The sequence below is a fragment of the Canis lupus genome, chromosome 16, assembly GCF_011100685.1.
Source record: "Canis lupus familiaris isolate Mischka breed German Shepherd chromosome 16, alternate assembly UU_Cfam_GSD_1.0, whole genome shotgun sequence".
Lineage (NCBI taxonomy): Eukaryota > Metazoa > Chordata > Mammalia > Carnivora > Canidae > Canis > Canis lupus.
In genome coordinates this window covers 31,456,068-31,528,156 of record NC_049237.1, presented here as the reverse complement: position 1 = coordinate 31,528,156, position 72,089 = coordinate 31,456,068, and the positions used below count along the sequence as shown (strand labels likewise).

General features: G+C 39.3%; 1 protein-coding gene across 2 annotated transcripts; it reads left to right on the top strand.

Annotated features, from left to right (window-relative positions):
• The first annotated feature begins 12,650 nt into the window (after nt 1–12,650).
• On the top strand, nt 12,651–45,861 carry LOC111090168. 2 transcript variants are annotated; one of them, XR_005371092.1, is made up of 5 exons: nt 12,651–12,986; nt 41,581–41,678; nt 42,101–42,263; nt 44,320–44,460; nt 45,572–45,861. XR_005371092.1 is itself a non-coding variant. In XM_038559232.1 (5 exons), the coding sequence occupies exons 2-5, from the start codon at nt 41,626–41,628 to the stop codon at nt 45,820–45,822; spliced, it is 654 nt and encodes a 217-aa protein (XP_038415160.1). In that variant the 5' UTR covers nt 12,651–12,986; nt 41,581–41,625; the 3' UTR covers nt 45,823–45,861. The 2 variants fall into 2 exon arrangements, 1 of the variants encoding a protein (XP_038415160.1); XM_038559232.1 differs by having other exon boundaries at nt 42,055–42,263.
• Nucleotides 45,862–72,089: the final 26,228 nt, after the last annotated feature.

Sequence of the window (72,089 nt, the reverse complement as noted above, 5' to 3'; positions counted from 1 at the left end):
TTGTTATGTATATTGTTATGTTTTCATAGTCCTGTAATGTAACTATCATTACTTCAGATTAATGATAATTGCAGATTAATTTCCTAAAACCTGAAAAATTTAATTTTTCCAAGGCTACATATATAGAATGTTCCAAAGTCATAATTTAATCTCTCAACTGTAATTGTGAAGTCCATGAACTTTGCATTCTGTACTATTGCCTCCTTCACCCTGCTTGTATGCTTTGGGCATAGGATTGAAAGAAATGAATCAAGGGAGATAACCCAGTGGGTAACTTGGCCAGGAGAACCTACTGGAAGGGCCAAGGTGGTTTCTCCAATATATGCAAAGAAACCCCAATCCCAGCCCTTCCTCTCTAAGGTGCCAAGACACTGTACCTTTGTAAGGGCCATAGCAATAACCCTTAAAAGTGTAACCAACAATACTACCCAGGGCTGGAATGGGACTAATCAGGATCCCATATGCAGACTGAAGGGTAGACGTAGGTTATGGGAGCAAAAGAAAGTCCTCTGAATCTTGAAGGGTTGGAAAGACAAATATATCCCAATTGTGAATGGTCTGAATTCAGTTCTGTAATTCTGTATTCTATCCTTCAAACCTTGTAACTAAGAAAGCTTTCCTGTGTTTATGGGTCTATCCATTTCTCAATCCCTTTAGGGCATCATTATAGTTTTTTTGTTTGTTTGCCAGGGGTTTCTAAGCAGATGTATAAGTAGCTTGCGGGTCTGTCAAAGGGTAAAGAAATAGTCTGGTCGGTCCTCAACAAGCATAATAGGGCATCACAAACACACAACTTTATATGTCCTTCTAGGGATTGTTGTGATGATGGCAGACCTGAGAATGGCCTTTTAGTCCAAGGAGATCACTCAGGAGAATAGGGGAAAATCATAGGTAGCTCTATCTGTGGCTCCTTCCTTCCCTAACCATCTCATTACACATTTCATTCATTTATTTAACAAATATTTATGAAGCATCATCTGTGTCCCCAAAGCTATTCTAGATATTGAGAAAATATCAATGAACATTTCTAAAAATATCTCTGTTCTCATGTTGCTTATGTTTTTGTGGCTGAGTGGGCAGGGGATAGGCAACAAGCATGTAATACCATATAGTGTATGTAACATAATTTTGTAGAAAAAAAAAGATGTAATATAATTTTAGTTAGAGATGAGTACTTTGAAGAGAACTAAAAAAGGATAGGGAAGGAGTCAGAGGGCAACTGAAGAGAAGTAAGTGGCTGAGTGAAGGTTAAGGTTAAGCTAGGGCAGTTAGGGAAGATTTCTTCAGGGATGTTTCAGCCACTATAGTGGAGCAGAAGGAAGAAGGAGATAGGAGGGAGTGAGACGGCTCTGGAAGATGAGGGTGACAATTCCAGAGTCATGTCATTGTATAGAGGAGGTAGAGAAAAGGCACAATGATTCACAGCAGAAACATGGAGAAGAGCTTGGATTCTCAAATATGCGCACATGTGTTTTGATCTCATCTCAGTGTTTTCTTCTAACTTGTCACAAATACAACCCAATAAATTTAGTGGCATGTTGCTTTCATCTGAATGTATCCCTTCCCTGGCTCTTCCTTCATTTCCTCCCAGAAGGATGTGTTGTCGGAGAAGAAGTTAATTTAACTGGAAAAGCCGAAACTGACAACGTGGAACCTTGATTCTCTTGCAAATGCAGCCCTAATTATTACAAAATCTGCCTATGACAGGTCTAATATGTCTCTCTTTACTGGTAAATTATCATTCATCCTGAAAGGTGTGAGGACTTAATCCTTCGCATTTAAGGAGCTCAGAGACTGAGCACTGCAATTATAAACCCATTTCTTTCTTTCTTTCTTTCTTTTTTTCCCTTATTTTTGAGAGGTTCCAAAAAGTGCTTAAAATGTGTCCAGGCAGCTTCCCTCAATGTGGGCTGTAAGCTGCTCGCCGTAGTTCTCTCCCTGGTCCTCTGGATGTTGCTAATGTCTTGGGCAGAGCTTCGCTTGCTTAGTACCTCAGTAAAGTGAAGCAAAATATTTCACCTTGTACTATTTTCACAAGTACAAACAGTTTAGGAGGCAGCACAAAGTAATGGCAAGAGTGATGTTGGAATCGTACCAATTGATATAGCTCCATCTCTTATAAGCCATTCGCGCGTGAACAAGCCAATTTACGTCCCTAAGTGTAAGCTTCCTCTTGTAAAAATAGAGCTAATAAGAGCCACCTTGCCTGGTTGCTTAGAGGAAGATGTGAAATGTGGTAGCTGTGTGTCAAGCCCTGGATACGGCTGAGTCATTCAGTTGGTATTAATTTAGCTTTAAAATTTAACATCAAATACTACAATGGTTAGATACAGGTCATTGTACCTTCCTCAAAACTGGTAGAATAAAAAAAAACTGATAGAATATACAGTCCCAAGAGTGAACCCTGATGAAATATATGGACTTTGAGTGATAATGATGTGTCAGTGTGTTATCAGTTGTGACAAGTGTACCACTGTGGTTACGGGGTGTCCTTAGTCGGGGAGGTGGTGTGTAGGGGGAGATAGGAGGTACAAGGGGACTCTTGTGCTCTCTGCTCAATTTTTCTGTGAGCCTGACTACTCTAAAAATAAATTCTATTAAGTAAAAAATAACATTAATAAATATTAGTTGGACCACCCATCCATCATGCATTGGATAACTTCCTTAACAGATATCTTGCAGGATTTGGAAAATTCTCATTTCACCTTGGCTCTTCGGCTTGAACCTCTTGTTCTGCTGCATTGCCAACTTCAGCTCTGCTTTCTCCACCTGCACTGACCAGTACTCACACCGAAAAGGACGATGTATGAATAGTTTGGGAGTAATGTGACGGGAAGCCAGTCAGTCCAAAATGTTGAAAGTCCCTGAGTTATCCTTGCCATTGGGTCAGGGCCCTGGTCTCTCCACATAAAGCTTTATTCTCCAGTCATGACTTAACTGACCCTTACACCTAGCACTCTGTTCACCACGCGGCACCCTCTTTTTTAGTCTCTCTGGAGAAACTAAAAATATCTTACTTTCTTATGCAGAACAATTTTCTTTTTTTTTTTTTTGGTTCTGTTTAAGAACATATATATTTAAAAAGGTAAAATCATGACTGTATAAATAGATAAAAATTAACATGCAACAAATATTTAACTCATCTAATGAAAGGAAATTTCAAAGGAAAATTCAAAGAAACTCATCTATGCCATGGCAAAATTGATCAATATTCACAGGGCAATAAGAAACTATCTCTTTTGGACACGGTGCACACGTCTATGAACAAGAGGCATTTGCATTTCCATCAATATTCTATAATTTAAAGTTTTAAAAGAACTCAAAGACAATAATTAAGGAGGAGATAACCTGCCAGGGGATGCTAGACAGACTCCCTGATTTTTTTTCTTTTTCTATTTCAAAGCCTTTCACTGTTTTTCCTGACAGCTCACTCCTGGCTTATCTGGACCATGCACAAATGGACTATTTTCATAGTATCTAAATTGCCCATCAATTACACAGTTTAGCTAAACAAAGATCTGTTCTTTCTTTCCAGAGCAATGTTGCTGCCTTTTTGTTTCTCTTTTTCTACTACATAAATAAAATAGGTGGTGCATTGCAAACATTCAGGAAATGCTACTTCCCCCACTGCCTTTCCTAATGTGTTCCCAGCTCAGGCACTATGTCTGTTATGTGCTTAAGTGGTCCCTGCAATGGGAGTATTTTTCTCTGAATATCTACGGATTGGTACTGTTTCTGCTCCATCACAAAGAGTGTAAGTGTCATAAGAGATAAAGGTGTCTGCAGTTACATGTGTGACTTCTTTCAGTGTCTCTAAGTGTCACTGATTGTGTCACAGAGCCATGAACTGACTGTGTGCAAAGTTGGATCTACTCAAGGAAGTGAACTAGAGAGTGAGGAGGCAAAATTGTGGCATTAGGTGTGTTTATCTTTTGAACATCCCTAAATCACCATGTAGTGCTAGAATATGGTCTTGAAAAAAATTAGGCATGATGATCATGAACAGGGGACCTGATGGAATGAGCACTGAGTGTTATATAAGACTAATGAATCACTGTCCTCTTCCTTGGAAACCAATAATATATTGTATGTTGATTAATTGAATTTAAATAAAAATTTTTTTAAAAATTGAGTTAAAAAAATTAGGCACGAGTCAGTGGCACGGAATCTGAAAGGAAGCAGATGAAATAGGAGTGGAAGTCCTTTGAAATCTTTCCAATTATAGGTTTCACTAAGATGACAAAAATTACTTTCATTCAGTTTAGAAGGTAAAGCAGGGGGAAGTGATTGAATTGTCTTTTATAAAATGAAAGAAGAATCTTATTGTCTCTTAACCCATTTGTCAGTATTATAATCAGTCATGTGTTTCTCAAAGTGGGTTCCATGATCTAACCTCATTAGAATAATCCATGGATCCATGGGCATGTTAAAAATAAATTTTAGGGGCACCTGGGTGGCTCGGTGAGTTAAACATCTGTCTTTGGCTCAGGTCATGATCTCAGGGTCCTGGGATCAAACCCTGCATTGGGCTCCCTGCTCAGCGGTGAGTCTGCTTCTCCCTCTCTCTCTGCCTCTATGATCTCTCTCACTGTCACTTTCAATCTCTCTCAAATAAATAAAAATCTTGAAAGAGAGAAAAAAATTAATAAAAAATAGATTTTAAATTAGTCTTGTTTTGGCATCACTCATATGTCAGAATTTCTGAGGGTGACTGTCTATATCTGAATTTTATTAAAGATCTTCAATGATTCTTATGACCACTGAAGTATGGAAACTAGGGATATAGAAAATATATTTTTATATATGATGGAGAACTCCCACTAATATGCCCAGCATCAGTGAAATCCAGTGGAAAGAACAATGCTGAAGCTTTCAGAAGACCTAGCGTCTGACCCTGACCATGAACTGACAGGTCACCTGCATGAGCCTCTAAACCCCACTGGCTGCCAAGTGTTTCAGAGAAAGATCAGAAATAATCTTCTTCAGAGAAAGAAGAGAAACAATCTCTTTCTCTTCCAATCCTAAAGTTTGGTTTATTCTTGTCATAAGCAAGCATTAAGTAACGTTGTTCTTCTGATAACAATACATTCAAGGAGTACTATGTATTTTCTTTGGGCCTCAGAAACATTAATCCAACTGCCTGATAACAGATTGCTACAGAGCAAGGCATCATGCAGGGTTCACTAATATCATTTCATGAACCATTAGTTATCTTGGTTCTATTCATGTGATTGATTTTTTTGGTGTGTGTTTCTTTTCTTTTGTGCAGGTTTATGTAGCACTCTTTTCTCTTGAGTTCAGAAGTGTGTCTCTTCTGAACTTCCTCCTGTGGGGGGTACAGTGCACTTGAAGCATAAGAAAGAGTCAAATAAGAATACAGGCACTCGTTGCATTATGGGAATCAGAGCCCCATTGTTCTTTCAGAAATTGACTGAATGGCAGTGTTCACTACCCTTTCTACTAGAGCCCAATTAATTTGGTTAGAGTAATTTTTCTTCCCTTATTAACTGTCCTCTGAGCTTAATGGGACCAAATACAAGATGGGAAGATAAAGTGTTCAGGCATCTGTATAGGACTAATTTTAGCATCAAGGAAAGTTGTGAGGGGCTGGGAACCAGGTGCGTTTCAGTCTTAATGAGGTGGCACCTCCCTGATGCTTTTGACCTCGTCCATTGTAAGTGGGAATTTGTAGAAACCATTTAGACAGCTTAAAGTACAGTTGACAGAACTGTCTGCACTGTTCATCCTTATCCATTTGAGCGCTGCAAGAGCAGGCCAAATGTTATTTTCTGTAAATAGAAAGTAACATACATTTATCCAGTCATAGAGCAGACATAAACGTGAGTTGACACCTCCTCTTGGCTCTGTTGCCCAACCTGAAATCAGCATTAATAAATAAATCCCAAATGGTCCTTACTTTGCTTAGAAGCACACCCAAATTAACAAATTTCTTAGGGTACCACCAAACCTGTGGCCAATACAGGACAGTAAAATCTGTAGAGTAAAACTTATTTAAAGAAGCTCTATGTCCAGGGTGGTTACCTCCAGTGTCATCTCTGATGACTCCCGCCAGAACTACCTGCTAGCCCATACCCCACCCAAAATCTGAAGAATCAGAAACACAGATGGTGTCATTTCTACATGTAAACCAATTTATTGACTTTTGTGACATACAATAAGGATTATTTTAAAGTATTTTATGAGAAGAAAAATGATAGATACCTTTGATCTTTACTAATGCTTGATCAGTTTTCCTCTTAAGTGCTCTTGAGATGCATTTAACTAAGATGATTACAGTTTACCACAGTCCTATGCTATCTTATCTCTTTCTTTCTTCTTCTTTTCTTTCTTCTCGTGAGTGAGGGAGGGAGGGAGGGAGGGAGGGGGGAGGAGGAGGACGGAAGGGAAGGCTGGAAGGATGATGAAGGCAGGAAGGAAGGAAGGGAAGGACGGAAGGAAGAATGGAAGGAAGGAAGGAAGGAGGGTCTGTCGTTGAGGGGGGCTTTCGTTCTTGGTATTTGTTCTTTCTTTTATTTTCTTTCTCTTTTTCTTTCTTTCTTCTTTCTTTCTTTCTTTCTTTTTTCTTTCTTCTTTCTTTCTTTCCTTTCTTTCTTTTCTTTCTTTCTCTCTTTTTCTTTCTTTCTTCTTTCTTTCTTTCATCTATTTCTCCCTAAGCTGTATCTCTTTACCGCTCATACCTTTTCAGTGAGAGCATCATTGTAAGAATGCAAAAACTGTAAAACAAACAAATGAAACTTTTCTCCACTGCCATTCTCTTCCTCTTACTAAGAAATTGCCTTGAAAGAAAATAGTAGATAATTGGTACAGCCACTTCAACAGAAAAGCTCTTCAAGAGCTCAGGCTGTATGTGTGATAAGTTCTCTTGAGATGAACATGAGATAGGTTGAATAATGTTGTGGTTTCATGGCTGTTGGGCTTAGTAGTAAGTCACTGATACAACAGTGATGTTAAAGACTTGTTAGCTTTGCTCAAAACATTTCATTAATGTCTACGTTTCCTGAGGAAGAAAAAAAAATCTTTCCTTTCCTTTGGTTATAAATAGAAAATGTTAGAGTGGGAAGACAGGTGACTAGGGACAGAGTAAGAACTGGAGTCCAGGAATGCCATAGCCTATTTTTGGCTCATCCACATAGTCCAGCTTCATCAGTTCTCAAGATGTCAGGAAGCTACCACTTGTAAAATGCTTATACTGTTGGACTAAGTGTGTACACTATGTTTACTTGAGGTGGAATAGGAATCACATTCTTTTATTTACTTATGTATCTTTTGGAAGCTTTAAATTCACTTCCCTAATGTGACGATCTATTCCAGAGTTTTGGGACCACAATCCTTCCATTAGTTTCTCTGTTTATTGATATTTCGCTATTTGCTCTTCACAATTTCTTCGCATTCACACGTACCCAACCACATTCCTAAAACCTAAGAAATGCATGTGTGTGTGTGTGTGTGTGTGTGTGTGTGCGCGCGCAGAAGGGCGCAGTGATTGCTAGCACCAGTGATCGCATGCTGTTGTCAGAATGACAGTGAGGTCAGAATCAGGACTGAGTTTCTTGGTTCTATTGACTATATGACCACTTATATTTAAAATATCCTGAGTTCAGTATCCTTATCTGAAAAAGATATAGTAGCACCTATTCTAATCAGTATGGAGGATGGATATAAATATCAAATATGCTAATATACTTGAAAATGCAACTGTAGATTATTTTAGAGTTAAAATGAAAAAAAAACAAGGATTTTTTTTTGGTCCCATGAAAGGAGCAATTTGAGCATAATACAGAATTTACATATTGATGAAAGGCTTATAAACCACATGCACAAAGAGGACTTTTTCCTCCCTGAGAAAATAGGAGCTTTCACAATGTGCCTTTCCCACGAGTCATTCCTTCCTACCCTAAATTACATCATAAACATGTTGGGGACCTGAGGATCAACCAAAGTGGAGTGATCATTGAAACCCAAGGATCTGTCTCCATAGACCAATGAGGGGGATGGACAGACTGTAGACTAACCCTTGCTCCTGGCCATTCAGTTATGGTGGCCAATAGGACTGCAATAGGACTGCAAAGAATTTTCTGCTTCTTAAGGCTACAGTGAGCACTCTGAGTGAAACACAGGTTGGGATGCCATTATAGATGTTGGAGCACTAGAAAACCGAGCCAAGCACAGAATAATGCTGCATGCCAACTGTATCAGTAAAAATTTACTGCATCAGTAAAAATTAATGTGGTGGTCTTCTACACGGACTGTTCTTTCCTGCAACAATGTAATAGAAGGCATGGAAGTGCAGTAGCAAACAGAGAGGGGTAAAAAAAGAAAAGAATTAGAGTAGCAGCAATAGCAGTAGAAAGAAAAGCAGCAAGTCTTAAATAATACCACGTGGACTTAAATTCAGTGAGAGTCCTCAATGACCTTTTGGGTAGAGTTTGAGAAATATAAGAGCTGTATAAAAAAAATAAATTAGTTGGGATAATGATGATATCTTGGTGTATCTATAGATAGATTCCACCTGGGGCCATGACCAAAGCTATGATAAAGATTGGGAATTATAGCAGAATTATATACAAATCTACATTTTATGTCATTCTAACAAGGTAATGCATGCCCTTACCTTTCACTTCTTTTTAATTAAATTGTTTGCTTTTATTGTCTTGATGTTAAAATTTTCTAGAAGAGAAATGACAATCTGAATGGCTCCAAGTAAGCTTATAGACAAGATTTTGGTGCTAATGGATATTAACCTTGGAAGAGCCCACAAAACCTATTAGGAACAATCTGTGAATGTGCCAGAAAAGGGTCACACAAAAAAATGTTGGAAAACCTAAAATGGGACAATGTGCAAGGTTTTATTGCTAAAAATAATTCCTTACCACAAACACAGCAAGTGTCTCCAGAGCTGGGTCAATAAGCTGCTAATTGCTGGGGTGCCTGGGTGGCACAGTTGGTTAAGGGTTGGATTCTTGATTTTGGCTCAGGTCCTGATCTCAGGTTTGTGAGATTGATCCCTGCCTCAGGCTCTGCACTCAGCACAGTGTCTGTGATTCTCTCTTCCTCATGTGCGCTCTCTCTAAAATAAGTAAATAAATCTTTTTCTTAAAAAAAGCTGCCAACTGCTTCTTTTGCACCCACTCACTATGCTTCTCCTCTTACTGGGAATCTCCTGAAATAAAGGAGGTTAGATTTATTCAGAAGTATACAGGAGTAAACACATGATGAGGATTATCATTATAGCTATTATCTAAAATAGTCGTTGCCTACTAATTCTTCCTTACCAATATAATCTTTTTTGTTGCTTTACTAGTTTGTTAGTTCCTCACCTGTGTTCACTCTTCTTCATCCAATAACCACCACTTTCCTAACATGTGCAAAGTGCTGTTTACAGATCCCCAATCATGAGCAAAACATACAAATTCCCCATGCCTCATGAAACTAATAGCACAGTGAGGCAGCTGAAATTACATGCATAAAATTAGGTGGCTGTGGTGAAGACTACATGTGTTGCTATGAGCTGTGATAAGTGTGAAAATGTGCAGGGTCCATGAGGATGTAAGTATCTTGTTTAGATTGGGGAGATCAGAGAATGCCTCTTGGAGGAAGTGTCATTTAATCTGTGACCCAAAAGATGGGTAGAAATGGGATAATACAAGTGTGGGAACAAGGGTATTTCAAGCACAGAGAATAATATGTACAAAGACAGAGGGTGAGACAGATTTGGCACATTTGAAAAACCAAGAGAAAGCCAATGCGACCCCAAGGCCAGTTTATAAGAGAGGGTGGCATGGCTAGAGGAGAGGCTGGGTTGAGAAGCTGGGGTTGCTTATGGGGCAGCAGAATTAGCACTTGGGTTTTATCTCCTGTGGGATTCCCAAGTTCCTTGATGTTCATTTCATGAACATGTTCTCCATGTCATCCCTTAACCTGTCCCCCGTTCTCTTTGTGATCATTTCTGAATTCCTCATGCCTAGATTTTCCAAACAGTTCTATCTTCAGTTCACTGCCAGTTTCCGCTTGTTTTTTCTTAGTATTTCATCCAAAGGTATCTGTGAAAAAACAACCATGGATGAAACAGCACCATAATAATAATTTTAAAATGACACCAAAGTAGCAACTAGGAGCCAACACTGCACAGAAAATGACATGTGTGTATTCAGCAAGGAGCACTAGGTGGTGGGCTAGTGAGCCCATATGCATGAGCTGGAGGTGGAGTCTTAGAGCACCAGAGAGTCAGCCTTAGCACCAGGGTGCTCACTTTCCAAGTGCTCACAGGCAAGATGGGCTAGCAGGAGAGAGAAGGACACCTATTTTACTTCTAGCAGTAATACAGGTTGTCCTCAACTCATTACTCACACATTAGTCTGTCATACAAGCATATGACAGAGGATTCTGAAGCACAACTTGTCTCTGGTGGTACTTGGTGTATGCAAGGTTGTTCTTCCCTGGCCGGAATTCTTTGATTCTGTGCACCTGTGTCTGGGCCCTGCTCAGTGTCTCATGAGACTTCAGCTGAAGCCTCTATCAGCTCCATCTCCATCAACTCCATCTCTCCATCTCTATTATTTTTCCTGGTGGGATTGCTCTTAATCTTTTAAATTCTCTCCCTCCCCCATCACCTTCCCCAGTCAGCCCCTCCCATATAAAGAGATGGAGTCCTGTTGGTGAATAAGTGGGGAAGGTGGAGAGATGTCAACAGAGAAAGAGCTAGGAAGGAGGGGAAAAAAAACCCCACTTTTTCTTTAAGGAAATTTTCAGGGGAGACTTCTGTATTTTAAATCTATGTCCTTAAAAATATCCATTCTGAAAAAATTAATCTGTTCCCCATTATTACCAATTTTGGAAATTTTGAAAATGTTTAAATAAGTAAGTACTCAAAATTTAGACTATAGGGATGCAAAAGCAGTCATGAGGTGTTTAAATAATTTTAATCTTAAAAGAATTTGCCTGAAAACAATAATCAACTAATTACTAATATTATTTTGTTACTATCACTTTTTTCCTTTAGGAAAATATAACTGTGGCTGTCTCAGCAATTTCTATAGTTTTTATCGTGACTGTATCTGAACTAATTTCCTTTCTTTTGCCTGTCATTCGGTTATTTATATCTAAGGTGGGAATAATAGTTGTAGATCCCATAGGGCACTGAACAGTAGAAACTATCCTCTAGATTTAAATATGTGAGTTTAAATACAGCTTCAGGTGAGACCCCTGGGGGTTTTGCAGTGAGGAGAATGTGTAGTCACCCCTCATATTCCTTTTTTGCATATTCCACATTACTGTCTTCCAGATATAACCTGGGTTTCCCTAGAGAAACTCATAGGAATAAAAGGAGAACTAATAAAAATAATGCTTAGTAATATTACTTTTTGGCAGTACTTTTCTCTAAACTCACAAGTCCACACCAAAAACTAATCGCAAGCAGCAGGAGTCAGTCCCTGTGTAAGGAGAAATCAGCTGCTAACCAGAATCCCTGGGAAGCGATCTTGCTGGGCTGCAAATGTACAGAATTGGTCTGGTTAAATGGTCATTCTATGTTTCATTTAAAAAGATTTTTTTTCTTTTCAAATCAGGGGTAATATCATTGGCTTTTGCTTTCCTAGTGAGTAGTTAACCACAGGAGCAGAACACTGATGAGAAACACAGAGTAAGTGAGCATGTGGTTGGGTCTCGGGATTGGTTTTTAGACTTACCTTGGAAAATAAGATTGTCATGAAATGTGGATACTGTAAAAACTGAGGAGACAGGTAGCTTTCAGTTCTTGCAGCTACTTGTCTTGCTTTGCCTTTTGCCTTCCCTCTCCACCCTTACTTCTTTCTTGACAGAAGTGATCCTGGGGATGGGCAGTACTACTTCACAAAATATTGGTCTAGAAAAGAATTGCTCTCCTTCTCTGATGAAGTTTACTGTCTTTTTTTCTTTTTTAAGATTTTATTTATTCATGAGAGACACACAGAAAAAGGCAGAGACTCAGGCAAAGGGAGAAGCACGCTTTCTGCAGGAACCTGACATGGAACTCGATGCCAGGACCCCAGGATCACGCCCTGAGCCAAAGACACTCTCAACCACTGAACCACCGAGGTGTTCCAGTTTCCTGTCCTATGGATATGCTTTTAGATACTTGGATTTCTAAGATCACCATGTCTGTTCGCAAAGCTAATATTCTCAAAGATTTATTCCTTGAAATAGATGACTATGTTTCAAAGACCCCAAAATAGACATTTTGTTGGAATTTAAAAAATGAGGGTAATCACATCAGATTTTTTATTTTGAAATACTCCAGCAGACATGTGAAGGATATTTGTGAAGAGGTGTGGCTAGGTGACACAGGAACCCCATTTAGGAAGTTTTGTAAAAATGTGAGTAATTACAAATAAGAGAGTGGCAGATAGAATAGAAAGAAGGAAACTTATTTAAGGGATATTCAAGAGGAGAACAACCAGGGCTTACTGACTGTCTCAATACAAAAAATTAAGGAAAGGAAAGTGCTAGTGTTGCTTGGTTAGTTAAGTAAGTTCCATCAGCTAGAAAATGTGTACCAGTCAGAGAAGGTAGGGTCATTATGTGCTAACAAATAAGCTCCAGATCACAAAGGCCAAAAGCAACAAATGTCTATTTCTTGCTCAGGCAGTCTGGCAACAGGATTCGTGTCTCCTAATTACTCAGGGATCCAGACTGAGTGAAGTTGCTATGATGCTACTCTTTCAAGATTCCCTCCATGTACTAAGTTAGAGGAACAGAACATAGAGAATAATGCAGCAGCTCTTGAGTCCGTTTGTATAGGAAGTGATAGACACACATTCATCTGCTCATATCTTTGTAGCACGGCCATCCTTTTCACTAGTAGTAGGGAAATGTGACCTTCCATGTACATGGAACAGCAAAAACACTCAATACTGATGACTCTGGGTGTTGTCCACTGCCATAGGAAGAACAGGAGAAGCAGAAAGATGGAATGATGACCACAGTGACAGGTGAGCTCTTAGAGGCTGGTGTGCAGAGTTTGGGGCAGCATGCAAAGGTGAGAAGTACCTTGCACACGGTGGATTGGGGGTTTACTTGAGTCAGAATAAGTATACATCATCCAGGTAAGAAAGAAGGTACTGTTATATAGCTCAGGAGAGGAGATCTGACAGGTTGGGGGTGGGTGGGCAGGGGTTGCAATTTCTAGACATCAGATACTGTGGTACTTAAAGTCATGAGAATATATGGAAACTCACAGGAAGAGTATATCAAGGGAGAAAGGATGAACAGAGAACATGACTTTGGAAAACTCTAATATTTAAGGTACAGCTAAAAAAGAGCCAGAAAAAGACTGATATTTATAATTAATAGCAAAATGGAATATATGAAACATATGCCAAATTAAAAAAAAACATAGATGTATGAGTGTTTTTCATATTTACTTGGATAAAAATGAGGACCTAGACCATAATTCTCCCTCATCTGATTTCCAGTGAGCATGTTGCATATGGGTATATACGGTCCCTTAGAAGTAACCTTGAAATAACTCCATCTGCCAATCAGTCAGCTGCAGAACAGAGCTAAAAAGAATTAAATAGCTCACACAGTGAGGGAAGCAATCTTGTTAAGTTGGGTTTCTAAGTGACCCCTGACTGACATACCTCAAACTTGGGAAGTCTTTGGCTTTCATGATGTGGAGGCTGAAATCTAAAGAGCAGCTTGTCTTTCCGGTATAATGATTACAAAAACTACAAGAAAAGTGAACTTTCAAAGTTAGGCTTGAGACAACCTCCAGAAGTGATCCTTGCTGCTATCAAAAGCCAGTCACTCTGTTGGGCTGAGGGCTAGGCACTAGAAGAGGTCATATGATCCAGCAGGCAAAAACCAAAAGGTCTGTGATTTAAATGAAGATGGAAATTGTCAGAGCTGGAAAGCCTAGAAAAATTGGATAATGAGATAAACCTGTTATGTTTGTGATTCCTAGGCAGAGACTGTTATTTTGAAGAGGTTATTAATTATGCAATGGGAAAACCCGAAGGATCCTTGGAGGGCCAATCCGAGGAGACATACTCTGGAGATCCCACCCATAACTCCCTCTCTGAAGCTGGGGAGGTGATCTTCTGTTTGGTTTGTTGGGAAGGACACCGCTGTTTTTGTAGATGTAGTTCTAATATAAAAGAAGAAGCATGGAGCTGAAGTAAAACACTAGTCAGGAGGCAGGATCTAAAAGCTGCCTGTGAGTCGTGAGTTTTCACAAAGAGCCTGGGAAGTGGGTGGTAAACAGAGCTGGGTTGACACCATTGACTTTTTACTGCGATTGCTGGTAATCAGTCATCTGTGCTCCATGAAGGTCATCCCCACACCAGGAATAGGAGCAAAAAAGAGATGCTCTGAAATGAGAAGAGAGGGTGATTTTCTTCAAGTCTTTGGCCTTCTGAACATGTTGGCCTGAGGCAAACAGCAGTGGGAGGGCAAATATTGTCCTGCAACAAAACCGTGTAGGTGGTAGTGAGATTCACTTTAGATGGGAAATTGAAACTGAAGGTGGAGAAGGCAGACTTTCCAAGACAGGGCAGATCTTTTTTTTAAAGATTTTATTTATTCATAAGAGACACACTGAGAGAGGCAGAGACATAGGCCAAGGAAGAAGCAGGCTCCTTGTGGGGAGCCAGATATGGGACTGGATCCCAGGATCCCGGGATCACAACCTGAGCCAAAGGCAGATGCTCAACTAGTGAGCCACCCAGGTGTCCCAAGACAGGGCGGATCTTAAGAACAGACTGTGACTGAGTTAAGTGAAAGAGAAATGACAGCCACCACCTTGTCTTCTGAATCTGCTTTCCCCAGGTCCTCATAGATGAGTCTATGATTTGTCCATGTCTATGGGTTAAATCCTACCCTGGTTTCATACCCAAGTTCTCCAGAGACAGGGAGTGTAGCAGTGAGCTTCGGCACCTTTCTCACATATTCCTGGGTACCTTTCTCACATGTTCCTGCTCAACACATACGCAGGAGCACAGAACAAAGCCTGGGCCCTGGTGTCCAGTTATGATTGCCAACCTCTCATCTTCCTTTTGGAAATTTGTTGATGCCAAGAAAATGAGCCATCTGGTGTCCCTAGGAATAAATCCAGGGGCACAGGGCCTCCCCTAATTCACTGTGCTCCCCATTTCTGGACCAGATGGGTCTCTATCTCTCAGGATGGATTAGGTTATGTTCAAGTAACAAACCACCCCTAAATCTTAGGGGTTTCATAAATATATATTTCTCATTACTATTAAAGCCTGTTTCAGTTGCTGGGAGCTCTGCTCCCTCATCTTCCTCATTCAGAGATGAATACCAAGGAGGCTTATACCATCTGGAATGTCACCAGTCACTGTGACAAAGGAGAAGAGATATGGTGAATGAGGCACTGACATTTGTGGGCTTCTTCCTAGAAACCAAATGTGTCTCCTCTGTTTACATTGCTTTCCTAGGCCCAAACAGTACCCAAGGCCAGGATAACTTCAAGTCTAGAGGGGCAGTAGAACCCTAGCCTGCACTCAGAAGGAGCTGAGCTAGAAGTGTTGGTATACACCATAACTATTGCCTCAGCTACTGCTTTAGATTTCAACCAAACCTTTTCCCATAGGACAGAAGCTGTGCCCTGACATCCAGGAAAGTGAACAGAACAGGGAAAGGTGGTTCAGTCAGCACAGTAGAAAAAGTGCTTTAAGAGAAACTCTTCAAAACAAAACAAAACAAAAACCCTTAACTAATTGATGGATGCCATTTGCATTTGTAGTAATGCCAACACTTTATGATCAAAGTTTGAGTAGCTGGTCTATTCAGCCTAGAGCAGTGGTTCTCAGAGTATGCTCTCTGGACCAACATTATCAGTGGTCTGATCTAAGGACATATTAAAATGCAAATTCCTAGACTCCTCCTCAGACCTGCTGAATCAGGAACTCTGGGGATGAGGTCCAGACATCTGCATTTTAACAACCTCTCTAGATGAGTTGACGCATGTTAAACTCTGAGAATAGGCAAAGGAAGGAAAGGAAACTGAGCCTGGAAGAAAGATAAAGGAAAGATTGACCAAGTCTGCAGTTTCTTAACCACATCCTCATAAATGAAGGAAAAATTTTTCTACCCACCCAATATGTTGGGAAAGAGGTTGGAGAAACATGCCTAGAGAAACAAGATGTGAAAGGTAAGAGTGAGGAATGGCTAGGGATACTATCATTTCCTACCGGAAAATGTCCTTCTTTCCTAAACTTCTTTGCAAAACATCCTGGCTTTCCATACACTTTGAAAAGCCCAAGAGAGAAGTTGCACTGGAACTTTAAGGTTGGTGTGTTGGATATTCTTTTTCTTCCGTCTACAATTTCTTGGCCCACCTCTTTGGTCATGGCTGCAGGAAGCAGTAGCTACAAATGCAGATGGCCAGGATCTCATCTCTGAAGCAATGCCTACCGTTTGCTTTTTTACCCTGGGGATTCTTTGCCATCACCATGTCCAACACCTGTAGGGGTTCCACTGGGCCATTCTGATGCATGCACAGACCTGGAAGTGTAAGAATACCAACTCCCATTCAGACAACATTTGACAAAGAGAACCTAGGAATTTAAAGGCAGATACTCCCTTGGTTTCTGTCTCAGGTAGATACTTTTGGGAGAGCTATATGTTTCTCTGGGAGTCCTTGCTGGAATCAAGTCTCTTGACCATGATCTAATACTCTGTTTCAGGATCCTATCCAGGATATCACATTATACCTAGTAGTCATGCTGCCTTAGGCTCTTTTTTCAGATTTCACCGCTATAAAGGTATTCTCTTCTCACTTTCCATATTTTATTCTTTGAAAGGAAGTCATTTTGTGCAGCCCACACAGGAGGAATAGGGAATTATGCTCTTGGTAGTTGAGGGCAGAGTATCTAGATTATTATTATTTTTAAAGATTTTATTTTATTTATTCACAACACACACACACACACATAGACAGAGAGAGAGACAGAAAGAGAGAGAGAGAGAGAGAGAGAGAGAGGCAGAGGGAGAAGCAGGCTCCATGCAGGGAGCCCGACGTGGGACTTGATCCCAGGACTCCAGGATCACGCCCTGGGCCAAAGGCAGGTGCTAAACCGCTGAGCCACCCAGGGATCCCCAGAGTATCTAGATTAAATTATTTGGAATTCTTCCTCACAGTAGATTTGTCTATTCTGCCTTATATTATTTCATTTTATTTTATCATTTATATCACCAAGACTTCATGGATATTATTATCTTTTGGGTCATAATATAATACTACTTCATTTTCTTGTATGATTTCTTCTTTGACCATTGGAAATTCTTTCAGTTGCTTCCTGTGTACTTTTGACATAACTCATCATTGGGTGTTGTATCACACGTTATCTTACAAGATGCTCCAGGGTCAATCATGTAAGCTTTCTGCTGCAGTCTTAAAATTCACTGTTTCTCCAAAGTGTCCTGGTTCTTTTTATTGGGAAGTAGAGTTAGAAAACAAGATGTGGATGTTAGGTGTTCTCTGAAAAGACTTTTATTTTTTTAAGATATATATATATATATATATTAATTTGAGAGAGCAGAGGGGAGAGAGAGAAGAAGCTGAACAGGGAGCCTGATGTGGGGCTCGATCCCAGGACCCTGAGATCATGACTTGAGCTGAAGGCAGATGCTTAATTGACTGAGCCACCCAGGTGCTCCTGAAAAGGCTTTAAAAAAAAAAAAAGATTTATTTATTTATTTATTCATGAGAGACACACACAAAGAGAGAGAGAGGCAGAGACATAGGCAGAGGGAGAAGCAGGCTCCTCACAGGGAGCCCAATGTGGGACTTGATCCTGGTTCCTGGATCCTGGATAACAACCCAAGCTAACTGCTGAGCCACCCAGGCATCCCCTGAAAAGGCTTTTTAAAATCTCTTTTTTATTCTTTTATTTCAATCCTCAAACAAAAGCTCCTTTGTTATTTGCCTTTCCTGAGTCTATTACATCATTTATACTTAAGAGATATATTATCTATTCCAGCTGATTATCTAAGGATCACTCAGGCCCTCTATTATACTCAACCTAACCACATTTAATTTTCCTAGGAGTATGCTTTTCCATCTTTTCTTCAGTTCCAGAAATGTTCATGACTATGGAAATCACTCGTCTTACTATATTCCATCTTGCACAGAATTAACTGGCCTAATGGAATGGTGAAATGACCTATTAAAAAGACAGTTAAGGTGACAGCTTGGGTACAAACCCTGTGGATTTGGAGTGCTCTCCTTCAGGAATCTATATATATGTACTGAACCAATAGCTGATACATGAGACTATGTCTCCGGTAGTTAGAAACATGGGACAAGGAGTTAGAGGTTGAAAGTTGGATTGGTCCCTCTCACTGTCATTTCCAGTGACCCATTTGTAAAATTTGTCTATTCTATCCATGCATTCTTATACATCATTGGTTTGGAGGTACTGGTTCCTACAAAGAAAATATTTACACAGGGGGATGAGTAAGGTTCCCATTGTAATTGACCCTGATTATCAAAAGAACCTAGATTCGTTACTATGTATAGTGCAGGGTTGTATTCTGTGAAACTCATTGGTTTACTGGGACGTCTTTGGTGTTTCCATGCCTACTTTGATGATGATGAGTGGACAATTGTGGCAAATATGGCCTGTTAGATATAAGGCAACCAAGGACTGAAATTTTTCAGGAATAAAGGTTTGTGTTACCCTAATAAGGAAAACCCTTATATTAATGAAGTTCTGGCTGAGTGTAAGGAATATTTAGAATGGATGGGGAGATAGGAGATGATAAATGTAAGTTTTAGATTTGGGACTGGCTGCAGCAATGAAGACTAGCTTATTCTGATAACCAACTAATTTTGAATCTTTAGTGAAGATTGGACTTACTACCATCCTGAAGGATCTATGATGGCACAACTTTAGGGCATGAGTGGGAGCCTAGTGATTCAAGGGATGGACTGTGTTAGAATTCTTTGAAAGACTTCTTTCTTAGATGGCCTCAGTGAGCTTTAACTGCACTACAGATTTCTGGCTTTTACCCCCAGGACTTTCCTAGGACAGTTAGAATGTTAGAAGAGCCCCCTCAGCCTTTCTGGTACATGTAAAATGTGGACTTGTACTCTGAATTGAAATCTCTTGGGACATTTTTTTTTTTAAGATTTTATTTATTCATGAGAGACACACACAGAGAGAGACAGAGAGGCAGAGACACAGGCAGAGGGAAAAGCAGGCTCCGTGCAGGGAGCCCGATATGGGACTTGATTCTGGAGTCTCGGGATCATGCCCTGAGCTAAAGCAAATGCTCAACCGCTGAGCCACCCAGGCATCTTGGGACAATCATTAACAAAAGGGCAGGGGAGCACCATGGTGTCTCTAGTTGATAATTCTGACAATTGCATGTTTCTCAGAAAGTCCCAGCAAAATCAAGTTCCCATTGCCCACATGAATGACCTCAGTGTATCATCCTTGTACTAGCTTTGCCTTTTTATCTGTTTCATGCTCCTCAGATTCTTGCTCCAACTCTCTTGACTTACCAGGTAAACTATTTGCTTATTCAAACATCCTTGCATCAGGCTCTATTTTTGTGGTAATACAAATCAAAACAGATTAATGGATTTGCAGTAGCCTGAGGGAGGGGGACAAAAAATTCATGAGTATAGGAGTTTGAAATTACATGAAAAAATCTCATTGTAACTCAGGCACTAGATTAAAATATTTTTTTTCTCAAATTCTGTAGCTTAGTTAGATTTTTTTTCCCTCTTTGCTTTCTTCCCTCCACAAATTTCCATGAAGTCCCAATGAGAAGTCAGGAAATATATGACAAGATCTGGGAAATACTGAGTCATGATCTTAATGACATTATGAGATCTTGGTACAATGAAGAGTGTATGGAATACTATGTGTATGCTTGTGTGTATGTGCACGCACCCATGTGCACTGATAATTTGGTGAGGGAGACAGGGAAGACAGGAATCATATTAAAAATGACTTTCAGGTCTTTTCCCATCTGATCTTGGGTTTATACTAAAGGGCCAGGTATGAGCATAGGGCAGCAATGTGACAAAAAGAATCACTTGGCTGTTGCTAAATTGCTCTCTCTAGAGAGATGGAACCACAGACACACATATGATTGGTGTGTTTGCTGTTCTCTTTGATGAGACACCTGAGACCTAACAATTCTCTCTGCCTTCCAAGTAGGCTCCCTGCAATATACTGCCCTTGCCTAGATCACTTAGGCTCATTATCCTCCAAAATGTGACCATGATGCACAATCATCAGTTGCTCTAAAATAAACTAACAAGGAAATTACTCTCAGTATTCTTCAGAGTCAGCAACTGACTTATAATCAATCAACAACATTAGTAACTAGGGTCAGAAGCACTGACGTTTACCAAGTGGGAAAAATCATATGATCAACTGAAGGCATTTCCCTGTGGCACTGTGCCCATGCCAGAGCAGGTGAATATGAAGGTCTGTGTCACATGTCTACAAACACATGTATGCACACATGTACACACATACACACACACACTCCCTCTGTTTTAATGGGAGAAAGCATAGGGACAACTACGTGACTTCGGGGATGATATTAAATAATTCACTGGGTATTTTAAAGATTATTATGTATTTCTACAGGACACATAATAGAAGTTGGTAAGTGATAAATGTTATTAAAATAACTGAATTAAAATGTATTTTGTATGCTAGAAAATCTTATGAAAAGACAGACGTAGAGAGAAAAATGGGATCTTGACAGAACACAACTTACAGAAGATGAAACAATCCCAAAGAAATAACAGGTCTAGGGGAGAATCTCATCCAGCACTGGGAGCCAGGAAACCTAATTTTGTTTCATTTATCCTTTTTCTACACTATTTCAATTGACAGTATCTTTTGCATAATCTCAGGGTTTCCAATTTTCCTAAGAATGGAGAACCTGTCTCTGCCTTTGCTTTGCTTTTCTCCTTTTTCTTTTTCTTCTATGATTTGTTTACTGGAATTCTATATTTCTTAGAGTGCTGGTTCAAATAACCTGTTCTCTGCAAAATCTGTCCTGACCTGTGGCCCTGAGTTCACTTCCTCTGTGAGGTCCTGTAGCATTTATGGCCTGCATCACCATCCAGGGAGCCATAATCTGCCGTGCTTAGGGCACACACATAAAGAAGGTGTTTCCAGCTGGGCTGTTGGCATCTGAAGAGCTAGATCTTATTCATCTCTGCTTCTCTTATGCTAAGTATCATCCTTCACATATAATGGGAGCCCATAAATGATATATTTTGCTATTGATGATGGTGATATCTCCCAGAGATATTATGCCATTAATAATCCCCTTTGAAATCTTCCCAATGTGCATCTCCATGGAGATGAGTAGAGGGCACATCCACATTATTGTCTGCAATTGATGTAATAAAATTTCTGACTTTGGTATGGTACTTAATATGATTTATCTCATGTCACATAGTATCTGTAACAAAAATACTAATAATAGGATCCTCAAACACCTCTGTGAGGTAGAAAAGAGTTATATTATTCCTACTGGACAGATAATAATAACTAACATTTAATGAGGGTTTGCTGTATTCCAGGCATCATTTTAAATGTTTTTCATATGAGAATTCATTCAATCTTTCTGATCATCTTATGAAGTGGGAACTATTCTTATCACTTTTATTTGGTAGATTATTTTGTACACAGTTATTCACCTCTTCCCATGTAAGAGGATCATACATCCCTGTCCATTGCTATCTGACTTGCTCATCCTTCCTATGGTAGGAATATACTTCTTTGCACATGGATATAGGGAGTTAAGTCAACAAAATATGAGTGGAAGAGACACAGTAGACCTGTTTCAATAATTTGCTTAAAGAGCCATCTCATGGCTGGCCTTTTGCTTTCTTATAATCTGCCATGAGACAAAGACACAGACTATCTCAGTGGATACCCCTCAATAAAGAAGACATGTAGAGTGGAGCCACAGAGCTCTGGGGCTTCCCTTGATCCACACCCATAACACAACATGAGTGAGGAATAAATCTTTAATGTGGCAAGCCACTGAGATTTTTGGGGCTAATGGGAGGGGGCATTTGTATAGCACAAGCAAATACTATGAGATGCATAAGACAGAAATTTTAAGTGAGTTGCCCATGGTTATCAAATGGAAAAACTCAGATTCAAAATGAAGCAACCTGGCTTACAAAGCCACCTATTTAACCACCACACAATCATGTTTCCTGAGAGTAAAGATACTGAGGTCTGGAGATGTCATCATCTCAGCTTGCCTAAATCATACATGACATATTTTACAGAGTTTGGACTAAATCTCCAAGTCCTGAGCTCTACCCATGACGTTGTCAAGATTTTGACTTGAAGAAGTATTGCTGCACTGCCTGGCAGGCAGTGCTTTGTTCCTATCACACTAGAAAAGTTTGGAATTCATTCTTATTCTTTATGGCCCAGCTGCAGGATGATCCAAAGTCAGCAGCACCACCTCGTCAGCATTCAGGCTCTGTCTCTGCAGCCGTCCTCCTTCTTGGGGATTATTTATGAGGGATGAAGGAAGAGGGGGCTGTGCAGAGTTATTTGTTTTCTGTGAAGCTAGGGGATTGGAAATGTTTTAGAAACATAACTGGTTGACACAAAGGATAAAAAGTTAAACATACAGAACCCAACATGTCCTCTCCCGGGACCCCTGTCTAGCTAACAGCAGGATTCACTCCGACAGTGTACTGCAGACTGTTCAAACAAAGGCTTGAATACAATGGTTCTGAAGGCCTCATACTGAGTTCTGCGAGAGTGTTCAAGAGAAAATGCAGCTTGAGTGCTAGTTTGGGTCTAATGCAGTGACAGTATCTGCTGGTGTGGGGTCAGAACACTTGAGAACTGAATTCAGGGATTTCTTGCTTGGTTGATGTATGTGTATGAGCAGTACTTGGAGTTAGAGAGGAATCCACATTGAGAAATAACGCACCTCTTTCTCCTTGCCCCCACCAGCATGCATTTCGGGGCAATATAACATAGAAATTATCAGTGCAACAAATTATTCTAAAGCCTTATTTTCCCCTGTTTTTACCTTTTTTTGTGAGGCTGAACAAAATGGGAAGATTTTGATAATATTAGGTGATCAATTTACTTTTGATAGGTTTTTGATAGGTTGCTGAATCAGAAAATGGGAAGGTTCCTTTGGTATCCCACCTTTAATAGTGGAAATTTTGAACAGATGATATTTGTGGCCTGGATACATTCAGTGGACTTGCCTGGGACTGTAGTTTCAAATAAACAGTAAGTTGGGACCAGTGTGCAGGTTCCCAGGACTATGAACTTTTTATGTATATCTTCTGAGAAAGCAAAACTGGTACCCTACTGGAGAGATCATCACATCACATATCACAGGTAGAAAGAAAACTACTTTGTAGTCTAAGATAAACTCAGAAAGCAAGAGCACACTGACTTAAACTAGTCCTCCCCTTACTTCCCCGAATCCATGTAGCCCTGGGCTCTAGTTTCGATGCTATTCTGTAACGAAAACTGCTCTGTCCCTGACTTTTGCAATCCTGACTTCTGTAATTATAGGACGAGCCTTGCATTTAGGATATTCACGTGAAGGAGCTGATGTTTTCCCACTGACAACAGACCTGTGGTACCTCCATAAGTTAGTTCAAGTCTTTCAAGCAGTAGATGCAAAGACTGGATTAGAAGTACAAGAAGAGCTTTCTTCTGGGAAATCTCTGTGAAGGATTAAGGTTGAGGGAACAGAAGGAATCACAGAGAGCCGTCAGACTACAAAACAGGTGTGACACCTACAGAAACAGTGACAGGGGTAGGTGGGAAGAAGGGGTGGGAACAAAGCCTCAGACGCAGTGCAGTCCTGTGAAAATCTTGGCCCACATCTGTAGGGAGTCCTGAGCTAAAGTTGCCAGCAGAAGGATTTTCTATTGGGAAGGGATTCTCCACTTCAAATCCATCATGATGCTCGGGGGCTGGTAAGGAGCAACCCAGGGGAAGCATGGCCTGGTGTAGACACTGCAGTGGATTCAAAGATGTGGTGTCTAACCAGTGTCAACCATCTATGTTCCCTGCTGTAGGTTCTTCAGAAGGAAGGTTGGGCCTTCAGTCTTTGGTAACCTAATGATTCTTTTCCCCTTAAACTTGTTGTAACCTTTATTTGGGCATCTAGTCCTTCAAAGGCTAGAATTCTTTGTGAAGCATTGCAAGGAAGAGTTAACATCTTTTATGCTTCATTCTCTCAAATTTAAAAATAATTCATCAGAGGCTTATCAGGAGCCGACAGTTGTAGATACTGGGTAAAGCAGCGATAAAGCATAAAATGCCTGCCCTCATGCAATACATGTTCTCCACGTGGGAGAAAGCAGGCCACAAATTTGGATGTCATTTTGAAGTGGTTTGTGACTATCCTGGCATGAAATAACCCAGGTTGGTAAGGGGTGTCAATGGGGTAGATTACAATAATAAATAGAATGTTTGAGGTAGGTCTCTCTGAGATGTTGATATTTGGATAGAGATTCAAAGGAAAAGGAAAAAGGAGCCATGTCTTAGGAGAAAATTCTACATATTTCCAAACATCTTGGACTATCTTTTCAAGGACAAGAGTAAAGAAAGCCTTGGAAGCTAGAAATAGCATGTCCCACTGAGTTGGATGGATCCATTTCTCTATCCTCATGATAAAGATGGACAATATCTTCCTTCCCTGGGGAATTTCTAGAATACTAAAGTCTTCTTCCTCTCTCCAGAGAAGATTTGCTTATATCCCAGGGTAATAATATGGTAATATCTCTTTCTGGAGGGGAGGGTGAGTGATTTTTATAGCAATCCCCTGATAAGACCAGGGGTCCTAAATGGAGTATGCCTCGACTGTGACACAGCCAGGTGTGCACTGCACCAGCCTGAGGCTGTTCTTATGGCCCTCGTGGGACTTGGATGAGCAAGGGAACTAATGCCAGCATCACATGTATACTGTCTGCTATGTGCTATGAGTAATGAACTGTCTAAACCCATTTGGGCTTGTTTTTTTACTGACCAAATTTATGGGAGTCAGCCCAGCATTTCAGCTGCTGCTTAGGGATTGCTTGACCACTTGGCACCATGTGGATATTTAAGGAAAAAGCATTCTAGGCAGAGGAAATTGCTAGTGCAAAACCCTTGAGGAGGAAGTGTGCCTGGTTTATTTGATGAATGGCAAGAAAGGATGGAGTGAAATGAGTTGGGGAAAAGTAAAAAGAGAATCCAGAGAGGAATGGAGATGGGGCAGATTATGTACGGGTCTTATAGGGCAGTGATTTTAAGGACTTTGATTTTCCAACCCTGGCAAAACAGAAGTCCATTGGAGGTGTGGAAAGGAAACATCTGACATCTTCTAGAAAGTTCTGTGATAAGGATGAAGTATAGGAGGGCAAGGTAAGAAAAAAGAAACCAGTTAGGTGGTGATGGCAATAATGACGAGGGCTTTGACCAGGTTGATATCAGTGGGTACAGTGATACAGGGACAGACTGAGGCATCTTTTGAAGACAGAGTAAACATTTGCAGATGGATTGGTATGGATTTTCTATAAGGAAAAGATAAGATAGAAAATAATTTGACCAACAATTAGAATTCCCAGACATTAAAATGGGATAACTGTGAGTGGAACATATTTGAGAAAGGACATCAGTATTTCGATTTGAACAGTTTAAATTAAGGCATCCATTAGACATCCACATGCAGATGTTGAGTAAGGAGATAGGCAAGTGACCCTGCCATTTAAGCAACAAGTATCAATCATAGTTAGAAATTTGCAAGTTATCATCATAATGATATTACTTTGAGACAAGGTAACATTTTTTATTAACAATTCTGAGGCACAATTCACATACAATAAGCCACACATACTTAAATGTACAACTTAATACATTTCTAAATATGTATATACCCTCATGAAATCATTGTCACCATCAACAGAATGGACATATGTATCCATCACCCGCAAACATTTCATTCCCTTTTATATTTCTCTCATCTGCCCCATTCCTACTCCCAGATCAGTAACCACTGACATTATGGATATATAATGGGTACATAAATGGGATTGTGCAATATGTTCTTTTTCTGTGTGGCTTCTGTAACTCAGCACAATTATTTTAGGATGCACCCATGTCATCCCCATGCAGCATGAGTTTATTCCTTTTTATTGCTGAGTAATTTCCTAATGCATAAAAATAACAGTGTGTTTATCAGTTCACCTTTTGGTGGTTATTTGGCTTGTTTCCAGTTTGAGAATATTATAAATGGGATGCTATGAAGACTTATGTATAAGTCTTAACACCTATTTTCTAATTGGATTTTTTTTAACTGTATGTTCTAGATATAAGATCCTTGACAGATACATAGTTTGTGAATATTTTTCCAAATATATAGTTTGCTTTTCATCTTCTTAACAAGATCTTTCATGGAATTAAAGTTTTTTTTTTTATTTCAATAAAGTCCAATTCATCATTTATTTTTCTTTTATGGATCATGTTTTTGGTGTCATGTCTAAAAATGCTTTGCCCAATTCTGGGTTCCAAAGGTTTTGCCCTATGCTTTCTTATTAAAGTTTAATAGTTTCACACTTTACATTTAAATCCATGATCCATTTTAAATTATCTGTTGTACACGGTGTGATGTCTAGATTAAGATTCATCTTTTTGTCTATGAATGTCAAGTGTTGCAGCAGCATTTGTTGAAAAGACTGTCTTTCCCACATTGAATTACTTTTGAGGTGTTTGTCAAAAATCAGGTGGGCATGTTTGTGCTGGTTTTGATTACATAGCTATATAATAAGTCTTAGCATTGGGTAGAATGATTCTTTCACAAAATAATTATAACTATTCTAGTTCCTTTGCCTTTCCATATAAACTTTAGAATAACTTGTCTATATCTATAAAAATCTTGTTGACATTTTGTTGAATTTTCTTCTTTCTTATTGGCTTTAAGCAATTTGTGATATACTTTTGCAGTTTTGTGCATGTTTCTTGTTTTTGGGCTTCCTGCATGGAGCATGCTTCTCTATCTGCGTCTCTGCCTCTCTCTCTCTGTGTCTCTCATGAATAAATAAATAAAATCTTTTAAAAAAAGTAAAATAAGATAAAGCTTAAAAAAAAAAGAAAGCCTAAAAATGAGAGAATTACTTTTATGAATGATACTATCTTATTCACATTCTCTGTCCTCTAGGGTTTTCTAGGCTACCTACATGAATAGAAGAAGGTAGCTTCATAGTAAGATTATGGGACTTTTTCTTATCTCAGAGCTGAACAAATACAAAGATCACACAATTTTCTAAAGAAGTATCAGAAAGATAGGTAGTATTCTATCTTTGGGGGATTTTCTCAGTCACTGGCAGTTTATAAGAATTTTTCTTACTTTGACTGCAAAGCTTGTCCATTGGACATCCATATTTGCATGTTCAATAATAGCATAGTCAAAACTGAATTCTCATTCTCTACAGAGTGTCTTCAGAGTGTCCGCATTCATTTCATACAGTCTGCTTTCTCCAGTCTTGAAACGTCACCTGTCTTATTTTTTGCTTATACTTCAAAGTCTATTTATTCATTCACATTGTCTTGTTTTTCTTGTCTTGAAATACACACTGAATTCTCCCATTGGTGCATTCTCATTGTTTCAAGACTCATTTCCTTTCCTCTAATTCTTAACAAAGACTCCTGGTTAATCTCTGTGCTTCTCAAGTCCTCAGCCATAATCCATTTGTAGGCAGAATTGATATATCAGACTTCCCTACTTTCCACTTTAATCATGCCACTGGCTTTTCTTAGCATTCAGCTCCCACCAAATATGACTCAACTTTCATTAGTTTTTGTGCCAACTCCTACCACTCTGTTTTATTAATGAAGTCCTTTATTTATTTATCAATTCAACAAATATTTATCAAGTAGCCTACTCTGAGCACAGTACTGGGTTTATAGGCACAAATGATATTCCCTACACTCATGGTCTTTGTATTCTACTTGGGAGCCAAAAACAACGACATTCATTTAATGTGAATTTTTTTAAAAAGATATATAACAAGCCATTATGTGTTTAAATTCAAAGGCTAGTATAGAAAACAAATATTCAGTAATGATTCAGTAATTTGTTAGGAGGGCTCATTCTGAACTGGGGAGGAAGGGGCTGGAGACCTAATTGAGGATGTTAGTGACAAGAAAAGTGTCTTGAAGAATAAATAGCATTTGTTCTGGTGGGAAGAACTATGAGGAGAAGAGATCTCATTTATGGTAAATAGTATAAGCAGAAGGAATAAGGTAGACATGCTTAGTTTATGTATTAAAGTCATCCAAAAACTATAGATTGAAGTTATCTCTCGAGAGATTTTGAATATTCTACTCAATCTTATAAAAAGAAGAATAATCTTTATAAGAGTTGCTAGTTATAAAGCTCTTATTTTGTGCTGTGGTTTCACATATTATCTCATTTAAATCCTAACTATTTCTCGATTGGTAGTATTATTCCCAGTTTAGAGATGAGAATGGAAAAAATCTCACAGATTTTAAAGGACATATAATGATGTAGGGCTGAGATTAGAACTCAGTTCTTCATGATTTGAGGCTAAGGCAGGTGCTTTTTCTGTTCTAGCTCACTGTCTTCCTCTGAATATATCACAGGTGATGAGTTTCTGGTGAAAGTCAGACAGTCAGAGAAAGGCTCTGGTGGGAGAAAAAGGAAGTCTGGGAGAAAGGAGGGAGGCCAGTTAAAGTGTATTTCAGAGAGAATGAGGACTGTAGCCAGAACAATATGGGAGAGAGGAAATATGTGAGAAATCTAGAGGTTAAGATATAGAAATACCTGATAGAAATACCAAGGTGAGGGAAACTCTTGTAGAGACTGAGATGTTAAGGTTGATTTTACACCAGTAATTTAGAAATAGCTCTTGGAAGGCTGGATGAAAATGTCCAAAGACATTTGGGAGAATGTGATTTGTGTTTGAGAAAAAGGTTAGATTGGCAATGTGTAGGCAATGATCTGGCACAGATTCCATGGACCTGGGATCAAAATAGTTCCCTACCAGAGAGAGGGGATAAAAATGAATACAGTTCTGGAACGTAACTCTTGAGAATGCCTTCATTTTGGAGACATAAGAAGAAACAATATCTATGAAAACAAATAAGAAACAATAATAACAACAGATGCTGTGCTTTGGGATTCAGAATAGTTTACTTTCAAGGAGGAGGCTTTAGCCTAAGAATGACTCCATTGCTTTTCTATGTGTTCATGGGCTCCAATAGTGAAAACATAATTTCTTCCTCTTTGGAAGTGCTACAATATAATTATTGGTTTCAAACACATTAGTGCTTGCTTATTTTCTGCCTTGCATTGTTCTCTACTAATTTTTTTTTTCTGTATGACTCTTGTCTCTGTAGACTCAGGACCAGAGAACATGTCTTCTGCTTTTTATATTTGCTATAGTATTTGACAATGCTGAGTGCATAATATGCACTTAGTAGATATTCAGGTTTATATATAGGATGTAACTGAGTAGAAAGGTCTATATTGGTGTAGCAATCTCAAGTTTTACTTAGCTGAGTCCTGAGCGTAGACAATAAATATAAATCATATTATTCTTCATTTACAAGTGATATAAATAAAGTGAAAAATCAGTGGCAGAATCAGTGCTATTATTTGGTGTTGTTTAGTTAAATCAGATATCTATTAAACTCCTAAAATATCAAGCAGTAGGAAGAATAAAAGACATCTCTCCAAAACTACTCTAGTAGGAAGAAGATGTTAAGATTTACTTTAACATGTAAATTTAGAAATCATTCTTGGAAGATTGAATAAAAATGTCCAGAAGACTCTTGGAAAAATATGATTGGAGTTGAAGAAAGAGATTAGATTGGCAATTAAACAATCTGAAGATGGGGACTAGAAGACCCACGACATATATAATTCTTTGTATTATAGTTATTTTTTATGCACATATGATATAGTGAAGTATATAATTATTTGAAGACATTGATTTATAAGACATCAATTATTTGAAGACATTGATTTATGGTGATTTTGAGAATTTAAAAGATTTCCTTTGGAACTTGAGAATACTTTTAGAATATCTACAGTCTTCAAGAAATTTGATCCCATTTGATTTATAGGTCTAAGAACTTGAGTTAAAGTATCAGTAGTAAATGGTGTGTGTGATTATGAGGAATCATAATATTGCATATTGAATCTAATACTCAGGAGAAAATGGTCATCTGTCTGGTATATGTTACTTAACAAACATTTATTGTTTTATGTTACAAGTATTGTGTTAGGTATTAGAACTCCAAAAGAACAAACATCCTCAACCACCAAGTTGCTGATAATCTAGAAGAGAGACAAATAAGTAAATATTCACAGTACAAAGACTTCTGATATAGGAGAATTCAAGAGACACCAGGACTTTGCCTCGAGGCAGATATGAGTGTGATATCTGGTTTTGCCTCTTTCTGAGTTGTATAAATTCGATCAACATAGTTCACTTCTCTGGGCTCAAATTCTTGATCTGTAAAACCAGGAGAATTTAGGGCACTGTGCAGAGTTCTTGGGAGCATCAGAGATGTTGCATTAGCTTTTATAACATGCTGCCTACTATAGAGTGGATAGATCAAGTGAAGATTGTCATCCTGCAAGTGGCAACAATGATGATAGTAGTAGGTCTTATGATAAAGCAGCACAGAAGAGATTAGGGAGGGCTTCATGGAGGAGGTGAGGATTAGTTGCCACAGTCAGACAGGCCCAAAGAAATATATCAGCATGAATGCAAATAAATTCAAAGTGGCAGAAATGAAGTTAACTCTAGGATAAGGATTATTTTGTTATTTTAAAAGCAGGCTTCTAAAGGGGCTTCCTCATATATAAGGTCAATCTTTTTTCTTCCTCAAATAATTGAAAAATTGTGTTGGATGAAGTATCAACAAGAAATTATTTAGAACTCAGAAAGACCTTAGAAATCCTCTAGCCCCACCTCCTTATTTTTTTAACAAAAATATTAAGGTCTGGAGTGGGCAAGGGTCTTGTTGTAGGGTCATATCAGCTTGTGGTGGCACAGCAGGAATCCAGAAAGGAGAATCTTGGCTTAGCCTGGTGTTATTTCTACCATACCAGTCTGCCTGGATAATGAGAAAGCAGTGCCCATGAGCACACTTTGATTGTTATTGTAACAGCGCATCAAATCACTTTACATTTCTTTGACATTTCTGAGCTTTTTGAAAAACTTTCATATTTGCTGTCTAATTTGATTTTCACAATAGCTTGTGAAGTATTTATAAAGTAGTTTCATTTGAGAAATAAAACAAAGATAACAACCACAAATTAAGGCAAGCCCTAAAGTAAAAAGAAAAGTTCTTGGTTCTTCAGTGCTGTCTCACATAGGCCAGAGATGGGGGAAAATATGATAGCTTTGTGGATAAAGTCTTTGAACATTTTAGATTTCTTGAAAAAGTCACAATTTCTAGTGTGAAATATATCGAGAGTTACAAATTTTTACATAGTGTACATACCTTCTTTATTTGGCCTGTTCAGGTCTTATCCTGATACCACACTCCTGGTTAATGAGGACAAAAATTAATTTGATTCAATCCTATGTAATATTGGTCCATATTAATGATTTAAATCTACCCTTTGAGTATTGTCAATTCTCTCCAGAAAGTAAATATTTTCTCCCTTAGTTCCCTTACCCTGAGAATGTATCTAAGGATATGGGGGAGAAATGTGGCTTACAGAGACTTGGGGTAGAATAGAGACTTGGATCCTTAGAGACATGCCTTTAGGCTTTAGTGAAACACGGATTCATGATCTTTTCTATTTGGTGTTGTTTGCTCTGCTGGAATTCATGTTCACTGGTGTGAACTGCAGTTTGGTTGGTTACACTTGGCTTGGAGAAGGGAACTTCTGGATGCTCAGGCCTCAACTTGGCTTTCACTGGCATTACAAGTCCCTTGAAATATGGTTATAATTGTCATTCAGCTCCAGCCCAAGCAGGCTAAAAAGCATCTGGAGTAGATTGTAATGATAGCTTCTATTCCTCACCCTTCCCATTATCTAGGCCCTTTGCCATTGGCTTTGTACATGCTGACACAAAAGGGGTGGACTCTATTCCCCATGCCTCCTTACCTCTGCTCCCAATCTGATCTAATTTTATGACTTGTGTTGAATCGTTGTTTTAAATACAGGTTCTTTTCTTCATTTCAAAATGAGTCAGGATGATGTTGTGTCAGTTCTGAGCCTAGGCCCTCAAGAGGCTGGGTGTGTTTCCTCTTGCTCTGTTGGGTCTCTGCCACTACTATGATAATATGCCAGGGCTGACCTGCTGGAAGATGAGAGACACATGGAGCAGAGCCAAGGGAACTAATCAGCCCAGCCTAGCTTAGATCAGCCATAAGTCATCTTACCCCAGAAATCTTACCAAGTGCAGCCCAAATCAGCGACCGGAGCACTGTATCCATAAGTTAATAAGTACTTATTGCCTTGTGTTATTGAGGTTTTTTGTTGCTGCTATTTTTGTTATGCAGCAAAAGCTAACTGATAAACCATTTCACCCCCAATATGGCAACTCTCTCAGGGAAGCTTCCCAGTCTCTTTACCTACTATTAATGTCTATTGGCTAGATGCCAGGAGGAACACACTTGTAGATGAACTTTCTCATGGTGAGGAAACTATAGAGTGTCTCATTTAAAGAGTACTTGAAATAACCTGTTATAGAACTTATTCCATTGGTTAATTTGGTAAAGAGTTCAAGGAAGCAGAGGCTCCTTTTAGATTGGATATTGTCAAAAAGCAAAGGTAATTTCATGATGGGGTATTTCAAGAAATCTTATCTGTAGGGAAGAGACTACAGTGAGAATAAAGCTATAATTCTAGAGAAGTAGCAGTTGTTCATTTAGCGTAGGGGCATGTTAGGTGCTTTGTGTTGCACAGTCACCTTCATCTTGTTTTATCATCATCGCAGAGCTCTCTCCCTTGGAGTAGTATTCTGGGAGGTCATTTGTATCCAAAAGTAGAACCAACTGGCCTGTGAGCATCAGTCAGTTATTACAAGTCAGCTTGTAATAACATTGAGGTCTGGGTGTGAATATCTGATCAGTTCTGGAAACCAGCGCTGGTCTTTTCTCATTACCTTAGAAATCCTTATAGAGGCCACACAGGGATTTCTGAATTCTACTAACACCATATGTGGGTGAACAGAGAATCTGGGGATTTAGATTCACATCCTTTCTCTTTTCCCAGCTCTATTTTACAGTAACTTTTACCCAGTGAAGACACTCCTGGATAGATGTGTGTGGAGGCTTTGAGGTAATGGTTGACAAGAAACTGAAATGGCAGTAGGGAAAGACCCTTCCTCTGCTCTGCTATACAATCTTCTCTTAGTGTTTCCTCCTATTCTAGATCACAGCAGGAAAATCGGGGCACCTTTCTCTCAACTTTTATCTGCTTGTGTCTTGCTCTTCCTCAACTCTTGGGCTACAAAGGGTGTTTATTTTTATTTTCACTTTAGAGAGGCAAAATATTACAGTGTTTTGAACTGCTAAGAATTCCTAGCTCTGCCACATACTAATCAGATCTTGGACAGAAAAAGAAATCATTTTTTTTCCAAAATAGTATACCCATTATAAATATTAGTGATTTTTCTCTTTCTCATGGTGACTGTTTTATTCATTCTTCCTGTCAGCTATTTCCCTGAGTGTGCCAGGGGGACAGTGAGGTAGGAGGCATTAGCTCCAGTTTAGTGAATATGGTAGTAAGTGGCCACCCAAAAGTGTCTGTTTCTCTGAGCTGATGCTAGTATTTCAATTGATTCTTTAAAATCTATCATATCTCTCGACTAGGAGGATTAGGAGAAGTGGTTTCCTCCTGAAACCCTCTCTTTATGATCTATTGAAAAGTGATATTTCTCCTAGTACCATATCTTTGACTCTGTGTGGGTCAAATAGACCCAGAGTGAGGGCAGTGTGTTGTAGCCATTAGAATGTAGAGCACAAGCTCTGGAGTCGAGTGGCCTGTGCTCCACTTGTGACTTCACCAAGAACCTGAGCATGAAATATTTAGTAACCTTTCTACATCTATATAGAATGTATATGTATGAAATCAAAACCTACCTTGTATGTTCATTGTGATGATCATGTGACCAATCTGACAAAAGCATTTAGGACAAAATCTGATATCTAATTAATAAAAATAATACAGCATCTTAGAGCAGTGCTATTATATGACACAATATAGATATTTACAGTGGCTATTAGTAATATTTTTACTTGTAAACTATGACTCTGGTTCTATTACGCCAAAGTTTCCTGCTCCTTTCCTGAGCTGTATCATAAATATTCCTTGACCTAGAGCCTTCTTCCTAGGGTAGGGAGTAGAGAATGGGTGGGTCCATTTTTCTATCTCCTAGAGCTTTGTTTTCTGTGGTGACTAGCCCCTATAGGGTACTTGTATGTGATGTATGCCTAAAATTGTTTCTTGAATGAATGAGTAAGTATTCTATAGTTTTTTGACTTCCTCTCCCTTTATTCAGGGCTTAGAACTATTTAGCTTTTAAAATATTACATGAAACTGTTTTTTCAACATTGAGAATACCATCGGAGATTAATTTCCAAACTCCTGAAAGGCAGTGGCAGGAAGGTGGCTGGTAACAAGTTTATTATACAAGCTCTGTCCTTTGGAGAGCATAGGAGAAATGTCAAGTGGATTTGAATTCACTTAAACCACAAAGTTTATTTGTGCATCCTGTCCATTTCTTCCTTCTTTATCCATGCCTGAAAATATTAAGTATTTCTTCATATTTAGGTAGAGCAGAGCAACTCACTGATGGATACTTTTTCTATATCTGAGTGAGAATTAATCTAATTCTTCATCATTTCATGAAAAGTCAATACCGGAGAGCATTGGGATGCTAAGAGTATAGTAGGAAGCCAAGAACAAAGTGAAACATGAAGAGACGCCTCAACAGCCCCAGGGCTTACTATGCCTGAAGTGGGAGAGGCCAAGGGGACCTCAGTTGTCTCTCAGTCACTGCTCTGTCTCTGTTGTCATAGCACAACACACATTTTTTAGAATACTCTAATGTTCCTGGCTAGGAAGAAGATAGGATAATCCAGAGATGAAAGAAAAGAAAGAGAGAGGAAGAGAGAGAGAGAGAGTGAGAGAATTTCTAGTTTGCTTTAGAAGGTATAGCATCCTAAGCCACCCTCTTAATTATACCCTTCAAAGGCACATGTACATTATCCTGGGCTCAAGGGAGATGCAAAGGCACTAGTCTGTCCATAGCAGACCTGGATTTCCATTCTCCAGGGCAGAATGAACATGCATCAATGCTTTTTGGGTGGAGGCAAAGTTCAGCAGCACCGCAGGGTGAGTGAGGACATCTGGTAATGGCAAAGCTGCTCTGTAGAGCTGGTGGTTTCCAGCCCACCTGGCAGGAGTGAGAGGGATGGCTGCATGCCTCTCCCAGGTGCTGGCAGCACAGTGCCACCTGTGGAAACACAAAAGGTCTGAAGCAGACTAGAGCAGTAGTCTCTGCAGCAGTTGCTCCTGCTCATCGGCCTGCATACATGAATATATGAATATTCTCCTTATAGTTAATTTTTAATTCGATTAAAATATATAAATATGAAAATATATACATATTGGTGGTATATACTCAAAAAAAGTAGTATGTCCTGGGATTTTATACAAATAATTTTCTCTCTCTCTCTCGGTCTCTCTCTCTCTTTTTTAAAGATTTTCTTTATTTATTCATAAGAGAGAGGGGGAGAGAGAGAACAAGAGAGGCAGAGACACAGGCAGAGGGAGAAGCAGGCTCCATGCAGGGAGCCCAACGTGGGACTCGATTCCGGGTCTCCAGGATCACACCCTGGGCTGAAGGCAGCGCTAAACTACTGAGCCACCCGGGCTGCCCTCTCTCTTTCTTTTAAAGATTTATTTACTTTTTTTTAGAGAGAGAGCACAAGAGGGAAGAGCAGTGGGAGAGGTTGAGAAAATTCTCAAGCAGACTCCATGCTGAGTGTGGAGCCTGACGCTGGACTCAGTCTCACGACCCTGAGATCATGAACATAGCCAAAACCGAGAGTCAGAGGCTTAACTGTGCCACCTGGGTGCTTCCAAATCATTTTCTCTTAGGGTAGAAAAGGATTTCTAGTGTTGTTCATCTTGTGCAATGCTGTCTAGCCCAGTTCTGGTTGGGTAGTTATGGTGGTATATCAAACGCCCCCAATACTCAGTGACTTAAAACAGTAAATGTTTGCTATTGTATGTGAATCTATGGGTCCATTAGTTCTGCTGATCGAGGTAGAGCTCTGCTGATTTCAGTGAGTCTTTTTATACCCTGTGTTCAGCTGGCTGGCTGAGGATGACCTCACTGGCAAGTCTTAAGGTTGGATGACAATGAGCTGGTATGATGGGGGATGATTATCACTCATCATCCACCAGGATGATCCAAGTTTTTACTCATGATAGCTGGTGAGGGTGGTAAGAGAACAGGCTTCTTGAAGAATAGGCTCAGAACTGACACAGGTTACATCAACCATATCCTATTGGCCAAAGTAAGTCACAAAATCAGTCCAGATTCAAGGAGGTGGGAAGGGGGAAGACCACTTTTTGATGGGAATAGATGTGAAGTTGTAGGGCAAAAGGCAAGACAAGGGGGATAGTTGAGACTATCTTTGTAATTAGCATAAAATAGATGTTGCTTCTGAATACATTTTTGCCAGATGAATTGGTGACCTTAAAGGACACCTAATTGTCCCCACTGTGCATTTCAGTGCTCTTTACTATGTCTTCACCAAATGGTTACTCACCCTTGACTTAAACACCAGCTGTGATAGGAAACTCTACCTTCAATTGTAGCTCTCTTCTTCTGAAGTCAGTAAACTGAATTAAACTGCATGAAAACTCAGGGCAGTTTGGGTGGTTCAGTTGGTTAAGCATCTGCCTTCGGTTTGGGCCCTGATCCCAGGGTCCTGGGATGGAGCCCTGCATCTTGCGCCCTGCTCAACAGGGAGTCTTCTTCTCCCTCTCCCTCCGCCCCCTCCCCTGCTCATGCTCTCTCTCTTGTGTGTGTTTTCTATCTCTCTTACATAAATAAATAAAATCTTAACAAAAAATAAACTGAAAAAAATTTACCTGTTTGGAGCTCTGTTTCTCTGTGAAATATTGGGAAGATCTTCAAAATCCCTAATAGATTTAACAATGTAATTTTTTTTTTAGGACATTCTGTGTGGCTTGTGAAATAGGACCCCCTTTCCTCATCTCTCCACCTTTCCCTTCCATTTAGTATAAAGGAATCATGTATTTTTGAGGATAGGTACCCTATGAAAACATCTACTCAGTTTTTGTCAAAGACCCAGAGGTCAGAAATTGATGAGCTTCAGACAGTGTACTTTCTATATCACTTTCATGATGGTATCTGCTATAGAACACTTCTTGCTGCATAAAAAGAGGTAGTTCCAAAGAAGTCATTTGGCATTTCCAAAGGGCTTTGCAGACATTCTGAGTTTCCCCTGTGGCAATTCTGTGAGGTCAGTGAAGGGTTTTCATTCTTCTTAACTTATAGATAAAGGTTTAGATGCAGGTGGTATGGCCTAGTTCACAGGATATGTCAATGGTTGAACTTGGATAAAAGCTTGTGGCCTGGGGCTCTGTCAGGAAGCTGACCTGTATTTATATTGGTGGGTGAAAGCAGATTGAGTCCTTGGGCTTGAATTCAACCCTGCAGTTCTCACATAGCTGAGAGTCAGAGCCTTGGCCTGTATAGCAAAAAGGGATTTCAGAGGTCTTCTGCTCTAGGGCTAGGTTCTGATCTGGTTGTGAAATCAATTTAGTGGATTGTAGGTTAAAATTCTAAAAAGTGATATAAAAGATAATAAAAGAATAAAATAGAAAATAGATTGAATTCATATAGTAAATGTTAATAGAAATGTTTTTATTCTGTATAAATAAATGTGTATCTGTGCATATGCATCTATATGTATAGAAATATAGAGTGTTGCCATTTAATGTATTATTTCTTGCTATGGTTCATTTTAAAAAAATTTAAAGCCATTGGTGTAGTTTAGCCTCCCTTAGTTTAGAACCCAGGCAACTGAGCTCTCAGGAACCTGAAGTGACTTGACCCAGGTCATCCAGAAGGTTGGTGGCCAAAGATAGGTTTAAAATTTGGGTTTCTTTCTTTCTTTCTTTCTTTCTTTCTTTCTTTCTTTCTTTCTTTCTTTCTTTCTTTCTTTTCTTTCTTTTTTTTTTTAAGATTTTATTTATTTATTTATTTATTTATTTGAGAGAGAGAGAGAGAAAGAGGGAGAGGAGCCGGGGTTGTGGAGGCCGAGAAAATGAAGGCCATTCCACTTTAAGGTCAGCGTTAGCACAAGTACAGCCATCCCAGCCTGAAATTTACATTACTTCAGTTACAGAAAAAATAGTTTACAGCTTAATGTCCTAGAAAGCCCCATATTAGAATAAAAACAGAGCCCAAGCCAAGAGCAGGAAGCTCCTATTAGAATGAGAACAGAGCCCAAGCCAGGGGCAGGAGGCCTCATATTAGAATAAGAACAGAGCTCAATGCCCTTGAAGGCCCCATATCCAAATGTAAACAGAACTTGAGGAATTGCTCCACCCCTTCTGGAGTTCCCCTAGACCAGCCCTTAAAACTAAGCTAAAACCCACCTCGGGGTCCAAGTCCCTGCTTCGCTGTATCGGGTATACTTGGACCCAAGCTGGAGCTTGTAAATAAACCCTCCTGTGTTTGCATCGGTGTTGGCTCCTCGGTGGTTTCTCGGATTCGCGATCTTGGGTACAACAGAGGGAGAGGGAGAGAGAGAATCCCAATGAAGATCATGGCCTGAGCTGAAACCATGAGTCTGATGCTTAACCAACTGAGCCACCCAGGCATGCCTAGAATTTATATTCCCTCATTCCCTTTGGAGGCAGCATAACATAGTGGAAAGGGCAGCGGATTTTGGTTCAAATAGAAGTTTGGTTCAAACCTTTGCCCCATTATATACTGGTTGTATAACAATAGACAAATAGCTTATCTTTATTTTACAAATGAGAAAGCTGAGACTGAGGGAGGTTAATACTTACACTTTAGGATTTAAGGTGGGGGTTAAATTCAGTAGGTGGGGGTTAAATTTGATAAGATGATATGGATGAAATAATTAAGACCTGGGTCACTTGGTAAATAATTTTTTCTTCCAGGCATCCCAAAGACCATTATTACCCCACTTCTAAATGTAATTCATAAATATATATATATATATATATATATATATATATTCATATATATTTTAATACTTATGCTAAGGTTTAATGATTTTTATATATAATTTTATATGCAAAATATAGATGATTTTATATATATAAACACCTTGGCATAATTAGTGATATAAGCAAACACCTGAATAATTCTAAATTGAGTTTTATGCACAAATATGTGCTAGGACTTCTTTTTGTTTGTTTTTAAAGATTTATTTATTTATTCATGAGAGACACAGACTGAGAGACAGAGGCAGAGACATAGGCAGAAGGAGAAGCAAGCTCCTCGCAGGGAGCCTGATGCAGGACTTGATCCTGGATCCTGGGATCATGCCCGAGCTGAAGGCAGGCGCCCAACCGCTGAGCCACCCAGGGGTCTCTGTGCTAAGACTTCTAAAGATTATAAGGAAATGTAGAGTTCATCTAGTAGACAAAAATGAATCATATACATATGAAAAGTTACTTTGCAAAAAAAAACAGAACTTGATAATTATAATAGTATTATATGAATGGCCCCTCAAATAAATGTTGTATCTCTGATGAGGGAGAAATCATTGTGAAGTAAAGGAATCAAGGAGGGCTGCCTGGAGGGTTTTCAGGATTGGTAGAATTTAGAAAGTCATGGGCAGAAGATAACATCATGGGAAAGAGGGAAGGTACAAATAAAAGGTGCAGAAGTGGGAAATATAATGATGTAAGACAAATTCAGTCTGGGCAAATGAAGGGTACAGGTAAAGGAGCAGGAGTGAGGAAGCCTGAGATCAAATTCTAGAGGGCCTGGTTTGCCAGGCTCAGGACTTGACATCTTGTTCTGCAGGAAATGGGATCCTATGAAGAGGTTTTATCTGAGTAGTGGTATGAGAATAGAGTATTTAAACACAGTTAATTCCCAGTTTATTAGGAGGGCATAGTTTCTTGGAGATGAAATGTCTTGTTCAATTTTAATCATGGGAGGTTAAAAGATCACCGGTCACTTTAACCACACAGAACTTAAAAAAAGAAAAAAAAGACAAAGGTAATTGATTCAATTTGAATAATTTAAGTTTGAAGCCAGGCTGACTAACAACATACCTCATAGATCTTGGGTAAAGCAGGTTTGGAGAAATTTTTTGAAAGCATTAACAAGAAGTAGGATAAGATGCTAAGTTCTGGAGATCAGTCAAGGAAGGAGGAACAATCCAAGTCCTGACTGGGGGCAAGAAAAATGGCTGGGATGAAGGGATGCCCAGTACTCAAATTTCATGCAAATACTAAAGGAGGTTTATAGAAATGGTCCCATCAGAAATGACTGATGTTACTTAGAAACCTAAGAAAATGATGATTTGGAGCCCAGCATGGGCATTGCAGTTGACAGTCCAGGAAGTAGATGACCTGAGGTTCTCACACTGAACCCAAGAACACAGATGTCACTTCCTGTGAACTCAGCGTGAAGCCAGTAATTTCTGTTTTTTTATTCTTGAGGTGATGGTTTTTTTGCTGTTCCCATATTCCAGACCAATCCTTTCTCCTTTGATATCCAAGTTTCAGCTCTTCTGCTCAAACTAGGAGTGTTGTAAAAACAAAACAAAACAAAAATATATATACAGGATATAAATATTCTTTGTACCTCTCATACACAATCTGTGTGCAAAACAATCATATTATTTAATTATTGTTGCTGCTATTCTTATTATTCGTGTTTTTCTTTTTATTACTTTACAATTTTTATCTTCTTTCTGGAAATATCAATATATGTTGTCAGAGGTAACTGATAGAAAGCAATAGTAAAAATTTTATTAGCATCTCTGAATGAGAAACACACTTTGTTGATAGTATTTGTACTTCTTCCAGCTCTATTGAGGAATAATTGGCAAATAAAAATTGTGTAAATTTAAGGTACACAATGTGATGTTTTGATAGATATATACGTGTGTGTACATATGTGTGTATGTGTATATATATATATCTCATATATATATGATGGCCATATTCAACCATCACCTCAAAGTGGAACTCATAAAAGCAGGGAGTAGAATGGTTGGTGGCTGCCAGGGGATGAAAGTTGGGAAATGGAGAGATGCTGGTCAAAGGATACAAAGTTTCAATTTTGATCCTATTTGTACTTAATTAGCCAGTCTTCAAATTCATATTTCCAGACTTCTCAGTTGGATTTCAAAATGACCCTGCAATATAACAGTTAATAGAGAATTTAGGGATCACTAATTCCCCCTCCCTTTCCTCCTTCTTGGCACATAATCACAAGTTTCCCAGATTCTTCCTCATTATGTTTATCTTTATCTTTTTATATTCTTGTCTGATGTTACTTGTTCCCTTTATATTTAGGACAATAAGAACTGAATACAGTGCTTCATCTATGGTTTGACTTTAATGAGTCACAGAAGGATGATCATGGAATTTGTCCAGGACAAGAATTTCTACTGGTATGGATAAATATATTAGATTTGTGACATCAGGGGATTCCTGGGTGGCTCAGAGGTTTAGCGCCACCTTCAGCCCAGGGCGTGATCCTGGAGTCCCGGGATCGAGTCCTACATCGGGCTCCCATCATGGAGCCTGCTTCTCCCTCTGCCACCACCGCCCCCCGCCGTGTCTCTCATGAATAAATAAATAAAATCTTTAAAAAAAAAAAATTTTGTGACATCAAGATAGCAGTACAAGTGGCATCATACCCAAGTTACACATCTTTCCAATTTCACTTGGCCCACTTGCTCCTTGGTTCCCTCTGCCACTTGCTCTCTTGAGTCCTAATGTAACTGACTCCTCTCATGACATTTCTAGCTATCTCTGCTTCCCCAGTGTAGGCTGGTGTCCAGCATTGCCTCTGTTGTTCCCATTATGGCAGAAGTCTCAGCCCAGTACTACCAGACTCAACCCATCTGGAGCAACAGAGACTTGGATGCAGTTCAACTCACCTCTTCAGGACTCAGATGAAGTGCCATGGGCAAGAGATCTGGCTTCTCCAGTGGCTGCTCAGAGGGCCAGGAGGGACAGACAGATAAATGAAGGTATTCATGCCCCCCTAGACAAAGTTTGATCAATGATAAATGGGAGATAGAAGGGAGTCAGTAGATTTTTTTTCCCTTTCTCCTAATGGATCGTTCTTAGGTATAATCAGTCAAAAATGCATAGTGACATTTGGGGTGAATAAAAAACCAGCTAAGTTTCCTTGTGAAGTTATGGACATCATGATATGCATAAGCTTTCATTTGCTTTCTCCCTTCATGCTGGCCTAGCATTGCTGTGAAAGGAACAGCACATATACCATGTCTGTAGCTCTGTCTTCTAGAAAACTTGAACTAAGCCACATGCTGATTCTGTAATCATTTATTCTACAAACATTTACTAATGCTTTCCATGAATTCCAGATAATGTGCTGAAAGCTGTCTCCCTCGCTTGGAAGGTTGCTCATGGTGTAGTAGAGGGAGTCAATTATTTATGTGTTACTTATAAATCTTTGTCGAATCACAATTTTTCTCAATGTTATTGGTACAGTTGATGTTTGGTAGAGATTAATGTGAAATTTGGCCTAGGATTTAAATAACATTTTATCACAGCATTTTCTCATGTCATTTAACATATTTCGAAGCACTGGGTTTGTGGTCATAAAGTTCCACTAAACGAATGTCTAATAATTAATTAACCATTTTCCTAAATTTGGATGTTTGTTTTCTTCTTTCACATCATTCTCTCTCCCATCTCTCTCCCTGACCATGCTCTTCCTTTCTTCACTGTCTTTAGTCCCAGCTCCCCTCCCCTTCCACACTGACCCCTTCTGTCTCCTCCTCCTCCTCCTTCTCTTGACTTACACATTTAATACTAGGATGAACACCTTAGCATGCAAATCTTAGCCATTATGAAAGATAAAGAACCTAAACATGTTATCTCAGTCCCCCTTTTCAGAAATACTATGATGTGTATTAATGAACAAGTAAAGCATGAAAGCAGAGGGCGCCTATGCTCTTTTCCAGGAATTATCATCCCTTTATATTATCCTTAGGAATGTTGATATCTTTAGGAAAGATTTCTAGAAGTGGATAATGTGTCAAAGGATAAGAGTAGAGTGCCTCAAGGCAATGGAGGAGATAGCTAAATTTCTTTATGTTAAGTTTATCCCTAAAGTTAGACACCAAAATTCCTTTGAAATTTGTTATTTTAATTGATGGATATAGTATGTTATGGTTTTCAGATTTTGTTGGTGTGGTTGAACATATTTCTTTAAGAAGTTTAGCAACCTTGTTTTCTTTCCCTTTTTTTTTTTTTTAAAGATTAAAAAAAAACTTATTCATAAGAGACAGAGAGAAAGAGGCAGAGGCACAGGCAGAGGGAGAAGCAGGCTTCCTGTGAGGAGATTGATTGGGACTCGATCCCAGGTCCACAGGATCACGACCTGAGCCAAAGGCAGTTGCTCAACTGCTGAGCCACCCAGGGGCCCTCTCATTTTAAATAATTTTATTTATTTGAGAGAGAGAGTATGAGCAGGGGGAGGGGCAGAGAGGGAAGGAGAAGTAGACTTCCTGGTGAGCTGGATCATGCTGGGCATGATCTCAGGACCCCAGGACCACGACCTGAGCCGAAGGCAGATACTCAATGACTGAGCCACCCGGGTCCACAACCCTGTTTTCTTTTGTGGATTGCATGTTTACATCTATTGGAGTTGTAGGGTTTTTGGTTTTTGATTTTTGGGTTTTTTTTTTTTTTTTGTGAGTAGCCTTTACAGATTAGGAATATCCTCTAGTGTCCTGTGGTATTTCTCATAAATATTTTTCTTAATAATGATTTTTTAATTCATGATTTTACTTTACAAACAGGGCAGACATTTTCAAATCTAGTTTTTCCATATTTTTTATTAGTTTGATATTCAACCTTGTCTCATCTGCAAATCAGACGAAAGAAACCATTTTCAAAGTGATTGATTTTTTAAAAAAAATAGCATGAAACAAAAAACATTGAACCCAATAAGACAAAGGTCAGAAGCAGGCCATATGGGCTGACATTTGTCTGCTAATAATTTTAACTTAGTGATTCATCATTCAGAGATGCCTTTCTCTCTTCTCCATGAAGTCACTGTGAGAGGCTCTGTCCTCTTAACCTCAGCATGGTGTTTGTGCCCGTGTGCAGCATCTTTACCACTACTCTCCAAGAGCTCCAGTACCACCATGCAAAAGGGAAGGCCAGACGTGGATGGTTGGGTTTACGAAACAGGTAATAATTCCTGGAAAATTGCAAAGCTCCCTCTGTTCTCATACTTCACTTGCTCATTAATACAAACCATAGTATTTCTGGAATTGGGTTGGTGAAATAACATCACTAGGTTCTTAATTTTTCCTGCTGAGAACTGGGGCAAAACTTACGGGAGTAATCATGCAACATGGGACTATACAAAATTCATCATCGACAGAGTCAACCCACAGCATTTCTGTGACCCCATCTAAATCCTGGGAGCTTCCCCTGGACATACCAACTTACATCATGTTAGGAGGCATCATTCTAGCTTGGGGTATAATTCCTTCTCAGTTTTGTTTTCCTTCCACACCCTCTCTAGTTTTTAAACAGTTAACCTTGATAGAAATGGTAGAAACCAATTAAGAGTAGTTCTGTCTTTTCTCTGTTGACATGCAATAGTGTGTTGAATCCCTGGCAATTATGGTTTCTGTTGCTCTTGTTACTCTGGTTTCTTTTTCATTTTTTTTTTTTTTAAAGATTTGTTTATTTATTTGAGAGAGAGGGAGTACATGAGCAGGGGATTGGTGGTAGGTAGAGAGAGAGAGAGAGGGAGGGGGGAACAGACTCCCTGCTGAGCACAGAGCCAGAGGTGGGGAGATTGACTTGAGTCTAAACTAAGAGATGGATGCTTAAACTACCGACCGAGTCACCCAGGAGCCCAAGTTTCTTCTTCATTCTTGTTCCCTCTTTAGACCTGTAAAAACAAAGCCAACTAGTGTGAAATCAGAATGCACTACATGTGGGGGCGACTACAGGGTGGAGCTGTCTGAGGCTTCTGACCACTGTCAGAGCTGAGCACACGCACAGAACTCTACTGGCTTGGCTCCCTCCTGACCTTGCCCAAGGTCATCCTGTCAGTCACCTAGCGTTTTGAGCTGTGGGCCAACATTCTTATTCTGCAGGGGCAATCTGTGAACTCCAAACCCATATTTGTTTATGCAGCAGCGTAGATCTAGTTGTGTCTGATGTCTCCCAACTGATAAGTATTACCTTGCTTCTCAGTTTCTTCTTACAGAAAGAGAAGGAGACAATGAAAGTTGTAAGATCATGCTTCTATCTAGGCATCCCTTTCTTCTTTCTTCCTCCCCAGAGAACACCCTGGAAAGATATCTTCACCTTGCTTTGCACATGGTTTCCTTGGATGTCATCAGATGTCTGAGTAAAGGAGACAGAAGAGTCCAGTTTGGACAAGAATGTCTCCGGTGCTATTTAACTTTCTGGACTATGAATGTTCCTGGAGCACAGCTGCAGGGATGGATAACACATACGTTCAGCTCGAACTGCAAGCTGTTGAGGACAAAGAGCGTAGGAAATTCAATTCCAAGCTCTAGTTGTTCCTGATCAGACTTGACGTGTGTGCCTGGACAATAAGATTTGTGACCTCAGCAGAATAAATGTAAACCTAATCCCAATTAGCATGTATAAATAGTCTTGTTCCAAGTACTCGGTCTCTACTTCAGACCCTCCAAATACAGGAGAGGGATGGGGTGCGGGCTGTGGAGCCTAGTAGATCTGGGTTTGAGTAGATCAGATTTTCTCCCATCTCCTGGCAGGTCCCTGTGGGCCCATTACCTCCCCTTTGCAAAACTTCAATTTCTCTCCTTGTTGTGACTATTATAAAAGCGAGGCATTCACTGAGTTGGGTACAGTTTTATTTTTGTGAGTTTTTGAAATTTTTTAGATTTTAATTCTTTAGATTTTAATGATAAAACTATAATAATTTTATGACTACAAGTAAATATAATACGGTAATACATTCTATCTCTACCCCTGGGCCTTTCATAATAAGAATATTAATAATAAATATTTTTATCATTATCATCAATATCAAGAGCCAAGAAAAGAGATGTAATGCGTCATTACCCATTTCCAAGGACCTAAAAGCAATGGACAGACATGATGAAATCCTTCTGACTCTATGTGATATTTTTCCTTTGTCTTTTCTCAGGACAAAGGCATACAGTGTGTATCCTATCTTGTTTGTATGATAACATGAAATTTATTCTCCTTTTCACCCACATATGCCCCTAAACTAGATTATAAGCCACTCCAGCCCAGAGAGTGCCTAATGTATGGTTATATATGAAGTAGATATGGGAAAGGCACAAGCTAGGTTGAGCTCATTTTCAGAAATCAGAGTGAGTGTTCTTGTTGCTATTTTGAAAAGGAGTTCAGAGATTTCCTAGGGGAGGCAACTCTCTGAAAAATGACTCAAATTGTTTTTAGACTCAGAAATAAAACCTTAGGATTCCATTTAAAATCTTTATTCTTAGTCCTCTCATTCAACACACACACACACACACACACACACACACACACACACACACACACAATTAAAAACAAAACAAAAAACAAAAAACCAGAAAATCATTTATTCTAATGGGAGGAAGGAGCTATGGATTTTCCCATAGGTAGGGACCTGCATGTGTTAGGGGTTAATCAGAGATCACAGAGCTTTCAGGTTAGTTCTAATTTGATATCAAACCTATAGCCACTTGTAAATAATCAATAACAGAAGTAGTAATTAGTGACAGTAGTAATACTAGTAAGGGAAACCTAACTAGTGATAATATATAATTTCTTAAGGATTTGACATGCTAAATACTATACAAAACACTCATTCTTTATCATACTTAGGCTTTATAAGGAACTTATTATGTAAACAATTTTCATATTATTATTCTCATTTTACGTATGTAAAAAACAAAATTCAGAGATTAAGTAAATACTCAAGGTCATTTTAATTCTCAGAAGAATACTCGTGGAGTACTAGGTACTGCCCTGGGAATTGGGAATATCGCAGTGAACATAGTAGTCAGAAATTTCTGTTTCTTAGAGCTTCTGTTCCAGTAGGAGAGGCTACAGATTAACAAAATAAATAAAATGCATAGCCTGATAGAGGTAATAAGTGTTGAGGAGAGAAATGATGCAGAGACAAGCATTAAGAAGTGTCGGAGGGGGCAGCCTTGGTGGCTCAGCAGTTTAGCGCTGCCTTCAGCCCAGGGCCTGATCCTGGAGACCTGGGATTGAGTCCCACATCAGGCTCCCTGCATGGAGCCTGCTTCTCCCTCTGCCTGTGTCTTTGGCCCTCTCTCTCTCTCTCTCTCTGTCTTTCATGAATAAATAAATAAAATCTTTATAAAAAAAAGGAAGTGTCGGAGGGAGATATAAATTTTGGAGGGAGATGGTCAGGGGAAGCCCTAACAAAATGATATTGGAAAAGGGACCTAAAGAAATGGTGGGAACCAACCACACATCTGGAGAAAGGGCACCTCAGGAAGTGGAAAAAATAAATGCACAGACCTTAGATGAGGAACATGTCATGTTGGAGGAATAATTAGGGGAGAGTGTGATGAGAATGAACTCCTGAGGTCGGAGAGGTGATCATGGGCCAGGTCATGCAGTCAGGAAGGTAAGAAGCCTTTCAGGAGTTTTGAGTAGAGGAATGAAATGATCTGACTGACTTCTCTCTCTCTTTTTTTTTTTTTTTTTTTTGCTGGTTAATATATTTTTAAAATTTTGGAATTATTTTAAACTTAGAGAAAGATGGCAAAGATAGTGCACAGTGTTGCCATGTATCATTTACCTCATTTCCACTAATAGTAACATCTCAGCTAATGATGGTACATGTGTCTTAATTAATACATTAACATTGGTACATCACTGCTCCCTGAATTAGAGGCTTTAGCCAGATTTCACCAGTTTGCCCACTAATGTTCTTTTTTTCTGTTCCAGGATCCCAGGTTGCATTTAGTCATCCTGTTTCAGTCTTTCCCCAACTCTCACAATTTCTTAGTCTTGTCTTGTACCTCCTGACTTTGAGACTTTGAAGAGTCCTGGGCATGTATTTTGTAGAATGTCGCTCTACTTGGGGTTGTCCAGTGTTTTCTCAGTTTGACTAGGCTTATGGTTTTGATGAAGAATGCCACAGAGATAAAGTCTCTTTCTCATCACAGTATATCAGAGAATGGGTGACATCCACCAGACTTATCATGATGATGGGAGCATGGATACTTGGTTAAGGTGGCATCTACCTGGTTTCTCCACTTTGAAGTGATGGTTTGTCCCTTTCTCTTCCTTAATCTTTGGAAGTGAGTCATTCAGGCCAGCTCACACTCAGAAGGGGGTGAATGAATTTACAGCTCCCCAATCTTGATTTTAATGGTTTACTAGGTCTCTCTGGGAGAGAGATCAATTTGGAAACCACTGCACAAATCTAGCAAGAGATGCTGGTGGCTTGGCCTAGGGTAACAGCTGTGGAGGTGGTGGGAGATAGTTGGGTTGGGTTCCGGGTATATTTTGTAGGTCAAATTCAATAAGATATAATAGATCATGGGATGTAAAGAGAGGAGTCAAGGAGGGAAGAATAAGGTGCCGTTTGCTGAGATGAGGAAGAAGGCCAGTCCAGAAGGTCATAATGCTAGCAAGTGTAGGGCAGGGAGGGTGTAAACTATTTCTATAGTTTGGGCTCCAAAGCCCAAACTCTTAAATATTGAGCTACTCAGATTCTATATATCACCTGCATCATCTAGGAAACATCTACTGGCAGGAATTATAATAGAAGTTCAAAGTATTCTTATTACGAGTTTACTCCTATCCCTTTATAGCTGATCCTTTCTCTAGGTGTCCAGCGGAGGTGTGTTTCTTCTTGCTGAGCAGTTCCATGGCAGCCTGCCGACAGCAATACTCAGAATTGGAAGCACTTGGGGACAGCCATCTCCTGTTACGGTCATCAAGGACTTTTATTGGATTCCTTTATTATCTCCCTGCAAATGTTGGCTTCTTCCCTGCTAATTAAACAGCAACTTTTTAAAAATTATCATTGACAAAATTATCCAATAACATACCCCAAAGCCATCCAAATTGGTCTAGGTTAGGGGAATGCTCTATGATACTCAACACTGGAAAATGATGTTGTTTTAGGAACCTTTGGCCATGTTGGATGAGCCGATTGAATAGGGTAATTGGAAAATGATGCAGAAAGAGATGTTCATTCATACCTCTCACCACCTCCCCCTTTTTTAAGCCTCTTGTTGATTTCAGCAGGAGTTCTGTGGCAGAGAAGAAGTCAGAACTATATGATGGGGGTCCCCTGAGCCTGGCTATGCACACACGTATCTGAGTGTGTGCACACACATATCTTTTTTTTTTTTCTGTTCCAGGATCCCAGGTTGCATTTAGTGTACAACTAATGGTGGGTGTGTGCTGGTGATTATGTACCTGCTAAAATGTTTTCTCATTATTTTTAGAATATCATTCAAACTCCTTAGAATGGCAAACAAGCTCCTGCCTCCCTCTCCATTGTCATGTTGTCCTCGCGAGAGAATCCTTCCTGCTGGACACCCTAAGTCTTTTTAGTTCAGTCCATTTGTCCTTTGCATTTGTACCATTTACCTAAAGTCTTCTTCCCCGGACCTTTGCATGGCTTATTAGTTATATTTTCTATATCTTAGTTAAAAAGTTACCTTTCCAAGAGGTGCCTTCTTTTACTGCCAGATCTAAAATGGAAGCACTCTGTTATTCTCTCTTAAAGCAAATACTTCTTGTCAGTTGCTTTCTAGCATAGGACCCTGCTTACTTCAGTTCCGGCACTTCGAATAATTTGAAATTATTACTCCTGTCCTTGAGTATTTTCTAAGTCCCTCTGCTAGAACACAAGCTCTTCACTAGCAAGGGTATTACTTGCTTTTTTTTCAAGGAACAACTGGACTAATGCCTCAATTATTAGTGATCTGCAAATATTTTTTAAGTGAAAGAGTTAAGTATCCTGAGGGTTTCCTGAAGACAGATTGCAAACAGTTCACTCCATCACTTTAAATGGGAACATGTGGGAAAAATGCAGCCTCGGAGAAATAAACTTTAGGAAAACCTTTTGATTTGAGGATTCAAAATGCATATTTTGAACTGTGCTAGAATAAGCAGCTAGAATGGAGTACAGGAGAACATGGATGAGGGGAATCCAGCAGAAGAAGGTCAGAAGCGGGCTTTCGAGCAGAGCTAGTTAAATTCCTACCACCCTGAAGCAGCCCAGTAGCGGGACACCTCAATTCCTAAGAGATTCGTTTCCATGGACTGGCGCTCTGCCACACATCATCCACCCAAAGAATCCCAAGTTGTTTCACCATGCAATTCCCACAGGGGTTGTCAAAATATAGAGAAGGAGGAACAGGAGGGCATTTTGGAAGCCAATTATCTTTAAAAGTTCATTTATTCATTTCCATCCCAGTCTCTTGGGGACAATGGTAGAACTCTCTAATGGGTACTTGTTGCTTAAAGATGGAAACTGGATGGAAATCCGGGCATCTCGAATTAGGTTTCAGAAGAATCTGTTGCATGATGACTGTGTTCATCTTACAAAACAAGAAACTAAAACCGATATAATCTCTCCCACCTGCAGGCTGTGCCGTTTGCTATTAGAGGCTCTGGACAGTGCACTTTTCTAAGTGGCCCTCAGCCTGCCTTCGGTATATCAGATATATATGGGTGCCTGGGTCCCACTCAGGTTTTCTCAAATGCAAAGTGGTTTTAAGATTTGAGCATAAGCCAAAATACAGCATGATTTTTAGCAAGAAAACTTCAAGGAGCAGAAGCAATTAAAAGGGGATCCTATACTAGATCATTTATCAGAAACCATTGCAGCTTTATTTTATCTACATTGGTTTGGCTTTTTTGTTTGTTTCATTCTCTTTAATCTTTCTTTCTTTCTTTCTTTCTTTCTTTCTTTCTTTCTTTCTTTCTTTCTTTCTTTCTTCTTTCTTTCTTTCTTTCTTTCTTTCTTTCTTTCTTTCTTTCTTTCTTTCTTTCTTTCTTTCTAATTCTGTTTGCCATTCAATCTTTTCTTAAGGAGATGTCTTATTTTCTTTATTTAAAATTTATTTCATAGGGGGCACCTGGGGGGCACAGTTGGCTAAGTGTCCAACTCTTGGTTTGGGCTCAGGTAGTGATCTCAACGTCCTGAGATCGAGCCCCGTGTCAAGCTCTGTACACAGTGAAATATCTGCTTAAGAATCTTTCTCCTCTGCCTCTCTTCCCCAAAATAAATAAATGTCTTAAAAATATTATATGTGACCGACTTCCCCACCCCTTCCCCACGGCAGAGCCTGACACAAGGTGAATGGCCACAAAACTGGTCCTCTCTCTTCCTCTCCACTTTCCTTGGTACAAAGTGTCCCCTCCATTCCACATTCTGTTTTCCTTTCAATACCAAAAAGATTTTTATGGCATCTCATACTAAGGTGTTAAGGACTACCAAAATATAATTATTCTTGCAGAATAAGGTAATAGGAATGGAGAGTGTGGAGGGACTTTTGGGATGCTCCTATGGAGTAAGTATATTTACTTGCAAAACCCTTAAGCCAGTGGAATCTATGATGGTGGAATCAGGAGTCAGAGAAAACCAATGTAACATTCAGTTGAAGTCCTAATGTGCCCGGTCTAGCACATTCTGCCTCCCAAAGATACCTCACTGCCTTCCTCCTTGTGTTTGTTCCCTTCGAGGACATACAGGACTTATTGCGAACGATATGGAAAGAGCTGACAAGCTCGCAGAGAGGGTCTGACGTGACTGAGAAATTGACCTCCCCAGTCTGGGAGCCAATGCAATTCCCCCGTTCTGCTGAAGGCAGGAGGTTAGCTGTGACCTGCTGCAGACTGTGTCAAGGGTTGGAACACATGGAGAAAATGAAATCTAATCTTCAGCTACAGTTGTTCTTTCTTCAATCTACCATATCTACCAGGGAAATCAGAAATGGCAGCTCAAGTGCCTGACACTGGTGCAACACCTTCTTTTGGCCTCTTTGTAAATTAGACTCTCAGAGAGTTGCAGAGGAATAAGGGGGCCGGGGGGGGCAGGGAGAAGTTAAAAATAGAAGAGGAGAAAAGTCAAGGGGTGGTCTGGGACAAGGCACCAGATCGAATCTGAGCTTCCATCCCCTGCCCCAACCTTGACTTCCTGTATAGTTCGGATATATGAACAATATTGTATCAACTGCTGAACTGGACTTGGAGTCTCCTTCAGAGGAGACCTGAATTTTTACAGCCTCCCTCCTCCCTTCTGAAATGAGGGAATTAACACAATTAGAGATGTGACTGTGCATGTATTATCAGATCCCCTTCTCTTAGCAGGGGGTTAGGGGCAGGAGGGGTTGTTGAGTTTGTTAACATGTGCAGGTTTTGAAATAAGGTGTGCTTTCAAGTGATACTTTCAGTTCTCAATTTGCTGTCTCTGTGTGGGTAGAAGAGAAGGGCAGCACTGGGGCACGTTAATTTCTGTCACAGAAAGTGGACAGAGAATTGGACCACCACCCTTAGCTGAGGCTGGGACAAGGAACGAGCAGGAGGGAGCCCTGTGTTTGGCTGCACGTGGTCTGGGTTTAAACCCCCGTGGTCCCCAAGAGAGAGACCCATTGCTCTCAAAGGAAGACCTCCCATTCCAACTTGGAGGGATGTCCCTGTTACCCTTGAGTCTGGAAGGTGATTATATTAATCAGGATTCTGCAGAGAAACGGAAGCAATTGGACATAAATAAATAAGTAAATAAATGAATAAATAACTGTATATTTGAATAAATACACATATAATTTATATATAAAATCATATATAAGATAATATAAATTACACACACATATATATGGTGATTTATTATGAGGAATGGGCTCACACAATTACGGAAGCTGAGAAGTCCCATGGTCTGCTGTCTACAAGCAGGATACCCAGGAGAACGGATGGTGTAAATCCAATCCAGTCCATGTCCTAAAGCCTGAGAACCAGGGAATCCAATGCTGTAAATCCCAGTGTAAGGGCAGGAGAGACCTGATGTCCCAGCTCCAGCAGGCAGGTGAAGATTTTTGTTCTATTCAGGCCCTCAACTGGGTGATGCCCATCCCCCTCAACCCTCCTCCACCCAGTACCCTCAACCTTCCCCAGGAGGACAGCCTGCTTCACTGAGTATGCCTATTCAAATACTAATCTCACCCAGAAACACCCTCACAGGCAAACCCTGAAATAGTGTTTAACCTGGGAACCCTGTAGTGCTGTCAAGTTGACACACGAAATTAACCATCACAGTGACTGTGATGCCTGGGCAGGCAGGTACATGTGCCTGTCTTTGGTTACCCGTTTTCTCCTCTGAGGATGGGGATCCTAAGTCCGGACTGTGATGGAGTGGGGCAAGTGAGGCATTCATAGGGGCTGCCAAAAAAATCCAGTCACTGAGACAAATACCGTTTTAATGCAATGGTTTTAAAAAACAAAGTTAATGCAAAAAAGAAATCCACAGTGAACCAATTATCAAAATCTTCAATAACGACAGGCTCCGTGTTACTGTTTTTTCTTTTGCCTCCAGCCTCACTGTTGCACAGCTCAGCAATGACCTTGACAGCAACAGTTCTGAGGACAGAGTCCCTTCTCCCCCAGTGTCTCTTCCTCACTAAGGAAGGAGAGGACTTAATAAAGTAGCAGCTGGGTCAAGGCTGGAGGCAAGAGCTTATGCCCCAAAAGATCGATTGCACTAGCAAAGCCTGTTGTTGACGCAATCTCTTAATTAATTGAGCATTCCCTACTCTAACTCACACCTGTGCGTGGTTCCTTGCTGGATGTAAAAGGACTGGCCGATCCACAAGGTTCTGATTCTACCAGGTGTAAGGTCATCATTTGAGGAGCTGTGTTGGGTGGCAATGCCACCTTCTCCATCAGGCTTCAAGAGAGGCCTTGAATAAGATCCTCTGTGTACTGTGGGTCTTTCCTATTCAGATAATCCTCTGGGACAGGAGTTTTGGGGTCTGATGAAGTCCTTTCATGGTGTCTGATAGAAACTTCCTTCTCATTGACACCTTAGGTGGGGCTCTGGTCCTTAATACCCAATAGCACTTGTGTTAGTAGCCCTTCCTTCTGGTACAGTATCTGAAACCCTCTCAAGTGAAAGGATAAATGATTAATAATCTGTAAGCACCCCTGAGCAACAGCATTAGCTTAAAGCTCTGACCTTTGCTAATAGGAATAGTGAAACTTCAGGTATCAGGCAAAGAGGAAGGAAGGCAAATAATTATACTTTCCACTGGTATGAAAATAGCCATTCTGTTTAGTTGATTTTTCTTTTCTTTTCTTTCTTTCTTTTTTTTTTTTTTAAAGCAGGTTATGGTGTCATTTGGGAGTTTGTTGACTTTCCTCAATGCTCTAAATCAAGAAATATCTTTGGCAGGGACTATATAGTAGATTTTCTGAAATGTTGTTAAGAACAATAAAGGAGTAGAAAGCACTTTGCAAATTATGAATTATTTCCCAAGTTCATCTCAGTCTTTGAAATAACTCTGTGAGGTTGGAAATGTCATTTCTATTCCATGGACAAGAAAGCTGATGTTCAGAAAGGATAAGTTATTTGCCCAAGGTCATACAGTTAACATCCAAGTGGTAGTAGAATCGAGACCCAAACTGAGGTCAGCCAACTTCACATTTCTGGTTCTTGTAAAAACTCTGGCTTCTTTAAAATCACTCTGATATATTCTGAGTTCGCTTATCCCACAATGCCCCAGCTCAATCCAGAAAGCTATTAGACATGACTCCTTCTCTAAATTGTGGTCCATTGAGACGGGAATGGTGAAAGAATACCTTGCATCAAATGAAGTTTGCTCCTGGGAGCCTTCAGCTTTCTTGAGCATATTGGAAATATTTGCATAGATTTCTTTTTTCTCGCAGTCCTGGAGAGTAGTATTTCTGCAGGGAAGATGGCATGTCAGACTCCGGAGAATGAGTCTGACAAGAATCTGCCCCTGGAGGTACTTTTCTGTATTCAACTTCCAAGTGTGGTGAGGCTGACCCTTGGGACCCTTATAAATTCCCACAAAGCTGGAATCATACTACTTTCCTGCCTGGACAGCAGCAGATGCATTGTATGTACTCAGCAAAAGACAGAGCTAAAAGAAACAGTCTTAGGGACTCTGGTTAGTGTATAAATTAGCAATCATATTTTGGGAGATGTGACTTGCCCTGCAGCATTTGTCTGACTATATGCCTTGAGAAGTTGGGTCATCCTGGGACTACACTACAGTAGTTAGTGAGTCCAGCTCATGGTTGACCAAATATACTTTCTCCAAGACCTTATTTGCCAGGCTTGGTTTTCTTGTGATCTAAAGGGAACACATCTTTTATTATCTCCCCTTTGAGGAAATTATATGCTAAACCCAGGATCAGGCACCAGATCAAGGATTCTTCGTCCTCACCAGATTCTGATATTTGCCAGAGTCGTAGAACTGGGATCAAATTATGAGTTTCTGAAAAGTAAAATCAGAATTCAAAGAGAAGACCATTGAAATAAACAGAGTGCCTAGAAATGAACAGGCTGGTGGTGGTGCGTGGGGGGGGGGGGGCAGGGAAACTAATCTCATCCTGGCTTCATTGATGATGTCTGTCCACAAATGAAAGAAAAGCCTGTGGCTTCCTGGCACCTTAAACAAGCATATTTTCCTCTGAAGCATGAGCTTGGAGAGCAGGAAAATTAAGATCAGAGAAAAAAAAAACGCGAAAAAACGCAAACAACGAGGCATGGAGGGTTTGAATCCTTCTGCTCTACAGTAGGTGGAGACACTGTACCTCTAACATACTTGATAATTTCTTCATTTTTTTGTTATTATCTTTTGCATTTCTCCCTCGTAACATAGTCCGTTTCTGTAGTTATGGATTTTGCCATCATTCTCAGCATGTATATGGGGTTAGTTATTGATGAATTATTTTTTTATACGTTTCAAAAGAAAAAGCCTATTTGAAAAGGCACAGGGACATTCTTAGATCTACATTTCAGAATAATTAATAATAATAGACGACTGTGCTTCTGCTACCTTTCCCCCATATTTAGTAGTTGTGCTAAGTTCTACTTAAATCCTAACAACACAGGAACAACTTGGGATGTTTTCTCTATTCATCATTTAAGGAAATGGAGAGTCTTCTCTTTCTATTATCCACAAGAAAAGAATATGAGGGCAGCCCGGGTGGCTCAGCGGTTTAGCGCCACCTTCAGCCCAGGGCCTGATCCTGGAGACTCGGGATCGAGTCCCACGTGGGGCTCCCTGCATGGAGTCTACTTCTACCTCTGTCCTGTGTCTCTGCCTCTCTCTCTCTGTGTCTCTCATGAATAAATAAGTAAAATATTAAAAAAATATATGAATTGTCCACTCTCAGCTGCTGACTTGAATTACATTTTGAGTGTCTGTGTCCAGGTGTGCATGTGGGTGTAGGGTCCCAGGACAGGTCACCCAGAATATGCCGCAATGACAGAGCGATTATTATTATTATTATTTTAGAGCGATTATTTTGAATTGAAACTACTTGGAAAACAGCTGGGGCAAGGACACTCAGACCCTCCTGTGTCCCCCTGGGAGCAGAAAACAAATCCCCCTTATGAAAAATATCTGCCTCTGCACTGGGAAGTAAAAAGCAAAAAGTAAAAAGATATTCTTATCACTTGGACTTTAAAGCCAAGAAAGCTGTCGAAACAAACCTTATTTTTTTTCTCATCTACCTCAGCCTAAATTCTTTTTTTTTTTCTTTAAAGATTTTATTTACTTATTCATGAGAGACACAAGGAGAGAGGCAGAGACATAGGCAGAGGGAGAAGCAAGCTCTCTGCGGGGAGCCTGGTGCAGAACTCGATCCCAGGACCCTGGGATCATGACCTGAGCCAAAGGCAGATGCTCACCCTGAGCCACCCAGGTGAGTCTATTTCAGCCTAAATTCTATTTATAATTCTTTCCTAATTAAAGTTCCCAAACAAGTGTATTCTTTCTCCTGTCAATTCCTCACAAATTTATTGTCTCTTTGTCTAAAATGTATAAAAAACTGCCCACCAAGTCGTTTCTCTGGTTATCCATTTTAATATTGGACCTCTGTGTGCATAAAATAAAACTTCGGGTTTTTTTTTTTTTTTTTTTCTGCTGTTAACCTGACTCATGCCAGTGATATTCCTAAATCAGCTACAAGAACCCTTCACCGAGGAGTGGGGGAAAGGGGAATGTCTCCTACTCCTAACTTGGCATGTACACACACTACATTATGAGCAGTCATCTTGACCTAGTTCTAGAACACAATTTGCTTCCCATATCTTGCTCTTTCCTGTTCTTACCTATGTTTCAGATGTGTCTAGACCTTCAAACTTGACTCTACACATTTTCTGCTAAGAATAAAAGGGAGTGCTCTGACTGAGCTTTAGAATCTTCTCCATCTTCCTTCCAGCTGCCTTGATGAGCAACCCTGCCAGGTTAATTTACTTTGAGATTTTTCTGTCCCCATCAACTAATGGGTGACATTTTTTCAAGACTTGAGAAAGTGGAAGGTAAGAAAAATAAGTAAATTGACATTAACACTCAACACATACTCTTTGTCAAACACTTGCTTACAACATTTGTCATAGCTTTTGTCTTTTGTCTTAAATGCATATTCTATTACTTAAAAAAAATAAAATAAAATGTTATCTTTGCCTGCCCAAGGAAAGACTTTCTCTGTTGGTATTAAGAGTAAAAGAATGAAAGGAATCTCTTAAGTTGACTGAAGATCTATATCCCGTCTTTGGATCTTTGTTAATGCTTATTTCCTCCAGACAGAAAGGTGTTGCTTGGTTAAGATACAATTTTACTCTGAAGAATTTTCCTGGAAACCTGATTCCAAAAATAGATTCCTTCCATTTAATAAACTTGATCAGATTTTAGTCTCAGGAACAAAACTAGATGAATCTCTCTCTCTCAGTCTCTCTTTCTGTCTCCAATCTTTTTTCCTCCTTTCTCCACTTCTTAGGTATTCTTTCTCATCACCAATTGTTTCTCTGATCTATTGTCTTCCTCCTTTTAATCTGCTAACCAGTGTCTTCAATCCACCTGCCTGACAGAGGGAACTCCTGAAACCATTCTAGACATAACTGACACACATCAGTCACATGGATTTTAGGACACTCTTTGACCAGCCAGATGACCAGCTCATTTCCCTCCTCATGGGGAGTCCAAAGGCATGGAATACATCAGTGAAAGGAATGTGGGCCACCATGATTGATTCTCCCCCCTAGACTCTTTTGTTGTAATTAATGCCATCACTATCACACTCTCTAGTCATGTCTGGAGCTCTTAGACTTCCTGCCATTACCTCTGACAAGATGGCAGGCATCAAGACTGAGCCACAGGGACAATGCAATTAACACCCAAATAATATCAGTTTCTGCAACATCCAGAGTTACTGATAAGGTTATTTGGGACTGCTAAATTGGAAAGATAGAAATAATAGCTTTAAATATGGTTTCCTTAAGATTTAAATAAAAATGTAGCATGAAAATTCTCAAAAGAGTCTTCTCTTTTAGCAGATGCAACCAGTGATTTGCTAGAGTTGGTCCATATAAGCTAGGAAGAGCTGGTTGTTACATTTCCAGGAGTTTTGAGAACAGGTTGCAAAATGTAGACATTGTTAAAAATTAAATTACTATAGAAAGTTAACTCAAAATGGGTTCCATGGAAACAGTGGTAATGAAAACTCAAGCTCATTACTTCCTAATTATTTTACTATATTTTACTATTATCTATGCTTTTCAGGCTATTTAAATCTATTATGTATGGTAGAAATATTATAAACTGTTGTTCTATGGTGCATCTCTTCCCAACTTTGTGTTTAATAGAGTTCTGTTGGTAGCTTGAAATTGGTCTTTTTGTGGTCTATTTACCACAAAAATGGCCAAATGTTACAAATCAGGGCTTCCCCCGCCTCCCCCCGAGAGTTGATTGTTAGACATTTAGGAGCACACCACTATATATATTATTCCGATTTTACAGAGGAGGAAGTGGAGGCTCACAAGGTGCAATATCTTGCAGAGGGTTCGAGGTTCTGCCAAACGGGTCACAGAACACTAAAGCAGGGTGAACATTTGGTTTAGTTTGTTAACTGTTAAGCATTACTCAGGAATAAGAATCCCTTTAGTTACTTCCTAAACTCTCCTTTCTCCTCATCTATACCTCTTAAAATGCCGTCTCTATTTTCTCCTACCTTCCTTCCAGTTCATTCTGCAGCCAATGCGGTGTGTTTTGGGATCTTCAGCTTACAAATTCCACACTCTGCCAGAAACACCACAATATCTCAAGTTACATCACACCTAGAAATTCACAAATTAACTTCCACTCAAGTGTGTGATCCCAGATGGAAAAGCCTCAGAACATGATGAAAAACCTGGGTATATTGGAGCTTATATGGGTATAGAATGGGGGGGGGGGGAAGGTGAAAAAGGGAAATAGAGCAGAACAGGAAGTGTGTTTGTTAAACCTGGGAACCTGCAAGTGCATGTGTGTTGAGGTGGTGTTTATAATGACAAATTTTACCCCTTTATTCCTGTTCAGAGTGGGTCCTGGCTTTGATATTTTTATGTAGTAACAATAACATCTACATATATTTTTCCAAAAGACATTTAGGGAGCTTGCTGAGATTCCTACAGAAGATTCACCAATAATTCCCAAATTATATCATTATTGTCATCAATTTTCAAAACCATGTTCATAATCACCATTATCCTCTCTTCCATTTGTAGTGTACCTTATATTTTTTTAAAAAAGCTTTCACAGGGATTAAAGAGGGGAGAAAATGAGTGGGAAATATCAGAGAGAGTGAGAGAACATGAGAGACTCCTAACTCTGGGAAACGAACAAGGGGTAGTGGAAGGGGAGTTAGGCAGGGGGACGGGGTGACTGGGTGACGGGCACTGAGGGTGGTACTTGATGGGATGAGCACTGGGTGTTATGCTATATGTTGGCAAATTGAACTGCAATAAAATATATACAAAAAAACCCCAGAACAAAACAAACAAACAAACAAAAAAAACAGTGTTTCTGGACTCCAGTGGTGGCACATTCAAGCACAAAGCTTACTGTAAATAAAGCATAGGGCAGTCATTAAAAAAAAAAAAAGCTTTCACATAACTTTACAGGAATTATATAATGGCTTTTAAAATCTTGTTTTGTTATTGGATACACTAGGGCATTGGATAATTTATCCAGGTAGCTAGATTGATGTGAAACTTGGTTGGTTTTAAATGTAAGCTCCAATGAGAAGTGAACAGTTGTTCTATGTGAGGTGATACTAGATGCTTTTACATACTCCATCTTCTCTGGGTCCCTCAAGATAAGTATTATTGCTCATATTTTATAAATGAGGAAATGGGGCATCAATAATTAGACAATTTGTCCAAAATCTTATAGTCTGTGAACGTTAGAGCCAGTGGTAGAACTCAGTGCTGTGGGATCTCAGAACAGGTGCTCTGTACCGTCTTCTTCAAACTACTAGGTGCAAATCTAGATGACACATCCTCTTCTAAAGTTACATCCATTAGTGGGAAAATGCACAAAAACATAGCCTGCCTTGAAGGGTGTTTAATATGTATCTGTCATTCTGGTGAAGTGCTTTCAGAAATTTGTTCCCGGGGATCCCTGGGTGGCGCAGTGGTTTAGTGCCTGCCTTTGGCCCAGGGCGCGATCCTGGAGACCCAGGATCGAATCCCACGTCGGGCTCCCGGTGCATGGAGCCTGCTTCTCCCTCTGCCTATGTCTCTGTCTCTGTCTCTGTCTCTCTCTCTCTCTCTCTGTGTGACTATCATAAATAAATAAAAATTAAAAAAAAAAAAAGAAATTTGTTCCCTAGTGAAGGATTTGGGAATTTAGCACCATAAAAGAAGGCAGCAGTGAGAATATTGAATGACCTCTGTTCTTTGTCCTCAAGCTCTGACATTTACTCACCAATAGGAAATGGTAAAAAAAAAAAAAAAAAAAAAAAAAAGAAAAAAAAAATTAAAAAAAAAAAAAAAAAGGAAATGGTAAAGCAATCTAAAAATATAAAGTCTCAAAACTTCCTTCAATTGGGTGAAGTTTAAAAAACATCAGTGTGTTTCTGCATGACATTTTGTTTCCTTTTCTACTCCATAGATCCTTGTATCCTGAGAGAACTCTTTAGGGATGTTTCTTTGGAAATATAAGCCAATACTTGGAGGGTGTGAATTATAAAATTCTTTGCTGTGCTTCCACATGCATCTGTGGGCAACTGTGCTGACTTTGGTGTCTCCAGGACCTCAGTTTGGGCAGACCTGGCTCTGGTATCTGTGGATCACAGTGTTCCACAGGCTACCCTCAGCCTGTCTCTTCAGTGGAACAGAGGGCTGAGGGTATGGAAGCACAGACTCTTGAGTGATGTGCAAAATTGGTACATTATCACTTCTACTAGCCAAAGCAAGTGGTAAGGCCGGGTCAGATTCCAAGGATGGGGAAATAGAGTCCATCCATTCATGGAAGTTTTTGTACTGTCACTCTAGAAGGAGCATCGGGATAGGAAGAGAGATCATTTCAGGCATTTAAAAAAATAATCTGTTATAATCACTGATCTCTTCAAGTGGCATTTACTTTGCATCAGAAAGTGTTCTACGTATTTTAGACGTATGGTTCATTCGATATTCAAGACAACCCAAATGTAGTTACTATCATCATCCATATTTTGTAAATGAGAAAAGTAAAACAGAGAACATCAGTGACGTGCCCAAAGTCACACAGCTAGGATATGATTAAAATAACATTCACACCCGGGCAGTCTGGTTCCAGAGGTATTAATGTAACTCTTACACTATTCTGTTAAGAACATTTCTTTTTATGGGGATGACATTGTGACAGCTAATCATGGAGGGCATATTTTCATATAGGAACAGAAGCATCAAATACTTATCAACGTATTACTTTTTGGCTAATACTGGCTGTCTGGACCACAGAGCATGACCTTTTAAATGATTTTGTCACAGAAATGACATTCAAGTGAATTCAGCTTGTATCATTAAAGTGACAAGGAGATTTTATTACATGCTTGAAGAGGGTAACAGAAGAGTGGTATAATCTAGGAGTTTGAAAATAGAGTTGAGTCTTGCTTTCTTAGTTTTCCTTCCTCGTTTTTCAGGAAAAGGAGTTGAACTGAATAATCCCTGGATCCTCAACAATCCTGAACATAAGTCCCATTAGCATCATAGTTGCATGTTGATCTGGATCTATTTAAGAGTTATCTACAGTGAGGATTACAAATGTCCTACTAATTGATGGCATTTCTAGGTTTTGACTTTTTGTATGTTCTTGACATATGTCTTCAGCCACTGCCTTTTTTAGTACCTTGGTAAGACATGTCCTGCTACTAACTAGAAATTTACCATTTTCTTACAAAATGCAGTGTTTGGGAAACAATGCATTCATAGGGCTTGTTAATGAATATTTAGATAGGCATTTCGATGATTGCTTTAGTAAAATAATAAGGATGATGATGATGATAATGATGATGGTGGTGGTGGTGGTGGTGGTGGTGGTGGTGGTGGTGGAATCTGTGAAATGAAGAAGGTGCAAAGGAAAAGAAGAGAAAGAGGAAAGGGTAAGGTAGAAAATGAGAAAAAATAGAAATGGTTCAAAATTACATCTGTCTGGCTATATAAAAGCTTGGTGAAGCTGACTTCTAGAAACTTTCATTGGCACGGGGGCTGTTAGACAAGTGTTAGTGTCCTCTGGGGAAATGCAGAAAGATATTCGTCTTTTAGAAGCGATTTCTCGGGGGTGCCTGGGTGGCTCAGTTGGTTAGGCAGCTGGCTTTTGATTTTGGCTCAGGTCATGATGTCAGGGTCCTGGGAATGAGCACTGTGTTGGGTTCTGCGCTCAGTGGGGGGGGTCTAAGGATTCTCTCCCACTGCCCCTCCCCTTACTTTCACACTCTTTTCCTCTCTCTCTCTCTAAAACAAATAAATCTTAAAAAAATAATTTACAGAAGTGGCTTCTCTGATTGCTCCAACCGAGGTATCTCAAGGGAGCTACCAGGGCCTAGACAGCTCTTAATGATGCTTCCATTACCCTGCCACTTGGAAGAAAGAGACTTAGCATCTTCATCCTTTTATTGGGATGCATAGCATCTTCATCCTTCTATTGTTTTAGAAGAAAAGTGGAGAAATAATCTTTTACATAAACAAGTACAGGCAGGACCACAGGATGAAATATTAGAAAGAGCAGTGGAGAAATAGAGAGTAAAGGGAAATCCCTTGTACAGACTCTTGCCATTTGATCTCTGAGCCTTCTTTTTCTCATCTTTGTAAGGGAGAGGGAGAGGGTGGAAGGATATTGCCCTGGATGAAAAGTAAAATAATTTTCGAAGTAGTTTCTGACTTCGTTAAATCAATGACAAAATCCTTTTTTCTTTTTAAAGATTTTATTATTTATTAGAGAAAGAGCACACGAATGAGGGGAGAGACAGAGAAGCAGACTTTCACCTGAGCAGGGAGCCCTACATGGGGCTCTGTCCCAGGACACTGAGATCATGACCTGAGCTGAAGGCAAAAGCTTAACTGACTGAACCACCCAGGTGCTTTAATCAATGACAAAATTCTGATCTTGGCATCATGGCTTTCTGAATTAACAGAAAACATCTAACATAAATATTTAGAAATGCGTATTTTAACCAGCATGTTTATAATGATCAGTTTACAAATTGCTGAAAATGTAACCATTAACCCTTGCCAGCCTGCAGGAGCTAGGCATCAGCACACATTAACACAATCCCAGGGTGTGAGAAATAATTTATAGCTAGACAAATAAGAGATGTCAAACTGAACCAAAGATATACAAACAGATAGAAGACATAGTGGCTAGGTGCTAGGGTTTTAATGTCCATACAGGATAAGAGATGTGACCAAAGGCCCATGTGAGGTGAGAGCAGACACCAACACAAAGCTGAGAACCCTTTCGAGCTGCCCAGTTTGTCAGATAAGTGAGAAAACATCATAAGTCCCAGGAAATGACATAGAAGCCTATCTCCTCTATGTTTGGAGTAGGGGAAAAAATGCCTAAATTAAGAACTGATATTCAGATACCACACTATGCCTAAGTATGGAATACTAATTCATTCTCCATGTATAGAAATGAATTTTAAACTGACATATTAAAAATGTAAATACTCATCCTGGACAAGTGAATTCTCAGAGGTGCCCAATAGCAGTGAAACAACATTGCTTTTTTTTTGGTTTTTTTTTTTTTAATATTTTATTTATTCATTTGACACAGAGAAAGAGCACAAGCAGGGAAGGCACAGAGGGAGAGGGAGCAGACTTCTCACAAAGCAGGGAGCCTGATGTGGGGCTTAATCCCAGGACTCTGGGATCATGACCCAAGCTGAAGGCAGCTGCTTAACCGACTGAGCCACCCATGTACCCCACAAAATTGCTCTCTAGGGATTCTATAATATAAGAGGAAAGGGATTCACTCAGGAAAGAAAATAGTCAGGCTGAAGATAAACACTCATTCAAAACTTACAGACCACAGGAGGAAATGAACCAGAATGAAGGGAATTTGTAGATACAATGAATTGCAGGATTGGTATTCTAAGCACTTGAGTGAGGAAAATAATCTGAAAGGTAAAAATGTAAAAGTAATCAAAAAGTTAAAATAGATAAAAATTCAAGTATGGTCATTAACAATGAAGGAAAGTCAGTAAGATGTTAAAAGTGAAAATGGTAACCGAAATTGAAATCTCAAGGGAGGCTTCCACTTCTGGGAACATGGAGTAGATATACTTTCCCTATTCTTCTCAATATAGCTACGAACCATAGAATGAAAATAAATACATGTCATATAAAATATAATACTGTATTATATCTCATTATAATATATGCCATAAAAATATATTAAGGTAACTCAGAAAGATGGAAAGTAGGCAGATGGGTTAGAATCCTTGGGCCCAAGAAATGACATGTTGATGAATTTCCTAGAGTCTCCTCACTTTTTGCCTTCTGTATCTTAGACTTGGGGCTGAAGGAATTAGAAACCTTGAAATGTCAATGACTGTAGACAAAAAAAGTTTCAACAAAAGCCTCCTGTCTGTAGTCAAAGGACCAAGAAAAGGGCCGGCTACAAGATAGAAAACTTTTAGACAGTAAAACTCTACCTCAGTCAAACACCACACACCCCCACCCACCTGCAAACCACCACCAGGAACCCTAATCATTCATCAGGGTGGTGTCAGAGAAGATTGAGTTGAGACTTTCATCCTCACTGGGTGATAATGAGTCCTCCATTTCCCTATGATATCAGGAGAGACCATAAGAGGAATCTGGATTTGCCCTACTTCCAGCAATAATGAGATGTCCCTCCCCATCCCAGCTAGTAGTCTGTCACAGGATACCTAGTGGAGAATCAAGCCTCTTATCACTATCTAGTGGAAGCAGGGCCACCTTTCTCCTCCTCACAGATGGAAGCCATCTGGAGATCCAGAACTCTTATCAAACAGTAATGAGTCCCCAGCTCAGACATCATTGAGAACTGAGTGGGGAACCAAGACTTCTACAAGTACTTGTTTGCCACTTTCCTTGTTTGAATTATGTCAAAGGAAGCCAGATAAAATCGATGGTTTAAATGAGATCCAGAGTGTTATAACAATACTGTAATTTTCCAGGTTTCAATTAAAAAAAAAACCAAACTTGTCATGGAAAGAACTAGAAAAATTTCAAGTTACATGAAAACACCACCACCACTATCATCACAACCAAAGGATGCCAAGATAATGTTCAAATTCTCTGACAAAGCTTTTAAAGTTCACTAGCATAAAAAATGCATCAGTGGTCAGTTATGGATGGATATATTTGAAATAAGTGAAAAATAGTATCAGCAAAGAAATAGAACACATGCATACATACATACGTACACACACACAACACATGGAATATTTAGAATGGAAAAATATAATAATTGAAAAAAAACAAAAAGCAAAACCTTCAACGGATGTGCTCAACAGCAGACTGCAGGTGACAGTGTAAAAAACCAAGGAACTATAAAATGCAAAAATCAAAATCATCTCATCTAAACAACAAACAGAAAACAGACTGAAAAAAATAAACCAGCTTCAGATAGTTAGGAGAGTATAACAAGAGATATAACATTTATTTCATCAGAATGTTGGAGTTGAAAAAAGTGCTCAGAGAAATAATGCCTAAAGATGCAAATTTGGCAAAATGCATAAACCTGCAGATTGAAAAAACTGGGCAAATCTTGAAAAAGGCATTGCCTAATTTCTTCTCTAAAGAAATCCCCAGCAAGACACAGGATAGACAAACTTCAGGAAAACAAAGTAATAAAATGAAGTATTTAGGAAGGTCAGGACACAGAAAGAACAATGGGAGGAATAAATATACATACCTTTCCCTTGTCCTCTATGATTTTCTCAATTATGATTGGTAGTTGAAGTGAATGCCCCCTGATATGGGTTGAAAACGTATGTGGAGGAAATATTTAAGACAAGTATTATTATAAATGGGGAGAATTAAGGGCCATAATTAGAATAAGCTCTCTGCATTTCATTCAAAATGGTAAAATGATGGCACTAGTGAGCTGTATTAGGTGATGCGTATATAACGTGACACCTAGAGCAACCAGTAGAAAGCTACTACAGAAAGAGATTCTCTCAAACGCTATTTTGGACTACAATATATACTTTCACCATCATGTTATTTCAGGAACTATTTAAAGGACATTTGTGTTAAGAGCTGTCTTTTTTTTCCTTTGAAGTGTTCCTTTTTTTAATACCCTCTGCTTTGTAAATGAAGTATTGATTTTTGAGAAGATTAATAACTGTTTTCGTGTGCTTTTTTTTAAGATCTACTTTCTTAGAAACTTGCAAATATACAACACAGTCTTTCTTTTTAAAGATTTATTTATTTATTTATTTATTTATTTATTTATTTATATTTTTATTTATGATAGACACACATACACACACACACACACACACACACACACACACACACACAGAGAGGCAGAGACACAGGAGGAGGGAGAAGCAGGCTCCATACCAGGAGCCCAACGTAGGACTCGATCCTGGGATCCTGGGATCACAACCTGAGCCAAAGTCTTAAAATTTTTTTTCTAATATTGGCATTCTATTTTCCTCAAGTTTTTAAAATTTGTGTTAATTTTTTCATGTGTTAGAATTAGTATCTGATGACCCTTGATTGTCTATTAGTATTTAGGAATGAGGCCCTAAAAATTATATTTGAAGTAGTATGTTCGCTGGCAGAGTTTATCAAAACTGTTAATAAGGAAGAATAAAAAGGTACAAATACAAGTTTCAGAAATGAAAAGGAACATAAGAAAAGGTAGATTATGATTTTTTTTTAAGCATTATTTGAGGGGAGGTGGGTGGGGAAACTGGGTGATGGGCATTAAGGAAGGCACTTGATGTTATATGCAACTGATGAATCACTAAATTCTACCACAAAAACTAATAATATACTCTGTGTTAACTAAATTGAGTTTAAATAAAAATTTTAAAAAAGCATTATTGTTTCCAATGATTCTTCTCTTCCAATGATTATGTATCTTCCCAATTACATTTAACTTGCCTGTTTACTTGTGTTCATCTGCCTCTGCCTTAGTGGCTTTGAGCATGATCATTTGACACATTTTGGCAAATGGGATGTGACATTTGTCACATCTGAGCTGAAGATTTAATTGTATTTGTGTGAGTTTACTATGTCTCTTTTACTGGTACTCTCTACCAAGAGAAAAGCCTTTTCGGGTTATAGGTTCTCCTTCATTCTGAGTCCTGGGGTGAAAAGATTGATGGGGCCCAGTCAAACCCAGCCTAGCTCAGTAATGACCAGCAGAGCTGAGGTCAACCAAGCCCTAATTATAAGGTGAATGAGCAAGAAATAAGTGCCTTTTTATGTAAGTTACTGATATTAGGGTTATTTGTTGTAATAAGAAAAGCTGACTGGTAAACCAATAATTTAATCTTAGGGTGTTTTTCTTCTCATTTTACACACTGACCTTGAACAATATTATCCGTACTCTTACCACTAAAACATTAAGGACACTAAATGTCTATTTCAACCTTTTGTGTTTCTTCTGATTTTCAGATCCACGCTCCCATCTGCCAACTTTGGCTCAAAGGTCATTCTATCTAAGGGAACTTTCCTAAATCCTTCCTCTCTGCACTTATTCAGCCAAAGTTATGTGTTCCCATTCTGCTTCAGCATCGCTTTTTCCATGCCCTTATTTAAAATATTTACCTCATTGCTATGCAATCGCTAATTTCTGTATCCTTTTTACCACTAGACCAGATCTCCTTGAGAGTAAGGACTTATCGTTTCTTGCCTGTGATACAACATGGGCTACATAGTCATGTTCTTTAAATATTTGCTGAAATGATGTGATGGTAAAACTAATATTGGACTTAAACATAAATATTATCATAGTTTTAGAAAAATCTACATTTCCACACACTGGAAATCTCTATAAAACAACAAGTATGGCTAAAAATAAGGGAAATAGTTATAATTTTAAGGTATAATGGTTTTCTACTTAGACAAGCAGATTATTTTCAATTATAGGAGGTACAGCCCCAAATATTCAACACAAATCTATGAAATTCTATTGATTTTATACTTATTGTTTTAAAATCTACTTATTGTTTTAAAATCACCGATTTTATATTAACTCTACAGAGTCTGTCCTGTGGGTTTTTTTTTTTTTTTTAAGATTTTATTTATTTATTTGAGAGAGAGAGATGTGAGGGGCGGGGCATAAGACAGAAGGAGAAGCAGACTCCCGCCTTGCAGGGAGCCCCATGCAGGCTCCATCCTGGGACCTTGGGTGATGACCTGAGCTGAAGGCAGCTGCTTTACTGATGGAGCCCCCCAGGTACCTCTACAGAATCTGTTTTGAGGAAGGGATGGAAAGAGGAAGGAAACCTTTTATTGATAATCTATATACTAGACTGTATGTTGGAATTTTTTTAATCATCTTATTACATTCCCTTTGAAATCCTTCTTGATATGTATCTGTAGACAGACCAGTTTTTAGAGAAGTTAAATAACTTGCCCCAGGCCACTCATCTATAGCAAGTAGAGCCAGGATTTGACCCTTTATCTCCTGATTTCATATTTAGCAGCCTTTTGGTGATTTACTCTGACATCTCTTTTAAAGTTCTTGCTCCTGTGTATACCAAGAGGTCATCATCCTCGCTTACACATTCATCTGAGAGGAAGGAAGACAGAATGTTGTGCTATATAAAGCTAACCATCAGCATTCCAGAGAGGTCAACCCAGACCCACTGAAGATAACATGGATCCTTCTTCCTCAATGAATTTTTTCTTGATATGTTGTTTCTTCATGTTTTCAGTGATTAGTCTGTGATTTATTATCCTGACATGAATATGGGTTTAAGTGTTTAAGCAGGAGGAGAGTTGCCCCATATAGACCAAGTGAACTAATTTTCAGCCATTAATATCCTGTCATTTTCTATTTCCTTTCTGGCATATAAAGGACAATATGATAGGATCACAGTCCTGCTACATTTAATTTGAAAAAACAACAACAATGGTTCTACTTTTGAAATTGTGAAGACCAAAAAGCATTGTTAGAAACAATAGAACTCTTATTTCCACCCTTGGAATGAAAAATAGTGGCTATGATTTGAAATGCTTTACAAAAAGAACACATTATTTGTGTAGAATTATTATTAGAAGAGAACTATTTTTGGGTTTTTGAAAGTATGCGTTGTTTGTATATATACTTTTTTGGAGCAATGACCTGAAGTGCTTGACTATTTTAAAAACACATTTTATAATCTAATTACTGAATCCTGTTTCTCACTAACTTCTTTTGGTTATGAGCTGTCCAAAAGGAAGAGCTGAAGAAAGTGACAAAGAAGTGAGCCGCTTGGCAAAGTGATGCAGTGGCCACTTCAGCTCTAAGCACAAGGCTCTGTGCTATTTAAAGGAGCCTTCCCCCTCCTTTTCAAAGACATTACTGCCCTGTGCCTACCCATTTCATATCTTGGAAATATCTGCTTGTCTAAACAAAATATTAAAACTATTTGTTACTGATGCATTGATTTCATATTAATGAGTACCCACCGTGCGCCTGATAATGGGGTCTGTGTGTGTATGTGTGCATGTGTGCACTTGTGTGCCCGGGCACATCAAGTGCTATTAGGGACATGACACATGGAAATTGAAATAGAGATTGGAGACCTGAAGAAGAGGGCTGTTTTGGACAGGGTAATAAAAGAAAGCTCAAATCAAATTTGAGTTGAGTCCTGAATTGTGAGAGAAAGTTATGGGAAGTCCAAGCACCAAGTGCTTGGGGCCAGTAAGTGCTCTTCAAATATTTAAGCAAAAGAAAGAAAACCAGTGTGCCAGAGTATGGAAAATAAGGGAAGAGTTCAAGATGATGCAGACCATTTGTTCTATATGGATGATGAGGATTTTGCATTTTATTCTAATTGCGATCGTTGAGTTTTAACGAGAGGAGTCATATAATCTGATAAAAATAAAAAGTTAGAGTCTACCAAATGAAGATTTAAACTTTGCATGTATTGTTGTTTTTAAAGGACCAGCAGTAATTAAGAAGGTGGCCCAAAAATTGGTGTGCCTTTTCTCACACTTCCCTTTTTCCCTCCAGAAATTGCGTGATTTGGCTTCTGCTGCTGTTATGGCAAGAATCAAGCCTGTGTTAACCCCTCTGGATGGGTGGTTTCCTTGCATATGTCAGTTGAGTCTGATGCCAGGTGGCGATTGAAATAAATACAGTGTGTAAGTTCGATCATTGCAGCCTTTTCTGACTGGGAGTGGTAGATATCAAGTGAATTTGATGAGTTGTAGAGTTATTCACTTACTGGCAGCTGTGACTAGAATGGAAACCCAGGCATAGACTGAAAGGTGACAGCCCTTCGAGCAAGAGTCCCTGGAATAACAGCTCATGAGCTTCCCCTGCAGCCTCTATTCCTTGGCAGTAACATGTGTTCTCAGCCGTGCTGGCAGGGACCATGTGGCCATCTGTCCTAGAGCATCGGGTTTCGGTGGTGTCCTGTCATTCCGTTAAAACTGCTCACAGATCAGGCAAAAGGATGACACGGTGCAGTATGTCCCAGCTCTTCATCTACAGAAAGAATGAGATCTGGGTGACCTGAGGACAGAATAGAAGGTACCATCCTTCTGAGATTGCCTGGAAGCAGCAGTCTAGAAAATTAATGCAGATTTCAAGCTCTGAACATCTGATTTGTAGTTGCTACATTTCCACGGTTATTCTGTAACCCATTAGGCTACTGATAACGTCTATTTGAGGATATTTGCATATTCATCTTATCAGAAATGTGATTCTTTTAGTCACTAGGAGACTGAGAAATATTACTACTCCTTCTATATGTGTGAGATATTAAAAGTCTGCATCTAAAGGACCAGGCTTTCTTTTTAACCTCTATGTATTATTATGGAATTTCTTACAGTTGCCTTCATATTGCAAGGCTATAAATAAATATTTTAGCCAGTATTCTTCCTTATAAGATGGGTAGGAGGCAGATACAATTACCCAATCCTTTTCTGCAAGTATAGGACCTGATGCTTAAGAATTTCGCTAAAAGAGTTGCATAGAAAGGCATTAGATGAATAGATAAGAGAACTAACTTTAGTTCAAAAATCTATTTTCTAATACCTATCATATATTCAAATGTGGTAGATGAGATTTTTGGCCCTTCCCCTCACAGAGCATGTATTCTTGGAGAGATATGGTATATAATTACATTTGCTAAAATTTAAACTGAAA

Excerpts from the sequence above, each read along its gene's own strand:
- LOC111090168 (XM_038559232.1), top strand. The coding sequence starts at position 41,626 with ATGAGTCACAGAAGGATGATCATGGAATTTGTCCAGGACAAGAATTTC. Across the intron at positions 41,679-42,054 it reads CAGGACAAGAATTTCTACTG|TGTAGGCTGGTGTCCAGCAT; the intron begins GTATGGATAAAT and ends CTGCTTCCCCAG. Across the intron at positions 44,461-45,571 it reads TGGTTGGGTTTACGAAACAG|AGAACACCCTGGAAAGATAT; the intron begins GTAATAATTCCT and ends CTTCCTCCCCAG.